This window comes from Amblyomma maculatum, chromosome 8, assembly GCF_055883805.1.
Source record: "Amblyomma maculatum isolate TAMU_Amacu chromosome 8, ASM5588380v1, whole genome shotgun sequence".
Lineage (NCBI taxonomy): Eukaryota > Metazoa > Arthropoda > Arachnida > Ixodida > Ixodidae > Amblyomma > Amblyomma maculatum.
Window position 1 is genome coordinate 55902318 of NC_139351.1, and position 72089 is coordinate 55974406.

General features: G+C 48.6%; 1 long non-coding RNA gene and 2 pseudogenes across 1 annotated transcript; 2 read left to right on the top strand and 1 right to left on the bottom strand.

Moving 5' to 3' along the window:
* Positions 1–4012: 4012 nt before the first annotated feature.
* On the bottom strand, positions 4013–23287 carry LOC146181193 (uncharacterized). The gene is made up of 3 exons (XR_014700040.1): positions 23281–23287; positions 23134–23209; positions 4013–4514 (listed from the first exon to the last, which is right to left on the bottom strand). It is a non-coding gene; the product is annotated as an uncharacterized LOC146181193 (long non-coding RNA).
* Positions 11296–12131, top strand: LOC146181194 (uncharacterized; annotated as a pseudogene).
* A 554-nt stretch (positions 23288–23841) lies between the features above and the next one.
* Positions 23842–25430, top strand: LOC146181195 (uncharacterized; annotated as a pseudogene).
* The last annotated feature ends 46659 nt before the right edge of the window (positions 25431–72089 follow it).

A 72089-nucleotide genomic window follows, 5' to 3' on the forward strand; every position in this document is an offset into this window, starting at 1 on the left:
TAAAAACTATCCTAAGCATATATTTATTTTCGTATGAGTTCAGTGTGTGTACTGTATAGCTTGCATGCAGTTCGTTTCATATACAGCGGATCTGGAATATTGAAAGACAAGTATATTTAGAGTCCAGTTCCTTTGGAGCCCTATCCGAGTATATGGTCCAGCGGAGGTTTTTAAAAATTAATAATAGTGTGAAGAGGAAGTAGTGCACGAGAAACATTCCAGGCAGTGGCATCGTGATCTCTGCGCGTGTTGCACCTGACTGTGTTCGCTTAGGATGGCGGGGTCTCGCTCTAAGATGGGGGTTTATTGAGTTGATCAGCAGGACTCGGTCAACAGGACTGTACAGGTCAGCGGCGAACACAGCGGCAGCGAACACAGTCAGGTGCAACACGCGCAGCGATCACGATGCCAGTGCCTGGAATGTTTCTCGTGCACTACTTCCTCTTTACAATAGTAAAATAGTGCGAATTTTGACTCAAAGTTTCACTTCGCAAGAAAAGGGAGACATTTCAGATTTTTCATCGTTTCCTATATTTCCTATAGATCATTGCTTTGTGTATTGCCGTGATGCCGTGTTTTTGGGGACATTCTTGAACGGACTCTCAAAAAGGACATTAATAGTACGCCCTATACTATAAGACTTTGCCTACAACGGAAGCTTATGACACCCCATGTGACCTTTTTGTGGTCATGGGACTTTTTAGCCTGTGGAAGAGACGCATGACACATTGCCACGCAGAGCCACTATGTTCATCGAAGTCTGTTCAGAGAACAATGAGGTATGGTACTGGGGGTATATGATGCGCAAGATCGCCCTCCTGTCTGGTTACCTTTGCTAGATGCATGTGTATGTCTCCCGGAATTTAGATGTGTGGCGAATGTGAGAGCGCGATGCTAGTGTAACTGCGTATTGACAGGTTGCGGGATGCGACCTGGTTAAATTGCTTGAAGTACTTCCATGCAACAAAGAAACAAAATATTAGTGGTGTAGTTGTTAGCGTTCTGGGCTAATATGCGTTAGGATACGTAGGATCAAGGTTCGATTCGTGGCGTGGGTGGCGTATTCTTTTTTTCATATTCCTTTTATTTAAATTTACTTACATTATTTTACCAATCTCATCGCTGTCATCAACCTCCATCTGCGCCTGCTGCGCATTGTCAATGGAAACCCAGTGTCGCGCTGTGCATTTCTTTCCTGGTCGCCGTTTCCAGCAAAGTAAATCTGCACCTACCCAGCATGTTAAATAGAAACCTAGTGTCGCGCTATTCATTGGAATGGTATTCGTCGTTTCCATCAAATTTCATCAGCGCGTGCCCCACGTGGTGAATGGAAACCCAACTCACGCTGTTCACTCCTTTGCTAGTCGCCGTTTTGACCAAATTACATCTGTGCTTAATCCGCATGTTAAATAGCAAGACACTCGCGCTCTTCGTTGCTTTGCTATTCGTCGTTTCAATCAAATTACATGTGCGCCTTCCCCGCATGGCAAATGTAAACCCACTCACACGAGCTTATTGCATTGCTAGTAGTCGTTCCGATGAAATTACATCTGTGCCTACACCGCACATTAAACGGCAACATACTCCCGCACTGTTTATTACCTTCCTCAACATTTCTTATATTAAATTCAATCGGTGCGTATCCGCAAGCTAAATGGCAACGCACTTTAGCGACGTTTTTTGTATTGCTCATCATTGTTTGCATCAATTTCATGCGTGCGTACGAAGCGTGCTAAGTGCAACACTCTCGCGCTGTTGATCGCTTTGCTAGTCGTCGTTGCCATCAAATTACATCAGCGCATAACCCGCACGTTGAATGGAAACCCACTCCCGTGTCCAATAAATTTCATTGCGCCTACACCGAATAATAAATGGCAACACACTCTCGCACTGTTTGTTGCATTCCTCAAAGTTGTTTCCATTAAATGCAATCAGCGCGTACCCTGCACGTATTTTAAATGGCAACGAACGTTCGCGCTGTTCTTTGGATCGCTCGTCATCCTTTGCATCCAATTGTATCTATGCCTACGAAGCACGTTTAATGCTACGCACTCTGGCGCTGTTCATTGCATTGCTAGTTCTCGTTTGCGTCAAATTACATATATGTGTAATCCGCATGTTAAATGGCAATACACGCTTGCGCCATTCATTGCTTTCATAGTCGCCGATTCCACAAAATTTCCTTTACGCGGGCTCCGCATGATACATGGCAATACACTAAAACACACTCGCGTTTTCCATTGCTTCGCTCGTCGTCGTTTACATCAATTGAAGTCGGCGCCGACCCCGCAATTTCAATAGAAACCAACTCTCAAGCTGTTTGCATTGCTCGTCCATGTTTCCACCGAATGCCACCTGGGCGTAATTCGCACGTTAAAAGGCAACACACTCTCTTGCTTCTCATTGCTTTGCTTGTCACGGTTTCCATCAAATTCCTTCTGCGCGTACCCCGCATGTGAAATGGGAACACATCTTTGGGGTGTTCATTGCTTCGCTCATTGTCATTGCCATTAAATTACATCTCTTCGTAGCCTGCGTGTTAAATAGAAACCCACTCTTGCGCTGTTTATTGCACTGCTAGTAAGTCTTCTCATAAAATTCCATCTGCGCGTACCCCGCATGTGAAATGGGAACACATCTTTGGGGTGTTCATTGCTTCGCTCATTGTCGTTTCAATTAAATTACATCTCTTCGTAGCCTGCGTGTTAAATAGAGACCCACTCTTGCGCTGTTTGTTGCACTGCTATTAAGTCTTCTCATAAAATTCCATCTCTGCGTACCCCACGTCTAAAATGGCAGCACACCTTTGGGCTGTTCATCGCTTCGCTCGCTGTCATTTCCAATAAATTCCATATTTGCGTACAACGCATGTTAAACGGCAACACATTCTCACGCTATTTGTTGCATTCCACAAAGTTGTTTTCATTAAATTCGATCTGTACGTACCCCGCACGTCAAATGCCAATGCACTTCAGGGTGTTGTTTGCATTGCTCGTCGTCGTTTGCACCAAATTCATCTATGTGTACGAAGTGTGGCAAATACAACACACTTACGCGCCGTTCAATGATTTGCTAGTCGTCGTTTGGGTCAAATTACATCTGTGAGTAATCCGCGTAATAAACAGCAATAAAAACTTGCGCCGTTCTTGGCTTTGCCATTAGCCGTTTCAATCAAATTCTATTTACTCTCGTTCGACGTAGTAAATGGCAACACATTAGCGCTCACGTGCGTTTCCACGCATTGCTCGCCGTCGTTTCCATCAAAATACATCTGCACCCACCCTGCATGGTGAATTGAGACCCACTCTCACGCCATGCATAGCTTTGCCAATCGCTGGTTCCATCTGTGCGTGTATCGCGTGGTAAATGTCAACACACTCACGCCATGGATAGCTTTGCGTTTCGCAGCTTCCTTCCAATTACATCGCGACGCAAAAACTTTTGCACAGTTTTTTGTGTTTGGCACGCACAAAACACTGTTATTTCTCTCTTTCGAATTTAACCCAAATTCTCCAACATACTCTTAATAAAGTGTATGTTATATTAGGCAGATTTTGCTGCTGTTTAATTACTCGCGTAGGATGTGCACATGCAATATACCACGACTGCCCTAGGACGTGGCTTGCAGAAACCTACGCGCAGCAGAGAGTTTGTCGCTGGGTACGAGGCCATCGTTCGTGCTCATTTTGGGGTGGCAGACAGGAGCATGTCCTTTTCAGCAAACCAAGGACGGCTGGCCATCGCTATTTGGAGATGTCGTGAATGTTGCAATGAATTGGAGCACTTGTATTGAATTTGCTGCCAACAAAAAAAAAAATTATGATGAAAGGTGGACAGAACTCGCGCACATGTGAGAAACGGTCGATCGATAAAAAAGGGCTTATTTAGAGTGTTTTTTCTGATGTTGTGTTCTGGATGTATTTTACTGAGTACTAGGCTACACATTTCTGAGAAAAGACTTTAATGACAGATGTCTTAAAACATTTGTTTGAACTTTTCACAGTTTGTATGCAATGATTTTATTAACAGCAGCCAAAATATTTTCCAAAAGCGCATTAAGATTCTCCGTTACGGTGGTAACAAGCCCACCTCACAAAACCTTAAATTCTTCTGATTCATTTGGAGGGGGAATTCAAGAACTTACGAGAGGATAGCGGTGAATAAGTATTGGTTCTAAAATGGTTCGCACAGAGTGTTGTAAATCACAAATATTGAACAAAACAACAAATGAGAAGGGCGCTGAGAGTAAAGTACAAATACTCCACTTAGTTATTAGCATGGGGATGATCACTGGTTTCTAAATAATACTGCCTGCGATGGCGATGGCAGCCCTACGAGCCGATTCCAGATCGTGCACTGCCACCTCAGATGCAGCTTTCTCGTCGATTTCTAGACTCATAAGCTTCGACGACGAATCCAGACAGAGCAGGTAAAAGAACTCGTACAAGTCCCAGGAGCAGTCCGCGGGCAGCTGGATGGCAACGTCCTGTCCGTTGTAGCGTCCCACCTCGTACCTGCAGTCATAAATATCATTTAGACCGAAATTCTCCAAAACCAATGTACACGAGTTGCAAGGAAAATTTTGTCCGCACATCCCTCTACAGTGGAATACTGGCAAAACATCAAATTTCTGGCTATTGTGCGGTTTTTCAATAGGCTGGCTTTTGTTGAAAAGCTTTTTCGTTAAGGCTGACGCTAGCATCTTTTTTTTTCTGCGTGTGACATTATTCTAGGCACATAAACAAGCCCAGATTGAATATATCTGGAGTTGACTTTGAGAATCACATTTTGCTAAGCTGGGCACACTAATAACCTGCATATAGTACAGCTTACTATTTGCCTCCACAAAACGTCTGAGGGGACACCTGGCTGTCTAAACTATTCTGCGAAGCCACGAAATTCAGATGACACTTGAGGTCGGCCAAATCTTTTATCATTTCAACTAGAAAGCGAAGGTTTACCTTGTTGAAGTCACGCGATAAGCCTAAAACTATCATGCAAAGAACGAGAGCTATGTTTGATCGCGGAATGACTGCTAGAGAATGAAATAAAGTTTTATTTTTTAAATGTTCCCTTCCACGTATTAGCTGTAAAATGTGACGACGGACGAAGGTGCCGGATCTATGATCTACAAAAAAAAAACATTACGAGACACTTTGACGACTAAAGTGGTGAAAGGCTGAAGCCCAGAGTGCCGCATTCTGCTACGCATTTGTTGAGAATGTGGCGGTGAATGATGCCTCGAGTGAAACCGCTTCGGTGGTGGACGACGGCTGTTGCGACGCGCGTCTCTGTCTCTCTTTTAAATTAGGAGGGTGACTACCGTTTCGGATTCCTCCCTGCCTATATGGCATGGTACATGTATACGCGGAGAATTGACAGATACGGCGCCTTTTCTACCCTGTAAATCAATTTCAAACGCTGCTGATTCCTGCTGTACTGTAATGCATCCTAGACATATGGGTCTGATAGATAGATGGATTTATTGAAAGGAGAAGGCAGAGAGGTTGGCCCGAATAATTCAAATCTGGCCTGCTACTCTGCACTGGGGAAGGCACATGGGTCTGCTTCTGATTGCTGTGTTGTGCGGCGTTCGAGGAAGCACCATATGAAAGTTTGGTTTGGTTTGGTTTGGTTTGTGGGGTCTAACGTCCCAAAGCGACTCAGGCTATGAGAGACGCCGTAGTGGAGGACTATTTCGACCACCTGGGGTTCTTTAACGTGCAGTGACATCGCATAGCACTGGCGCCTTGCTTTTCGCCTCCATCGAAAAGTGGCCGCCCGAGGCCGGGATTCGATCCCGCGCCAAATGAAAGGGCGCACAGACGCCTAGATCGGACGCCCGGTGGGGTCAGCTCTGTATATGCATTATTCGCCTTGTGACGTCTTGACCTCTCGTGACGGTACGTCGCGCGCCGCTTGTCGAACACATCAGCATTTCATTGAACGCATTAAAGTTCACCGTCGTTCTATAAATTGTCTACAGGATGGGAAAGGCGCAGTTACTGTCACTCGCGGAATCTCGCTATCATTCTCACTGTAGACAAGGGGAATTATGAAGAGCGCTTCACGACCCGGAGTGTGGCGCAGTTTTAAACCGCTGGGCTTGGGATCAAAGTGGTGGAGGATCGATTTCCCGGTTCGAGATAAGGTTTATTAATGCGAAAGCATTACTTCGCTGTGTTCCCAAATTTCTGTCCGCAGATCATGTCCGCAGGCCGTGTCCGCAAAATTGTGTCCGCAGCAGTTGTGAGTGAAAGTGGTAGAGGTTAATGGGCGGCCTCAATCGATAGAGGGTGACGTAATATTGTTGCAGAAAAAATAATTAGGCCAATAAGCTAATTAGGTAATAATTTGAATAACTGGTTCACTGGAAAGGGAAGGCGCAGTATCTGCCACACTTGTTTGGTGGACACCTGAACCGCGCAGGGAGGAAGGGGGAAGTGAAAGCAGAAAGAGAGAAAGGGGTGCCGTAGTGGATATGACGTCAAAGATGTGACGTCACACAACCGGAAGTGGAGCCACAAAAAGGCATTGGAAGGGATTAGCACGCAATTTGAAAGTACTAAAGACTAAAATGGCAAACAAACTGTGAGTTAAGCGACTAGAAGCAACTAGAAGTAACCAACAGCAGCATCCGTGCTTTCTCATTGCCCATAATGCAGACTCTGCAGTGCTCTATAATTTTTCATTTATTTGTAACTATCGAAGCCGCCGCAAAAGCGCGACACTTATGCTGATGACAACGATGAGCCATTGAAGGCTTTCGCCTTAATAGTAAAGAAATCTTCTTAAAGGCACATGAGTTATTATGTGGAGAAGTGGGAAAGCATTACTTCTTTGTTCTGCAGAATTTCATTACCTTTCTTTGTGCGAGATGGTGGCAAGCTAGGCATGAACTTAATATAAGAACGAATGCGTTGAGCAAAGAGTAATCATATAGCTGGTTTCGTATTGCACCATTTTGAGCGCTTGCGTCAAAGTTTTGGTACAGATTTCGGAGAATGCATAAGATTCGAGGTATACATGCCAATTTCAGTCAGTCTGGGGAGCCTACTTCTAGATGTACTAGCAGATCCCTGCATGGGCGTGCAAGGAAACAGTAGACAAATATAACTGCTGAAACCGCACGATCAAAGGCACAACGGCAAACAAGAAAATGGGGTAGCATACGATAGAAAAAGTTTATTATTATCAGATAATTTATTGCACCACGGAGAGATGTCCGTGAGCTGTGCGATGTCAATGCGCGGTAAAAATCTCGAGGTGGTCGATATTGATCTGGAGACTCCAAACAAGGGCTCCTCTTTCTCTCCATCGTATTACAATCTAGCCTTCCTCCTTCCCTTGCAGAGCTGTTTAGGTGCCCATGAAGATGTGCGACTGATACAGAACACTTCCTTTTCTGTAAGCCAGCTATTATTTTGTTACTATCACACCTTCTAGAACGCCCAACAAAGTTTCGATATATTATTCGGAAATATTGGACTCTCCGCTAGGGTGCCAGATAGAGTGGAAGAGCTTCGCATGAGCTCCTGCCTCGACGGCACGTTTTACCCGGAAAACCTCAACGCTAACAGAACGTGGGATACTCCACTGACTTCCACTAATCCAGCTGAATCCGCTAACAGGTTTTAATCCGTAAGTCCAGATGTCACCATCTTCGGGCCGTTCGCAGATCTAAAGCGGAGAATACCGCGCTAAGCCTAGAGGCGTCGGGCCGTCGGCCCGACAAAACGCTTGCTCAAGTTTGCGCGTGAGCCGCCAAGGATGGCTGCTGACAACGTGGCGGCGTCTACCGGAGGCAAAACACCAACTCAAGAGAATACAACACGCGAAGAGAACGCTACCAACCACTCACAGAAGACACTCGACAGCTAGGGATGGTTCATTGCAAAATACGACAACTCGAAGCTAACTGCCGTTCCGGAGACCGGGACCGAAGCGGTGGACAAGCCACCACCGAGCCAGCCCAAACAAAATGAGAATCTTGTTCGAAGAGACAAGCTACCTCCACTGCCGAAATCCAATTTCAAAGTCATTATTAGACCGACGAATGGACTCAACATCAGCCAGCTGAGCACGAATCAGATGGCACGGGCTTATAACCAAAGCATGTGGAAACCTCGACATCTGCAACGAAGGCAACCTACTTATACGGCTGCACAACGAGTCTAACATCGCCATAATCAGCACGCCAAGCAAGGAGAATTACCAGTGTTGTACTGAATATTCCGAGTCTACGCTTCGGTGCCAAAGACTACGCTGTGATGGCTTACGTTGCCGCGCCGGACAATTCATGCAAAGGAGTGATACACGAACTGGATGTCGGTACAACACCTACTGAATTGCTATCCCATCTTAGGGTACGTACCCAAGGAGTGAAAATCCTTTATGCACGAATGCTTGGAAAATCTCAAAGCGCCGTCATAACATTCGAAGGCTAGATTGTCCCCCGCTACATTTATTACTACGGCGGCGAGACACGTTGCTACCTCTACCAGTCATCGCTGCAAGTTTGCTATATATGAATCAAGCCCGGGCATAGGGCAGACGTATGCCCGACACCTGACGCCGTTGTCTGCTCGAACTGCGGTGAGCCTGTCATCGAGGATGGCCATTCGTGTGAGATCAAGTGTGCGCTGTGCAAGGGAGCGCATCCCACAGGGGCAAATGAGTGCAAGCAACGCCCAAGAAAACCGATTGGTTGGTTGGTGTGTGGGGTTTATCGTCCCAAAGCGACTCAGGTTATGAGAGACGCGGTAGTGGAGGACTCCGGAAATTTCGACCACCCGGGGTTCTTCGCCTGCACCGAAAAGCGGCCGCCGAGAACGAGATTCGATCCCGCGTCCTTGGGAAATAAGTCTAGTGCCGTAACCACTTCATCATTATTATCATCATCATCAGCCTGACTATACCCACTGCAGGGCGAAGGCCTCTCCCATATTTCTCTAATTAACCCGGTTTTGTGCTAGCTACATCCACTTGACCCCTGCGAACTTCTTAACCTCATCCGTCCACCTAACTTTCTGCCGCCCCCTGCTACGCTTTCCTTCCCTTGGAATTCAGTTTGTTACCCTAAGCGACCATCGTTTATCCTTTCTTCGTAACCACTTCGCCACCCCGGAAAACCGAGAACTCCATTGACCAGAACGAAAGAGGAGACCGACAGCAGAGCAAAGGGCGATGGCGGCATGGGCAGACGCGGCTAGGCTCGGAAGCGCTGGTTCAGCACAGATTCTACTTCGCCATCCGGATCCAGATCGGCGTCGCGCTCGAGATCAAGGACCAGGGAGCCCCCAGAAATAAAAAATAAACAGCAGCAGAAGAAGACAAAAAAGGAGGAACAGGGTAATTTGAGCTGGGCAGCGCAGTTTTTATCTACTTCTCCCAGGGTTTCAAAGGACACGAACGCGCAGACACAATTTAGTAAAAACGCTAGTGGGCAAACTAACGAAGTGTAAGAACTAAAAGAAACCATTCAGACTCTCAGGGCGGAAAATGCTGAATTCAGACAGCAGCTCAGCGACCTTACAGTAGAGCTCAAGGCCCAGAGAACAGGGACGACCGACACCAAGAACAGATGAAACTCAGCCAGCCACCATAGGGCGGCAAGAATTCGCAACTGCCATGGCAGCCATGAAAAACACACTAGCGAATCTTAGTAACCTCATTTCTAACATTCAAACAGAGGCGCTTAGAGATAGAGAACGCATAGTACAATTCACGAACATGAAGTCCAGATGCAAACCCTATAATAGGCCATTGGCCCAGCATATGGCAAGGACCCGTAAGAGCTCGGTTAAGTAGGGAACCCTTGAAATATGGCAGTGGAACTGCCGCGGGATCCGCGAAAAGCGGGGTCCTTCCTAAACAACACATCACAAATTGCATAGTACCACCAGACCTAATCGTCCTACAGGTAACCGGCTGCTCACCCACTCTCCCGGGCTATTCAGCATATGAGGGGCAGGGGGAAAGCAAGGTCGCCACGCTGGTTGCCAAAACTGTCACCGCAATCAGACACGATATCTACGCAACGGACATTGACCACGTTCTTATCGAAGTCATTACCCAAAAGAGGAGCCAAGAAAGCATCTTCCTGCTTAACGTATACAACCCGACCAGCCAAAGGAACGCTAGCTTCAGCTACCTCTTGGGCGAGGCAGAACAAGCAGCAGGCGAGAGGGGTCTTTTCATCCTGGAGGACTTTATTGCCTGGCATAAAAGCTGGGCTATGTCAGAAAAACTCAGAAAGGCAAGGATCTAGCCAGAGAAGCTGATCGTAGAAGGCACAGCATAATCAAAGATCATACCCAGCCAACGCGAGTGGTAAATAGAATCAACCGCGATTCGTGCCCCGACTTAGTGTTCGTCAAAGGAATAAGGCAGGCAAGATGGGAAAATGACGAGGAGACGCTATACTCACACACTGGGAAGCCTATTAGAAACACTAGGGTGGAGTCCGAAGATACAAAGATCACGGATATTAAGGAATGGATCGCAGGTATCAAATCGGACTTGGAAAAAGTGACTAGGACAGTCGCTCTCACCACCAACACACCCAACGTGTAGAAACATCTCTTAAACCTCTGGGACGCTAGACGGGGGTTGCTAAAGAGATGGAAAAGGCAGAAGCACAATAAAAAGCTAACGCATGACATCGCCGAGGTCGCAAGAAAAGCCGAAGAATAAGCGATAGAGCTCTCAAAACGGGACTGGGACTAAAAATGCAACAAGCTACAGGGGACCCTATGCTTGGCCAAGACGTGGGCCTTGCTAAGGGCTCTCATATATATATCAAACAGTTACATATTATCAAGCAATCAATCCGTATATATCAAACAATCACACAGCTAGCAAATACCACAGCGCAGATCACGCGAAGGATCGCAAGAATCTCCAACAGAAGACGAGGAATGTCCGAGGAGGACGCTTGTAGGCTGGTACAGGCCCTCGTTGTAATTCGCATTGTATATGGTGTCCCCTAACAAATTGCGCTCAAGGAGGAAAAGGAACAACTGGAGACAATCCTGAGGAAAGCCTACAAATGCGCTCTTGGACAACCTGTCAACACCTCGGCGGAAAAATTCTCTAAAATTGGGCATGAACAACGCAGTGCAAGAGTACATCGAGGCCCACCTTGCGCAGAAAATAAGATTCACGGAGACCCAAATGGGAAGGAACACGCGGAATATACTGGGCATGAGAGATGCTGCCACAGAAATAAATAGCACGGAGAGCATACCAAAAGGCATATGAGAGATCATTAAGGTCAACCCGATTCCAAAAAACATGCATCCGAAAAAACACAGGACCAAAAGAGAGGCAAGAAAGATCAGAAGCACACGAAAGAAGCTTCATAGGGAAAAAAACATTGTACGTTGACGCGACCACATACAAAGAACAATACTAATCGGTAGCCAGCGTGGTTGACCACTAGCTTAGAGAAATCAACTGCGCCTCGATCAAGAGCAACAACCGTCTCGATGCCGAGGAAGCGGCAATCGCTCTCGCTATCACCCATAAGGGTGAGAAGGCTACTACACAAATAATTACAGACTCGGAACAAGCCTGCAGAAGGTATAGCAGCGGACGCATAGCCACTGTGGCCACCCTCATACTCAAGGCAAGAAAAATCGCATTTTCGAGAAGATTGATAACGTGGACATGAAGTTATGAGCCTTTCAAAGGTAAGCAATGTGCTGACGCCAATGCTCGAGCATCCGCCAACCACCGGAAGGCGCACTAGGATTGCGAACTGAACGCAGTCACTAGACACTATGGAGTCATCACTGAACATCAAAGAGCCTTAAGGAGGATCTACCCACTTTGCCACAAAGACCTTAATAGAGAGCAATTGGTTGCCAGGAGACAGCTACAGACTAATACATACCCCAACCTCACTCTACTCAGCCCACAACCTAGGAGAATGAATGCCCACCATGCGGGGAACCCCTACACGCTACCATGTTGCAAGGGCGTGTGAAAAAACACAGGCAGCGCCAATAAACACCACACCAACACCAGAGCAGTGGGAGGCTGCGCTGGCCTGCTCGACGCCTGATGACCAGCTCAAACCGATCGACAGAGCGCGCAAGACAGCAAAGGCCACTGGGGCCCTGGACTGAGGGTCCATCCTATGCTGGGAGAATTCCCTTGCGTTAATTAAAAATTTTCATTCATTCATTCGGAAAGATTGCCACGAGAAAGTCCACCTATAATGCAGTAAGAAGCAATTGCGAGCACGGAGCGGGCGAAGCACTTTAGTGGCTTGTGCCATCATCGCACCGACCATGTTGACGGCTATGCAGCGGCTGTTGAGAAGACGTATTTCTGGCTACCATCAAGTGTCTACAGCCAGACTTCTTTCCCTTAAAGTATTTGGAGAAAATGTTGCTGCAAAAGTATCTGAGCCAGCGTCAAGACCCTCATAAGACACCAGACCTATTCAGTCAAAGAGAAACGTGAATTACGCACGAAGGAACAGACCATAAGGATCAATTGAGGGCTGAGATAAATTGATGGATGGAGAAGCTTGTCGCCAGAGCTGCGGCTCATCGCGTCCCCCCTGGCCTATAACCTGAGATACCAGATCTGAGAGTGGCCACGAAGCCCCTGCGTATCGTATCCCCCTGTCCAATAACCCGGGTGCCCAGAACTGGGAGTGGCCGACTTATTTTGTGATCCTGGAACGCGTAGCCAGCACGCAAGTTCGGCGTGGTGCTTGGTACATTGGGTAGACGCTCCAGGAAATCGGTCGTCTCTGCAGCGTGACGGCAACTTCAGGCCTCTTTCATCGGCCTAGCGTATCCCGCCGAAAAGCCACCTGCTGGCCTGACCCAAGCACCTGTGGACACCAGCCGTTTCTTGCACTCCGAGCCCCGGTTGCGGAGTGTTTTGGCAAGAGGCAGTCCGCTCATAATTTCCATCTTGATAACGTTCGTTCTAGCGTCCGGTAACTTTTATAGTTTGTGTTCGTCATCTTGTTTTTCCTCTCGTTATTTATTATATGTTGTTATTTGTCTAGTCCTAGGTTTCCGTATAGAAAGATATGTATAGCCTTTGTGAAAAATGTAGAGCCCAGGGGGCTACTTCTTTGCCATGTAGGGGCGCTGATTTAGCATTCAGTTCAGTTCAGGCGTTCAGTCGTGTCCGACTCTTCGTGACCCTATGGACCATGTCACGCCACGCTTTCCGGTCTCTCACTATCTTCTTAACATCACATAGCTTCATCTGCAATGCCTCGAGAATGCCATCTAACCATCGCGTTCGCTGCCTACCCCTTCTCCGGCGACCCTCAACCTTTCCCAACATCAAATCTTTCTCCAGCGACTCCTCTCTTCTCATCAGATGACCAAAGTAGCTGAGCTTTAACTTTAGAATTTGACCCTCCAATGAGCAGTCAGGGTTTATGGTCGACAATATCGACTGATTTGATCTTCTGGCAGTCCAAGGAACTCTTAAGAGTCTTCGCCAGCACCACAATTCAAACGCGTCAATTCTTCGGCGGTCAGCCTTTTTCACAGTCCAACTCTCGCATCCATACATTACAACTGGAAAGACCATAGCACGGGTTATACGGATCTTGGTTGGCAGACTAATGTGTCTGCTCTTTACTAGGCGGTCAAGGCTAACCATTGCTCTCTTTCCCAGAAGCAGGCGTCTCCTAATTTCATGGCTGTAGTCTCCTTCCGAGGCAATCTTGGAGCCCAAGAACAGAAAATCTGTCACAGCTTCCACTTCTTGTCCATTGATGCTCCAGGACTTGATTGGGCAAGACGCCATGATCTTTGTCTTTTTAATGTCCAGTTTAAGCCCAAACTTCTCACTCTCTTCTTGTACGCGCATCAGAAGTTTCTTGAGTTCCACTTCACTTTCTGCCATTAAAGTGGTATCATCCGCATATCTAAGGTTGTTGATACGTTTTCCAGCAATCTTCACTCCAGCTGAAGACTCGTCCAGACCGGCCTTCCTCATGATGCACTCTGCATATAGGTTAAATAGGCAGGGCGACAGTATGCAGCCTTGCCTCACCCCTTTCTCAATCGGAAACCAATCAGTAAGACCATGCCCAGTTCTGACTGTGGCCTCTTGCCCTTCATAAAGGTTCCTGAGGAGACAGATGAGGTGAATTGGAACTCCCATCTCTTGGAGAGCTTGCCACAATCTGCAGTGATCTACGCAGTCAAACGCTTTCGCATAATCAATAAAGCAAAAGTAAATGGGTTTCTGGAACTCTCTTGCTTTTTCCATGATCCAGCGAAGGTTGGCAATTTGGTCTCTAGTTCCTCTGCCCTTGCGAAACCCAGCTTGCACGTCCGGAAGCTCCCGATCCACATACTGCTGCAGCCTACCTTGCAGGATTTTTAACATCACCTTGCTAGCCTGCGAAATAAGCGCGATCGTGCGGTAGTTGGAACAATCTTTGGCACTGCCTTTCTTTGGAATGGGGATGTAAACTGACCTCCTCCAATCCTGTGGCCACTGCAGGGTTGTCCAAATCTTTTGACATAATGTATGCAGTGTGTTAACAGCGTCGTGGTTGAGGTTTTGAAGCAACTCAGCTGGAATACCATCAATTCCGCTAGCTTTGTTCTTAGCAAGGCTGGCTAAGGCCCATTCAACTTCCCTCTTCAGGATGCCCGGCTCGAGATCAGTAATCACAACCGTCCTATGTTGGGTTTGCACATCCGGGTCCTTCTTGTACAGTTCTTCTGTGTATTCCTGCCACCTCTTCTTTATCTCTGAGGCTTCAGTGAGGTCCTTGCCTCGTTTGTCCTTTATCACGCCCAGCTTAGCACAGAAGCTTCCTTTGATATCTTTGATTGTCTTATACAGAGCTCTTGTGTTCCTTAATTGGCTGTTTTCCTCAACTGCCACTTCGCTCGCTACTAGTGGAGGTTCTTTCCAAAAAAGATGGTTGGACAAAAATTTTCTTATCTAGAGATTCGGAACATTGAAAATGCATTGCCAACCGCACAAGGTGGCTCAGAAACAGACCCCCACTTTTCACAAAGATATTATCTAGTTTGACCTGTCTGGTCATGTGTTTGTTTGATCCCACTACCCTTTGATTGGTGGGCTCTAAAAACCTCGTCACATTTTTGGTGTCCACGGCAGAATTAGTTGATGTTCCTTCCTTTACTGTAGCGCGATCATTTCGAAGGGCCGCAAATATCTCGCCCACAATGCACCCAATGTGTCACTTTTGGTGTTAAGTCTTGAGCAAGAAAAGGATACCACCTTAGAGGGTTGTCAGAGAAAGTTTGGAAGAATATGTTTTGGCAAGAGGCAGTCCGCTCATAATTTCCATCTTGGTAACGTTTTTTTTCGGTCGTAGCAAAGGTGTCCATACCAAATCGTGAAACAGGTAGTGGTACCAAAGTGCTTGCGTTCTATGGTCCTCATGCTGGCGCATGAGAGTTCGCCATCAGGCTGTAAAGGGATCCGGAGAGCTAGAGCTAAGGTGTTCAGTGAGTTCTATTGGCTAGAGGTACAGGCTGACGTCACAAGTTTCGTCAGGGCATGCGACACGTGCCAACGTGCCGCCCCGAAGAGGAATGCCGGGCTCAATAGCGAGCGAAGTGCACCGTCGCATGAGTTTCCGGGCGCTGATATCAGTGAGGCAGGGATAATGACTGTTTCTAGTGATGGTCACAGTGAGACAGCCAAGGCATGCAGCATTGTTATAAGGCAAACAGACTGCATTCAAGTATGCAGCGGTCACGGTCTTAAACCCTTAAAGGTGCATATCCGTGTCTAACTCACACCCTTGCACCCTCCAGAAAGGGTGCGTCAGTATACTGATGCACCCTTGCGATGGGTGCAGCAAGCAGCTCTGCCCCCCCCCCCACCCCCACTGGAAAGGGTGCTGCAAGCCCATCTGGAGCCTGTGATTAAAGGGTGCAACAAAGATGCACCCATTGAATTTCTTCAAATTAATGCACGCTTTTACCATACATACCCTGTCAGCTAACTTGTGTGGTGCCTTCGACAGCATTAAATGTAGATGACCTGTGTTCTTAAAGCCTCGTCTTGAAATTCATACATGCATGCAGTGATCCAGACAACACAGCCAAGCACTGTGAACTCATTTTTATTTATTGAGCATACAGACAATGGTATGGAAAAATGAGGAGGCCCGTAATTAATTTCACATTATTGCAGAATTTTCAGTAGCAGTCATCAATAGTAGAAGAAATATAATTTATATAAATTAAATATAACGAAGTACAGAACTTTGTAGCAGTACCCTTGACTAGACCAGCAGCTCAGCAGACCTGCTAACTGCGCACCCACCATCTGTGGGCAATTTTTATGCATGCCTGCAGCCAAAATAAATAAAGAAATGACTATGAATGGAGCTCACTGTCATCGAACCTGAGGAACTATTTTGTGGTGCTCAGCAATGAAAAAACAGTGCAATCTTTCCGTGCCTGGCCCGCCATGTTGGCGCAGGTGGCGAGTTTTCGGTGGAGGCGAAAAGCTAGGTGCCCGTGTGCTGTGCTATGTCAGTGCACGTTATAGAACCCCACGTGGTCCAAATTTCCAGAGCCCTACACTACCCTGAGTCGCTTTCGAGTGCTAAACCCCATAAACCATACCAAATCATTCTGCACCTGACAAAAAAAAGGATTAGAAATTGATTACTAGTGCGTTGTCCTTTCAGGCACAAAATGAGCACACGGATAATTACCCATTGATCGACACCACAAAAACAAAAACATTCCTTACGCTTTCTTATAGATAAATCATAACTCGAGTGGGAACAATAAAAGGCCTTTTATATGAATTGTATGTCTTCTTCCAAATTGTTTTCACGTATGATATGGTGAGTGTAGAGGAACAAGGTGCAGGCATAAGGACGACTATACATTTATCATTTGTTAATCCTACACATGTGACCACAATAACGGCGTCAACCAACTGTACTGCTCTGATATTTAGCTCGACTGTAATTGAGATGTCGTAGAGCTTAATGAGTGGTGTCAATCGATAGAGGGTTCTGTATTATTGTGTGTGAAGAATAATTAGGCCCATAGATTATTTAGGTAATTATTTAGTGGCAAAAATGAAAAAGTAAAGGCAGAAATGATCTCATTAGCGAATGGCTTGGCGCCATATTTGAATGTATCAAATAAGGAAATAGTTAATTTAAAATAATAGTTAAATTAGTTAAAATATAGTTAATAATTATTAGTTCAAATAAAGTTAATAGTTAAATCGTTAAAATTAGGATGACATCAAAGATGTGACCTCACGCAACCTGAAGTCGAGCGGGGCACTCTCCGTCATGTAACTTGGAAATGTGCTGGCAGCACGGGCACCGAACAAAAGATAGAAAAGCTTGGAAGACATTGCTGCGGAACGAGAACTCCGCTCAACAGCAACAAGCCATCCGCTTGGCGGCTGAGGCCGCGAAGTAGTAATTAAGGCAGTCAATTAGGGTGACGTTAAGAGTTTGACGTCACGTAACCGGAAGTAGAGCCGAAAATAGGAATAAGAAGGGATTAGCACGCAATTTTGAAAGTACTGAAGACTAAAATGGGTACAATATCTGTAAAAACTAAAATGTTGAAGCCGACATTTACCACTTTTGGTGAGACTGCCCAGCACTGAAACCAACACGAATCCAGCACCTGACGATAGCTGGCCTTTCAGCAACCAATCCTGCCTCATATATCGCTTGGACGCAAGCACCTCATCATCGCTCAGTCCTGGACTTCATAAAATCAGCCAACCTTTTTCCAAGGCAAGCAATCACTCATCACAGCGAGGTACAGAAGCCTTCCGCAGATGACGTTGTCTTCGAAGTCAAGAAGGCCCATGTATGAACCAAAGGGCCTTCTTCATGACGCATTCACTAGAATTCGCTGGCTCAGGACGACCAATCCTACACTCAAGGACCCATATATGTTTCGCAGTGTATGAAGTAATATTCGCTTTCTGTAAAATTGAGACAGTGCGTGCGAATGCGGATGAAAGAGATTGTGTGTTTCTATAGCACCGCGCACCCGCCAGGAGCCTCCACCGGCAGCGCTACCTTCAGTGCCACCAGTGGTGAGTATGGCGTCCTGAGTGAGCGCCGTAGTAGACGATTTTCGCCACCATGGCAATGGGAGCCTGCGCACCGCTTGTGATAGCTCCCAGATTTTCAGCCTGCCTTCGGGCTGACAAGTTTTTTGTGAGGTGCGAACATAACCAAAAGCATCAAACTGTTTGCATTTGGACATGTCCACGATGTAAAGAAGTTTCGACAGAAAACGGCAGTGAAGTGTCGAGCCGCTGCACTCCACAGACGTGCGTCTCGGCGCTCTCGAAATCCATCACTGATAGTATGTAATATTCGTTAGTTCGCTGTTGGAGTTTTACTTGTTCCTTTTTCCTATTCAGCTGTCGCCGACCAGGCACCTTTTAGAAGCGAAGCCACTTCATTTGCATTCATGTTTCCTGCGAAATGTTTGCTGCATAGTTTTGAGCCGATTGAAGGCTGCTACTCTGTTCTGTGATCACAGAAGCGAGCGAAAAAAACCGCGAATAAGCGGCGCAGCTTGATACAGGCCGATGTCAAATGAGCCCCGGGAAAAACAAAGGAGGATATTACGTATTATTTTTTGCAGTCAGAAATCTCTGCAAGATGTAAGAAGCAAGCAGCCTTTTATAATTATTATAAGAGCTACAAACGTATGCTGTGAAAGTAATTGCGGAAAAATAGAGCTTACTTCTGACGGCGAACGAGTTGAATCCAACGAAGGCGCATTCCTGCTCCTACTGTCTAGTCGGGAAGCTGTAAAACTTGGTCCTTGGCGAAACCCAACGACACAACAATTTCTTGAGCTGTTCACAGGGTCCATTGCTGCCCGAAATGACCTCGCCGGCGTACCGCAGCAGAGTAGTCCGTTGTGGCGAGTTCGCGGCGCATTCTCACTCTGGACGTGAACGCCGCCGCTCTAAGCGCAAGCGTCGCTCCGGAGTTACATGCGCATGGTGCCTATAGCAGTTTTGAGAGCTAAATGAATGAATTTTTTCATTGCCGTTGAAATTGGTTACGACATGCAAAAATGTAGGTTTTTAAAATGATTGTTCAACAGTTAAGTAGATCGGAAGAATTTGATTAATTGTGAATGCATCTCCGCATTAGTTTATTGTCTTTTTCCATGTGTGATGATATTCGTATGGACACCGCGTTTTCACATATGTAGATCACATGGACATAGCAAGCGTTCTGCTGCACTTTGTGTTTTGTGTGGAGCTCCTATGGACACCGATCTGAACGCTGCCGACCGTCAGAGCGTGTGCGATATGCGGGATAGCGAGGCAGGGATGATGGTTGTTTCTATAGTGAGGGTCACAGTGCGACAGCCAAGGCATGCAGCATTGTTATAGGGCAAACAGACTGCATTCAAGCATACAGTTGGTCACTGTCTAAAACCCAAGTCGGTACCCTCTAATTTTATGGGATACCATACCGACTTTTGCCGTTCTTATAAAACTTAAGGCCAAGGCAAGCAATCACTCATCACAGCGAGGTGCATAAGCCTTTCTGCAGGTGCCGTTTTCTTCGAAGACAAGGAGGCGCAAGGATGAACTGCAGAGCCGTCTCCATGACGCATACAGGGGGCGCGCGGCAATACAACTGAGGCCAAGGGTCCCCGCGTGAATAGACCACATGATAGAGTGCGGTGATATATACCATCACTGCGCGCGTACCTTTAGCGTGGCCTTTGGCACGCCGCCAAGCACAGCTGCGCAAAAACAGGGGCCCCAACCGACACCATCGAGATTTTAACAAGGCCTGCGCTCCCCAGCAGCCTACGTCACGACAGGCGGATGGCGATAAAGTACCAGCAAATGAAGGTGCGAGCGCGAATCTGTGTCGAGTCATATGATGTCATCTCGCCCTTTTACCCAAGCCTGTACACGCAGGTTCAGTGGCTGATCCTCTATCGCTCATCACTTGTCATGACGTTCGCTGATGCGAGAGAAGGTGATGCAAAGGCCTTGTTAAAATCTCGGTGGTGTCGCCCCAACTCGCGCCGTCAACTCGCGAGGCGGTAGCTACCAAACGCGGCCCAACTCCCGCTCCCTCCATGAGGGAGCGCTACAGCCGGAGTAACGTCATCCCACCTGCCGCAAAAACAAGGGCCCCAACTCGCGCCGTCAACTCGCGAGGCGGTAGCTACCAAACGCGGCCCAACTCCCGCTCCCTCCATGAGGGAGCGCTACAGCCGGAGTGACGTCATCCCATCTGCCGCAAAAACAAGGGCCCCAACTCGCGCCGTCAACTTGCGAGGCGGTAGCTACCAACCGCGGCCTAACTCCCGCTTCCTCCGTGAGAGAGCTCTACAGCCGGAGTGACGTCACCCCATCTGCAGCAAAAACATGGCCCCCAACTCGCGCCGTCAACTCGCGAGGCGGTAGCTACCAACCGCGGCCTAACTGCCGCTCCTACCGCAGCTACCGCCAGGGGTGCAACGTTGGATACTATAGGAGGTGGCCTAGCGGCAGGTGGAACCAACGCAGTCTCCAGCGATGCTTTCATTTCTGTTGGGGTAAAGAATGCTGTTGCAGCCGGTGCCGGAGCGGCAGTTGTAGATTCTGCCTTAACCTCACCCACAATCAAGTATATCGTTGCAGCCACGGCACTCCTTGCCTCGCTACTAGTCATTCATAGAATAACCATGTAGCACCCTGCAATAAATAATAGTTGAACCATATGCCGTGGCCAGAGTGAACCACTGCATAACCATGAGCATAACCACAACCACCACAATCAGCTACACCACCAGCTGAACCTAGGCGTAGCCATAGCTATTGCTTTCGCAATTACCAGGCTTAACCAAGCTAAGCCACAGCCAATTTGTTTTAAGGCGACCAAATACAGAGCCCCACTACAGTATGCGCAAATACGTGCCTGATATGACCATATGGCAATCAATGAGCAATTACTAATTATTGAATAATTAATTAATTACTACATATCATAATGAATTGTCACTGACCAATCAATCAATTAGGCACTAATTATTGAATAACTTCTAATTACTAAATACTACAACCTAATTAATGATTAGTAATAGTGGTAATGGCATAATTATTTTAATAATTACTAATTAATGTCACGCACCCGGTAAAATCAACCACACAACAGTAAACGTAGAACGACTGCGAAGATACAAGGAGCGCTATCTCTTCGCGGCCAAGCAGAATTCACTGAAGAAATGCACTCGCAGAATGTGAAAGAGTAGTCGCTCGCTTTACTCGTAGCAGCATTCATCGCTAAATGCGCTACAGTCCCGTAGCAGAATGCAGCACTCAGGCTTTCGTCTTTCATCACTTTAGTCGCTAAAGTGTCCTCGAATTTTTTACCTCCATTGCGACATGCCTGCTCAATTCCCGCGCGCAGTCGACGTTAGCCGCGTTACGAAACGAAAATGGAGTGATAAGCGTCACATGCGCTCTTCGCACTCCCAGTTTTTGTTTGGAAGTGCGGATACATGAAACATTGAGCTCCATATGTAGTCGGCGCTATTATTTTTGTAGTCGTATCAAACAATGTCATTAGGGTATGAGGAGGCCACTCTACATTATGCGTATGCAATGGGCCCCCTATATAAAATGGTTTAACATATAATTTCTGCATTTTTCTTCTTTGATTTAAAAATTGAGGCTTTTTCCGATATAGTGGTGGCTGCCAACGTCCGCAGTATAACTATACCAAAATAAGCATTTTAGCTGTGGTCAGCTTGTTCCCAAAATTTCGGTTCAGTTTAGCTGAAACACCCGGTATATTGGACATTATATAATGGGTAGATTTAAAGAGGTTAGAGTACATAGTGCCATAAGCAAAACCTCACTGATATTTTTCTTAATCACCGGCGTCTTGGGCTTCCAGTACTGATGCCTGGGCATCAGTCGGCTGTTGAGTAGAAAGAACGGGATCTCAGCATACATGCTAAAAAGATAGGCCCTAATTTCAATGCCGAAAGAACGAGTATTGAAGGGACAAAATATTTTACAGAAGTAATGAAGCTCTTTCCTGCCGCAACGCTAAGTATCGTAGCTTATAGCACGAGACATGCAGAAAAAATAAAATAGGCAGGGAAGGATATAGCATGCTAATTGCAAACGATGGCATCTTGGTGAAATAGGCACATTAAGTATAAAAAGATAAACCGGTAGTGATATTTTATTTCAGAAAGCTCTGATTGGTAGTGTGCCTGTATCAATAGAGTAAAACACGCCAGATTTTTTACGTTCCAGTGCACACCGAGGAAAATGCAATGTCAACGCTTATTAAGAATTTCAAATGACACGAGGACATTACATCAGGTGGGGAAGGTTAGAAGAAACGTGCGTTACAAGGTTAACACCTTGTGACGTAATCAATATCAGAGAAGAAAGCAGAAAGAATAAATGGTTTGGTGGTAAGACAGCAGACATACAGCCACTGGCAGTAAAATTTATCACAAATGTTTTGCTGTCAAATGCTGTAACAGGGAACAGCGATGCTCTCCTAGGATACTAAAGTTCGATAAGAGTAATGACGATACTTGCCACCAGCGTAGTTGTGTAGGCGAAACATGTTCAACCCGCCTTGGCATATTACATAAATGCAAGCACAAAGCCTTGTATATTTTTGAAAAAAGCTGCACATAACAGCGCGCAAACTAATCCAAATGTAGCTGATATACTAAAGCTGCTACGGATCGTATCAGCACTCTTTGCAACAAACATTTAATTTCAAATAAGTATGAGCAGGCTCCTCTCTTACCGCACAGCTAGCGCTGCAGTCCAGCAGAATTACATATTTTTTTATTGCTTCCAGTCTAAAGCGATGTTCGAATAACTAAACTGCTGGACACACTCAAGCTAATATGGTCATCTTTAGCGCCACGGGAATTTTTAAAAAGATATATGATAAAACTTTCTCAAGTTTCTGGCGCCTTTATGTTAAAACCTAAGAGAGATCAAAACTTCATAAAGACTCGCTCAAGTAAGAAAGCGCATTTATAATGCTGTAATTTTTTTCCCTCTGTTAAACTGTAAAGTGTGGACTACATCAGAACGACGGTCGATCTATTGACACAAAGCAAATCATGTGGTTGAAGCAAGCAGACATGAACTTACCTGCCGCCGTCGTAAGTAAGGTATGTGAGTTCATCCACAGTAGATTCGGGTACCGGTGCCACCACGAAGTATGTACCTGCGAAACATTGGGATGTCTTACTTGCCTGCTTCGCAATAAATCGAGATTCAGCTCTGATATAACATTGCTGACCATCCCTGCTTTTTGCTTCTTAAGATTGCTATAATCATGGCAGGAAATTTGAGAAAATTATTATTAAATTACATCCAAAGAATAAAATACGTGCTGGAAAGCTGTACCGCCTCTTATTTTAACTCACTTTGAAGGCTCTGTAAGGTCGCGGGGGTCTATTCTTTGCGCCGCGCGCGCCGCAGGAAGCGGCGATGGAAATTTCTATCAGCTTAGGAGGGCGCTGCGATCGCCGAAGCGAACGGATGCGTTCACGTCGGCTCCGTCATTTATGATTAATTTCGCAGTGCTAATTTGCGCGAATCGAAGTTTTCTCTATCTCGATGTGTTCGTGAAGTCGAAAAGCACCGACGGATATTGAAAGTTCCCAAAGGTACGCCTTTTCTTCGATTTACCGGACAGTTTTCATCACCGCCGTGCGGGGGGCGTTCCTCTAGGTGTGTTCCGCTAGCGATAGGCCTCGTCGCTGTCGCGGCTGCCGCGGCTCGCCGCCTCGGCGGCAGCCACTCAGCCCCGAGATGGAGGAAACGTCCGTTCTGGCAACGATCTCCGACCCTCCAATGACCGTTCAAATTCAAGGCGAAGAAATTTCACCCGAAGAATTCCACCGCGGCCATGGATGGACGCTCGCTGGGGAACGCATGTCAAGACTCCGTCAACGAGACCTCGACGCGAAGCTCGCCGGCACCGACAACCAAGTAAGCAAGAAAGCGAAAGGAAATAAGAACGTTAGAGCCTCGGCCATCAAGGCAGCGAGAATGCCAGCAATGCCGCTGGAGGAAAACAAGATCGTAATCAGACCGCGAGAGGGACTCGACATCACCAAGATCGGCACTACGACCGTCGCTGCGGCCATTCTCGCCGCGGCCAAGATCACGAACGAAGAGAACGCATCGGACACGATCTGCCCGAACGCGCAACAAAATATAATGGTAATCAGCACGCCCAAGGAAGAAAACGCCGTCCGCTACGCAAAAATTCAAGCTATATACATTCAAGACAAGACCTTCGAAGTCAGCGCGTACCGCATGGCGCCGTACGACACCGTGAAGGGCATCATCCGAGGCATCACTGTCGACGAGAAAGCCGAAGATCTCGACAGCAACATTGTAAACGACAGAAACCCACTCGCCGTAGGCGCCAAAAGAATCGGCAACACGACCACGATCATAGTAGCTTTCAGAGGACCCAAGGTACCGAACTTTGTCCGATATGGTGTCACGCTCATACCGTGCCACCTGTACAGAAAGCAAATTGACGTCTGCCACCAGCGTGGTCGGGTCGGGCATCGCAAGGACGTGTGCCCGACGCCAACCAACTGAATCTGCAGGGGCTGCGGCCAAGCGAACCCCAAAGAAGGCCACAAATGTACACCCATACACCCAAATGCAAACTTTGTGACGGCGCTCACCCGACCGCCGACAGACAATGTAAAGCCAGATACAAGGTTCCCTACGTCGTTCGCAAGCGTCAGTGGGAGCGCCGAAAGGTCAGCCATCAGCTGCCGTCGGAGAGCGATTTCCCACCACTTGACAAGCCAGCTGCCCGTAAGTCAAGAACGCCATCGAGAGACCGCGCGCAGTCGTGAAATAGCAACTGCAGGAGCCAGAGCAGAGACGCGCGAAAAACGAAAACCCAAGAATCACCGTCGCGCGAGAGAGTCGGTTGGGGCAACGCCGCACGAGGTATCATGAAGACCAATCCGAGCGACAACGCCAAGACAGAAGACAATGCTTCAACCAAGGAACGAGAGATCAACGAGGCCCTAAAAACGGAGAACGCGACCCTGCGAGCCACCATCAACAACCTCACCAAGCAAATCGCGGAAATCCGCAACGCCCTCCGCAACGTCGAACAGCAAAGATCCAGCCCGAGCGGCAACAACAAGGCCGAAGAAACTACGGCCGACGCAGACAAGGAGCCGGCAACGAAGAAGAGGGCCGTCGAATCACGCAAGAGCAAGAACAACATGAGTAACTGCAGCACCGACAGCAGCAGCAACAACGATGTCGAGGCCAAACTCAACAGCCTCGAGGATATGATCAAATCGATGAAGCAAGCCATCGAAGCCTTCCAAACGGAGAACGTCAATAGGCTCAACAATCTGGAAAGAAGCGTGCAACTAATACTAAGCAACCCAACGTTCGCGCCAGTACAGCATCAAGTCAATCAAGCGCAGCAACACGGAGAATTCAGAATAGGACAATCATGGCCTCCAACTCCACAGGCATAACAGTGTTGCAGTGGAACTACCGCGGCTTCGTCAAGAAGAAGGCAGTCGTCCAGCAGTACATCGAGCACGCGGCTCGCAAGCCCGACGTGCTGCTCCTCCAAGAAACACTAACGGACAAGCCGTCCCTCCCCGGCTACAGGGTGCACGCTGGCCCGCCCGACGGCAGAGGCCTGTGCACCCTGGTCAGGAAGGGACTCACCTTCGTCGAACACCAGCTAAGCAATGTCAGGATTGAACACACGCTCCCCGAACTCATACCGACCAAGCAAAGAAAAAACAGCATCTTCATTTTGAACATCTACAGTAACCCCTCGCGGAGACTCCAGAGGTTCAAAGCCATTCTTAATAAGGCAAGCACGACGGCCGGCCAGAGCACGCTGATCGCATGCGGCGACTTTAATGCGATGGATCCGGCGTGGGGCTACGTCAAGAGCAATGCGAAAGGCAGAAACCTACCCCAAGACGCGGCGGAACTCGACTATACCCTCATAACCGACCCGGCTTACCCAACGAGAATTGGCAACTCCGTGTCCCGAGACACCAGCCCCGACCTCACGTTTGTCAAGAACAACGAACCGATCACGATCACGTGGAGGAACATGGGGGTGGACCTCGGTAGCGACCACATAATATTGGAAATCGTCATACCGGTGCAGAGCAGTACCAACGTCAGGAAACATACGTGGATCGATTGGTCCGCTTTCAGAGATAACAGAAATCAGGAAGCGGAGGGGACCGAAATCGACGACATCGACGCGTGGACCAACAAGATCCTCCAAGATGTTCGAAACTCAACCAAGGACATAGTAACAGACCTCGAAACGAACAGAATGGATAGCCGACTGGCCCACCTTATCGAGGCCAAGCAGTCCATTCTCAACAGATGGAAACAACAACGCCTTAATCGTAGGCTACGAAAGAAAGTCGCAGAACTCAACAGAGCAATCGAGGACCACTGTCGCACGCTATGTGCGCAACAGTGGAACGAGATATGCAACGCTGCCAACGACCAGACGCACAACGGGAAAGCATAGACCTTGCTAAAGCATCTGCTCGACAAAACCAAGACTAAGTCACACCAAAGGGACCGACTGGCGAAACTCATCCATCGAGAAGTCACTAAACACGGCGCCGATAAGGTGACGAAACGCATCAGCGACAGATACCTGCTGACTACGCCCACGGAGTGCCATGGGGCGTACGGGGGGCTGCCCAACGCCCGTCTCGACAGAGATATAGACGTAGAAGAAGTTCGCACGGCACTGCAGGACCTCAACAGCAGGTCGGCGGCCGGGCTGGACCGCATCACCAACAAGGCGCTTAAGAACCTAGACGACAAATCCATAGAAAGCCTCACGAGCTATTACAAAAAATGCTGGAAAACAGGAACGCTGCCGACGCAGTGGAAGAAGGCCAAGATCATCCTGATTCCCAAGCAGGGCAAGCCATCCGACACGGATAACCTCCGACCCATATCGCTCACATCTTGCGTGGGCAAGGTGTTGGAGCACGTCCTGCTCAACAGGTGGCAAGAATACCTCGAGAAAGAAGATCTCTACCCGTAAACGATCATTGGCTTCAGGCAGAATCTAAGTACCCAAGACGCCATGATACAACTTCAGCACCAGATCATCGACGGCTACACTGGCGACAACAAAGCAGTACTGGGACTCGAAATGCAGAGCGTCTTCGACAAGGTGAAGCACTCAGCGATCCTATCCCAAGTCTCGAAACTCAACATGGGAGAGAGATCATACAATTACATCAAAGACTTCCTCACGGACAGAACGGCCGAGCTCAGAGCGGGGGACCTCCAAGCACAGCAGAAGAAGCTGGTAAGCACAGGCACACCTCAGGAATCGGTCATCTCGACGGTGCTTTTCAATCTCGTGATGATAGGAGTGGCTGAAAGGCTCAGGAACATCAGGGAAGTCCGACATACGATATACGCGGACGACATAACGCTGTGGGTGGAAGGGGGCAGCGATGCCCACATCGAATCTACCCTACAGGCGGCCGTTGATGCGATCGAAGACCAACTCGACGGAACGGGGCTCAGATGCTCGCCGAGCAAGTCGGAGCTCCTCGTCTACCCGCCCGTCAAGCCCCGCAAACCCAAGAGCAGCCCGAGAGAGTACGAGGCAATCAAAGTCAAGACCATAGAGGGAAACGCGATCCCAAGAGTCAACAAGATCAGAGTGTTAGGGATGACCATCGAGACGCACGAAAGAAACGGCGAGACCGTCACCCGGCTCATTGCGAAAGCGGCGAACGCCACGAGACTACTCAGACGTGTCACGAACAAGAAAAGTGGAATGAGGGAAGAGAGCCTGATCAGACTGATCCACTCGTTCGTCATATGTCACGTAGCGTACGTGACGGCCTACCACAAGTGGAAGAAGAGCGAGAGAAACAAGATAGATATACTCATCCGCAGAGCCTACAAGACGGCACTGGGACTGTTCGTAACAACGAGCACCAAACGCCTCCTGCAGCTAGGGGTGCACAACACGCTAGAGGAGATAGCGGAGGCCCAACGTGCCGCACAGCTCGAAAGACTGTCTACGACTAAGGCCGGCCGGAACATCCTGAACAACCTGGGAATTGGATAGCAAGGCAGGGAGCAGACGCAGCTCCCCGTCCCCGATGAGATCAGGCGCAACATCAGAGTGGACTCGGTACCGAAGAAGGGAGGAGAGCAGCGAGAGCCAAGGCGCTGATAGACCAGCACGCGGCCGACACACACGCACGCTACGTTGACGCGGCTGAGTACGCCAAGATACACGGGTTCACGACGGTCGTCTTCGACGTGACCGGCACCGTTCGCACGACCGCCAGTACGAGATGCACCAAGGCAGAGCAAGCGGAGGAGGTGGCCATCGCCGACCGCGACTGCCACACAGTGCTATGCGACTCGAGGCAGGCGGTGAGAAATTACGCCAAAGGCAGGATAGCGAAAGAAGCTGTGCGCATGCTGCAGGCAACCAAGAACGACAATGGCAGCAGAAAAGTGAGAATTAAGTGGTTCCCGGCGCACGCGGGCGAGGCGTCAGACCGCAACGCCAACCACAACGAGGCGGCACACGTCGAGGCGCGCGCGCTAACGGACTGCGCCTCGGTCGACTGGCCACTGTGGTTCAGCACCAAAGACCGAATGACCGACTACAACGAAATAACTAAGGTGTTGCGCCTAGCTCGCAGAACTCTTCCACCCCCTTGCTAGAGGCTCAGTCGAGAGCAAGCCGTTTTATTCAGACAGCTGCAGACAGGCTCACTCCCCAGCCCGTCGCTGACGCATAGAATGTATCCCGAGACGCACCCGACAGACAAATGCAGAGTCTGCCGAACGGAGACGGCCGGCTTCGCACACATGCTGTGGAATTGTAGCAAGTACCAGGAAGAAGCTAAGTCTGGGAGGATCCCGCCGCGACTGGAAGCAGCCGCAGGGAGCGACAATCAAGAGGAACAACTCTGGGCCGTCCAGCAGGTCACCAAGGCGCTGGCCCGGCAGGGAACCAGCGAGCCGGCCACGGCGAGCGGGGACCCAGGCCGCGCGGCCGGTGCCCAGCGCGCGCGCGAGAGCGCGTTCTACGGCAGGCCCCGAATAAACGTTTTACCAATCCAATCCAATCTATCAGCTTCGAGAACGCGGCGCCACCGATTGCGCAATCTCGGCCACTGCGCTGCGCCTCCTCGCCCTCGTCGACAGGGGCTGACTGACGCGTGCATCCCCCCCGCACGAACCATGGCCCTCCTCTTCACCAAGAAGGCCGCGTGTGCTGACGATGTTCGAGTAGGTTTCATACCTTTTTAGAAGGCCGAGGGGGGGGGGGGGGAGGCATAGCTGTGGCAGCGCTGAGCTGTTGCCGCTCCTCCTCCGCTCCTAGATTTTTTCGCGGCGCGAAGCCATCGGAGGTTCTGGTTCTCTTCGACGAAGAAAGCGTAACAGGCAGGCCTCGACTGAGAAGTCGTAAAAAGAGCTACGCGCTCATTTTGCAGTTAGTCGTTCGCCCAGTCTCTGGTTGTAAAGTGTGTCGTATAAAGTTAATTTTCGTTTTGTTACTGCAAGTTCGTCGTCCTACGTCTCTGAGTGTGTGTGTGATCTGCATGTCGCCTGCCGAATCGGCGAGCACCTTTGAGAGGTGCGGAAGATTTGAAGACGACAAAGAATCTGACCTTTACTGGCCCAGTTGAAAGCGGAGGATAGTCGCCAAGTGCGCGAGCTCCTAGACTTGGTTCTAATCTACGAGGTTGAGAGCGAGTATGCTCATCCGGTTGTATGCGCAGGGAAGAAAGACGAATCTGTCCCTCTGTGGATACACTACTGTGCGCTAAACGCCATAACGCGCATGGGCGCATTCCCCATGGCTCATCGGACTTTATATTGAAGCTTGGTCATGCCAAATTCATCACTATAATAGACCTACAACGAGGGTACTTGCAAGTACCTATGGCTCTAGATAGCTAGCACCTGATGGCTTTTGTCACACGTGAAGGTCAATACGCATGGCGGATCATGCCATACGGTCTTAAAAATGCAGCTGCTACTTTTCGAAGGATTATGAACTCAGTGCTAGCTAAGCATCAAGAGTACGATACAACCTACCTTGATGTCATCGCGATGTTCTCGGTACCCTGGCAAGGCCATTTGAATCACCTCAGCAAGCTCCTCGGCCTATTGCGTGAAGCATGGCTTTAGAATAAGTACAGAAAGGTGTCAGATAGCCCAAGACCATATCAATTATCTATCACATAGTAGGAGGAGGTAGGCATGGGCCAGACCCAGAAAAAATAGTGACTATAAGAGATATCGCTGCTCCAAACACGAAAAAGCAGCTTCGAAGTCTCCTTGGGCTCTGCGGCTTCTACCGCGAATATGCAAAAGGCTATGCTGATGTAGCGGCATCTTTGACGGAACTGACAAGGAGGAGAGTGCCTAGACCAATCCCGTGGTCCGATAACGCACAGCGGATGCTGTAGCAGTGGAAAGAGTCACGTTGCAGGGCAACTTGGCTGAACACGCCCGATTTAGAACAACCATTCTGCTTTTTACGGATGCATCTCAGATTGCAGCCGGTGCTTGCCTAGCTCTGAAAGACAATAATGATATAGAAAAACGAATTCCATTCGCCAGTCACCGTGTCACCCCGACGCAGTCGCAATGTTCGACAATAAAACGTTAAGGTTTCGCCATCATTTGGGCGTTCGGCAAATTTGACCACTGGGTATTTGGAGCAGAGGCCCACTGGCGTCGGACCATAACCCACTAGCCCACCTAACAACAGGTGCTTCACACGGAGCAAAGCTCGCCAGGTGGGCACTAGCACTGCAACGGTATAACGTCACAGTTAGTCACAGAAAGGGGTCGTCTAACGGCAATGCTGACGCACTTTCCCGGCTGCCTAACATATCTTGGCGAGAGGAAGCTGCTGTATACAAGCCTGAGCCGCGTGTCGCCGGTGGGCGTGGCGGGTCCCGCTCGCCTGTGCATGAGTGTGCGCTTGGAAACAGAAAATGCCGATAGTAGTGTTCAAAGAACACTTGCTGGATTTGACCATCGTGACATGTGATGCATGCTGTGCAGTGAATGTGCGCGAGGAAAGTGCTTGTGGGCAGTGCGTGACAAGAATTGTGCTCTATTGTGAACGTGATCTGTGCCACCGAAGGACAATAGAAACTGTGTGTGTAAATTGCGTTATAGCGGACAGAAAGTCGTGGCCTTTTGTGTGTATTCAGCCTGTCTGGGCAAAAAGGCCCAGCAATCCTCTTATCTTATGGTGGGGCGGGTAAGGCCGCGGTGGCCAATTCTCTAATGTTTCGCCGCGTGCGCCGCAGAAAGTGGCGATAGAAATTTCTACCAGCTTCGAGAACGCGACGCGGCCGATTGCGCAATCTCGGCCGCCGCGCTGCTCCTCCTCGTCCTCGTGAGCTGAAGGCCGCGTGTGCTGACGATGTTCGAGTAGGTCCCATACCTTTCTAGAAGGACGAGGTGGGGAGCCATAGCTTTGGCAGCGCTAAGCTGTTTCTGCTCCTCCTTCGCGCCTAGAATTTTCTGCGCTGGCTATTTAAGAGCGTGTCGCGCAGCCATCGGCGGTTCTGGTTCTCGTCGACGAAGACAGCGTAACAGGCAGTCGAGCTACGCGCTCATTTTGCAGTTAGTCGTTCGCCCAGTCTCTATTCGTAAAGTGTCGTCTCTCTGCTTCGTATAAAGAAGTTTTTTGTACCTTGTGTTTCCGTCGAATAAAGTTAATTTTTGTTTTGTTACTGCAGGTTCGTCGTCCTACGTCTCATTGAGTGTGTGTGTGATCTGCACGTCACCTGCAGAGAGGTGTGGAAGATTTGCAGACGACAACGAACCTGACCTTTACTGGCTCTGTGTCGCAGAAAAGCCAATTTCGGCATTATAGCTGTAACGCGAAAATCAGGAAAGTGAAAAGACAAATGTTTTACGGCAACATGCGGATTCGAACACGGTTCCTTTGCAGTGAGAGGCGAGCACACTACCACAAAGCCAAAGAAACCGCACTGCAATTCCCCGAATAAAGGTAGACCTAATCTGCGCATTGCCTTATGACTGTCAGCTAATGTATGGGCGCCTCATTACAAGAGAGCAATTACGAAAGTAAGAGCTAAGCAAGTACCAAAGAACATTTCCGCTTCTCTTATCTGCGTTGCGGCGCTCACTGAAAGTTCGTTATATGGTGCGGTGCTGCCAAATCTAATGACGCGATCCGCCGCCCGATTCAAAGCCTTATATATCAACCCATTGCGTTCAAAGCATTGGAGTTTAAGGTCGCCACCTTTTCCAAAAGTTTTATTATTTTGACTATTAAATTTGTATTTCCCATTGACCTTATAAAGCATCGTTTTATATGATGCTAAAAATAAAAGTCTAAAAAAGCCATGCTGACATTTGTTATTGACAAAAAGTGCCAAAACTTGGCTGTTACGGGAACAGTCACATCTAGCGAGTGGATAGAATGAATTGTAAACTTTTTTGGCACAGAGTTAGCCAACTAACCAGACTGTGCAACCAAGTAGGATCTTTGCCATTTTATAACTGGGAATGAAGTTATAGCAAAAATACCAAAACAAAACAAAAGAATGTATCATTTCTGCCTGGATTTCTTGGCATAAATCATGGTTACATCAAACCTTGCCATTCCATTTCATCCATCCTAGCTCATTGCCCAGGCTAGTAATAAAGGAACGAGCGTGTAAAGTTTCATTCAAAAATATTTATTCCTTTCGGTAACTGTTTGCTCAACAAGAAAGAGGAAGAAATCAAGTTTTGAGAAAAACAATAATAAAGTTTTTTAATCTTGTAGAAACAGGATCATCACGACCTAGGAAGTTAAAATCCATCAGGTTCATAGCTAGGGCTCTCCTTAGCTGCACGAGCTCTCTTCTGGCTTTTGTTGCCGCCCGTCTTTTCTTGCGGATATGTTTTACCTCATCCATAGATTGACACTGGGCCTTCAAGTACAACATGCTACGGAAGTGTGGTAGGGAGCTTCGATGCCTGCTTCCCTCAAAATATCTGCTGTACTTCTGTTGCCATCATTGAAGTTGCACACAGAATCATATAAGCATGATATTCTAAGCTGCGAGCATTCTTCCAATCTGAACGATGTCTTCTAGCATTCCTGGCAGGCCACTTTTGCAAAACCAGATGATATGATCTCCATATCTATAATCCTATTATCTTGCTGTTAAGGTTCTTGCAGTGGCAATTCACAATCGTTCTCCAAGTTCCCAAGCTTTGCAGCACTCGTCAGTATATTCACGCCCGCATGGTCTTCGGTCGGAGTATTCATCATGTGGCGATTGCCAAGAAACTTCCGTTTCAAGTCGCCTTTTTACCCTGAATTTGATTATGCCTTCTTATAAAAACGTCCATGCTATGGTATTACTGTTGCTACTAAAAATAATACTTATAGAAAAGGCGAATCGGGTAGCAGTAGAATAATGCGCACGCAAAGTAAAACACCGAGATGCTTGTAGCATGATGCATCTCCCTTGCTGAAATTTAAACCGATGTTGAAAAAAAGGAAGGCTTACAAATTGCCTTTGAATAAACTTTTACCTATCAGACTGAAACATAACAGACAATCTTCACTATACGCCGTTGATTATCGCTGAGGTATCAGTATCGGTTTCAAAACTGTTCACCACCTGTTCGAAAGTCGCCTATAACTTTTGAACTAAGCAAGGTACGAATATGATCCTTGCTGCAAACTATTTTTGACTGTTTGGGAATTCTCGAAATCTCAAAAAAGAAACAAATGGCTTTTTTATAAAAAAAAACACATTTTTAAAGTTGTCTATCGGAGGTTATCTGACGGGTGGTTAAAATCAAGGCAGACTCGAATTTCACCCGGCATAGATACAAAAAATCAGGTGTGTCAAGAGAGAGGCATGTCATTGTGAGACTGAAGGGCATGAGAAGGCGATGCGAACGTGACCCGATAACGCTATCACCTTGACTCTAAAAGGCGAAGCTTAAGCGTCCTTCCGTTTTTAATCGTTCTCAATATTCTTCATATTTATCCTCAACCAGACTGTGGCCTTACACCGGTGCAAAAAAGAAAACGCTGCATTGTGAGTGCTTATAAGCTTGAGATAAAGGCAAACTCATCAATAAACCAAGCGGGCCTGCTCAGACCCGAACACCGTTTTCATTTGTGCATGTATTAAAATACCCGACTGTCCGAAACATACTCCGGTCGGATATCGCGAATTCAAGATGGCGCTTCTGCCCTGATATGTAGAACAGAGCTGCGGTGGGAAGCCACGCAAGATATAATGCCGAATGATACCCTAATTTTCGTAGCGGTGTAAACAGTTCACTGTAAACACCCTTTATTCAAACTTGCAGAAAGTAATAAAGAAAGTTTGGTTTACTCTTTGTTGAAAGGAATTTCAGTCCTATAAATTTCATATCGTTTAAATCGTTAAAAACGTCTTGATTGCGGATCCAGTTTCCTTTTATAAATAACGCTTGGTAAAAACAACTCAGGATTATTCCTTAGCTAAAGCCATATTTATAATGGATCTTCGCAATACGAAAAAAATCAGCAGTGGACCCCGGTGACATACTGCTGTAAAATATTATATAATTCACTATTGCAATTTATTGCAAAACTAGAGAAAGTGTCCCATTTTAAAATTCATTTGTCTCCTCCAAAAAATAGGCGTCATGCTTCCCGCAATATTTTAATAAGGCCTTCACTCACGCGGACACTTGCCGTCGTAGGCGAAGCCCCTCAGAATCATGCTTTTACTGTCGATAAGGACAACATCGTCAGCAGTGGCGTCCTTGTATGTGGAGATGGGCTTGCCGAGGTTCTGTTGGCTGGGAGGCTCGAAGTGACTGTTTGTGCGGACCCAGGCAATATATTTCTGCAGAAAGCACAAGAAGAGCGTGCACACTCTTCATACAGCGTGTTACGTTTTTATCTTACATGAACAATAAAGGTGGGGTTGGTGCCGCATAGCGGCTCCGGATACCCCTTTTCACTAGTATATAAGAACAACCTTAACATTACACAAACGCAAACAGTCCACAGGAGATAAAACAAAATACAAGAATCAGGAGAAGTAATACTCGTACGACCAGTTCAGAGCGCATCACCCCTGTGGCAGCGTGCACGTTACGAGTTTGCATCAAAGACATTACGTATCTCGTCGAGATGGTGGGGCTTTACGCCTGCTCCCACGACATCATCCTCGGCTACGACTTTCTGTCGACTCACAGTGCTGTGATTGATTGTGCCCGTGCTGAAGTTGAGCTTTCCCCTGTGTGTAATGTTTCCCTCTGTGACTCGCCTGTGCGCCCTGCTAGACTCCTTGTAGCTGCAGACACCGACATTCCTCCCTTGTGTTCTCGTTTCCCTTATTTCGACATCTGCCCTCCCTAGTCCTGTTCTATTTATGCTCAAACTCGCCTCCGCCAACCATAACCGCCTCCTTCTTCCTTTCGCCGTTCTAACGATTTCTGATGGCAGTTGTGTCATCCATGCTTCCAACCCTTTTCCCGCGGGGAGTGCCTCGGCTACATTGAAGAGCTGGACCCTGATCGCACTTACATGTTCTCCGAACCTGAAGTTTTCCTCACGTCGCTGCCCTGACGTCTTGTGCTGCTACGAGTGATGAGCTTCCTGCCAACGCCCTTCATCGAGCTATCGAGACCGACCTTCCATCCGCCCAACGGGACCAAATAGTCTCCCTCCTTCACCGCTTCAGTGCATCTTTTGACGTGTCCCAGCCTTCCTTGGGCCGCGCCTTGACCGTTTCTCATGCAATCGACACTGGTCCTCATGCTGCCCTGCGGCAGCGACCATATCGTGTGTCGCCCACAGAGCGCCGCGTCATTCGTGACAATGTCGCCAATATGCCTCAATCGTGCATCGTACGACCATCGCATAGTCCTTGGGCCTTCCTCGTAGTGTTGGTGACGAAGAAAGATGGCACGAGCCGCTTCTGTGTGGACTACCGGCGTCTGAATAAGATAACCCGCAAAGATGTTTACCCACTACCACGAATTGACGACGCGCTAGATTGTTTGCAAGGAGCGGAGTTCTTTTCGTCGCTAGATTTGCGCTCTGACTATTGGCAAGTACCGATGGCTTCCGCTGACCGCCCGAAAACAGCCTTCATCACTCCCGATGGCTTGTATGAATTCAATGTAATGCCGTTCGGACTGTGCAACGCCCCCGCCACCTTCGAGAGAATGATGGATAACATTCTCAGTGGGCTCAAATGGGAAACGTGTCTCTGTTATTTACATGACATTGTCGTTTTCTCGAAAAATTTCCCTTCCCACCATCTGCGCCTTCAGCGTGTCCTTACGTGCCTTACTGAAGCCGGCCTAGAGCTCAACTTGAAGAAATGTCACTTTGCCGCTACCAAGCTCACAATACTTGGTGATGTCATATCCAAGGATGGCGTTCTACCGGATCCTACCAAACTTCGTGCCGTCGCAGACTTCCCCAAGCCCACAACATTGAAAGAACTTCGCAGTTTTGTCGGTCTATGGTCGTATTTCCGCCGTTTTATACGCAACTTCGCCAGTATCATCGCCCCTTTAACGCAACTTCTCGCCGGAGGCCCGAGCCTCTCCTCTTGGTCACCAGCCTGTGATGCTGCGTTCAGTACACTACGCCGTCTACTGGTCTCTCCCCCTATACTCCGCCATTTTGACCCTGCCTGCTCGAACCGAAATACACACTAATGCAAGCGGCGTAGGTCTGGGCGCTGTTCTTGCTCAACGGAAACCTGGATATTCCGAGTATGTCGTCGCGTACGCTAGTCGTACCCTCACTAAAGCGGAATCGAACTATTCTGTGACCAAAAAGGAGTGTCTGGCCATCATATCGGCCATTACCAAGTTTCGTCCTTATATTTACGGTCACCCATTCTACGTTGTTACCGACCACCACGCGCTCTGTTGACTATCCTCCCTCAAAGACCCCTCCGGCCGCCTCGCCCGCTGGGCGTTACGTCTTCAGGAGTACGATATTCACGTCATCTATCGATCTGGACGCAAGCACACCGACGCTGATGCCCTTTCCCGTTCACCGCTTCCTAACGACTCGACGGCTGGCTTCGTTTGTGCCTACGATATGTCGCCGCTCAACATTACCAACATGAAATCTGAGCAGCAGAAGGATCTATGGATATCCTCCCTCTTAAAATTCCTGTCTATGCCCGCAGAGCTGTCTCCGTCACGTGCACTTCGTCGTCAGGCCCACCACTTCGCCACTCGTGATGGACTTTTATACCTCCGCAATTACCATCCTACAGGGCGAAAGTGGCTTCTCGTAATTCCGCGACATCTCCATGCTGAAATCTGCGCCTCTTTCCACGCCGATCCCCAATGCAGCCATGCAGGTGTCATGAAAACCTATTCTCAACTGCGTATGAGATATTACTGGCGCGGCATGTACCGCTTCATTCGTCAATACATCCAATCCTGTACCGCCTGCCAACGTCGCAAGAATCCACCCCCTCAGCCAGCTGCTCCGTTCCAGCCATTGCCTTGTCCCAGCCGCCCTTTTGACCGTGTCGGTATCGATCTGTATGGCCCGCTTCCGACCACTTCGGCTAACAACCGCTGGGTCATCGTAGCCGTTGAGCACCTAACCCGTTACGTGGAAACATCGGCCTTGCAGTCTGCCACCGCACGGGATGTTGCTTCGTTCATTCTGCATCGCCTCGTTCTTCGTCACGGCGCACCGAAAGAATTGATCAGTGACCGCGGACGCGCGTTTCTTTCCGACACTGTCGAAGCCCTCCTCAAACAGTGCAAGATCATTCACCGGAGCACCACAGCGTATCACCCCCAAACGAACGACATGACTGAGCGATTTAATCGCACTCTTAGTGACATGCTAGCCATGTAAATTGATAGCGCTCACTCTAATTGGGACCACGTGCTTCCTTTCGTAACGTACACCTACAATACGCAACGCAGACTACGACTGGGTTCTCCCCCTACTTTCTTTTATATGGTCGTGAACCCACGTCCACCATGGATACTATCCTGCCCTACCACCCCGACGCTTCAGAGACCACTCTACTGTCTGAAGTACACACATTTGCCGAAGAATGCCGATAATTGGCGCGCTCCTTCACAACGGAGAACCAGGCTCACCAAAAGCATAACCGGGACCCTACAAATTCAGCGCCTTCATATCCCTCAGGTTCCCTCGTTTGGCTCTGGGTGCCTTCCTCTGCACCCGGCCTCTCATCCAAACTCCTATCGCGCTATCATGGACCTTACCGCATTCTCGAACAATCTTCTCCCGTCAATTACGTAGTAGAGCCTTTGAACCCATCTCCAGATCATAGCCGCCGCGGCTGAGAAACTGTACATGTCGACCGCCTCAAGCCGTATTATGATCCCCCTACCCTTTTCTCACCATGCGTCGCCAGGGTGGCTCCTTTTCCGCCAGGGGGTATTGTAGTAATCCCGATCGCCATCAGCTCGCGCGCCAACCCAAAGAGGTGTGGACGAAGTGGAGCCGGAGCCTTGTTGGCACTGCACTGTTGGTTCGGACGCTACCCCCGTCGCTTTGGTTTGCGGACGTTGCCTACGGTCTTGGTGCTCCAATAAACACCTTACACTCAGAGTATTACGTTGCGTTAAACGTAGGCAGTGGCACACACTGTCAAACGCTTTGTTCATATTTTCGCCGTCAAACAGCCAAAGCAGCCAAAGTAGGTTCATCCAGAATGTAGGATTAATGACCGCCCGCACGTGCGCAAGGCAGCCAGGAGCTCGAGAGAAGATAAGAACGCCTGGGTTACTAGCATAGCTAAGGCGAGCTAAAACGCCCGTTAATGCAGCACGCCCGCATGACGGCGACACAAGATCGATCAGGATTGCAACATTACTTCCCATCTTTCAAAGGCGCTGGCCTCCTTGCTAAGCATTGGCGATCCGAGCAACAAGGAACATCGGTAGTGCTGGGTAGCTGGGGTGAACAGATATGAACGAGCGGCTAACGGCCGTAGTAAGGCTTCATTCGTGCGACGTGCAACACTTGGAATATTGGTCCTCAAGAGGAGCGAACAGTTCCGTGGGGAAGAATTAAATTCATAATTCACTTCCTTGAGTTGGCGGACTACCTCATACGGGCCAAGGTATCGACAAAGCAGCTTTTTAGACCGCCCTTTTATACGGATTGGGTTCCACACCTAAACTTGTTCTCCGGGCTCGTCACTCGCATTTGTGTGGCGTAGATTATACCGCTGAGCTTCTTTTTCTTGCTGGCGTCAGATACGATATCATGCAATTTGGCGGGCGGCATCAGCAAGCAGTACGCATCCATCAGCACACGTGACTAAGGCATTAACATTATCAGAAAGCAGCAATGCATCAATCATAGTCATGGCATCGCGACCGTGGACTAAATGAAAGGGAGTGGAGTGCATCGTTTGTTGCGGCGCAGTATTATACGCAAAGGTGACATAGACAAGTATTGCGACCAGGTTTCGATAGTCCTGATCGACAATATCAAGAATTCGGCAATATCAAGAAATAGCGCGCATGTGATCCGGTTAGATTCACATACAGAATGCATAGTATCAGTGAAAAATTCAAAAGCAAGAAAAAGACACGAAATAAGCGCAAGTCGATATTTTCGTTTTGGCCTCAAAGAAATTGCATCATTTGTGCAAACCTGCTAATTTTCGCACCAAACGGGAGCCCGACTGTGTGACGACGCACCGTCTTCGTCTCAATACATCAGAAAACTTCTGTGGTGTATTCAATTCTATTGTTATCGCACAACATCTCCACAGCCTAAAGGCGGCGGTACTTGAAAACAAGGTTTAAAGAACATAAAAATATCGCGGATGCCAACTCTGGGGAACATGTCTTACACCACAGCCAGTACGAGGGCTCACCCTTGTCCAAAAAAAACAGTTATTGTTCGCAAGTTTTGGGACGCCGCCACAAGGGTGATGGTAGAGGCCCAGGCGATTTCAAGATGCGTGAATATCACCTCTTTACGTCTTAGCAAAAACGAAATGTAATTCCTGAACGCCAATGTTGAAACGTTGGACGAACGCGAGACGAAGGCCAGATAATCATGCCATGGATCCGTGAAATATAAGTTCTTCGTTTTACTGTTTTGCCTCTAGTGCCTATACATTCTGGTTGAAGACAATCAAACACAATTCTTAATCAGCTCTTCTGCTTGAGTTATTTTTGTCTCGTCCTTGTTACTACAGCGCTTCAACTTCAGCCTTAGTGGTGCCGTATCCTTCATTACGGATATGAGCAAAGTAGACATTGCATCTTGCTTGCTCCTCATCTAAGCTTGTTGATGGCTATAGATCCCAACCGTAGTATCCTTAATCCCTTTAGGAGATTCCGCAACGTGATGTTTGGGCCGAACCGTCGCCAGGGGATATTTCTTTATAAAAACTGTTCTCCTTATACTAACCTCAAACTAGTGTTGAATCATGTGCTATTTATTTATTTATCTATTTACTACAGGTTCCTGCAGCGCCCGAAGGCATTATTGCAGGGGAGGAGATGACAAATAACATTGCTGGAAACACCAGTGGTACAATAAAATACATAAAAATGAATAAAATAACACGACACAAGAGATAATGCAGATTGAGAAACATGCATCGAAAGGGGGCAAGTGCGCAACGTACAAAGTGTTGAAAACACTCAAAAACAAAGTAATGAAGGAAACACACGCAAGAAAACTGGGCGCCAAGACACACATCCGATAAAAAAGCCCGAAATAAATTTTCCGTGCAACACTGAGTGATGCCAGCTGGCAGTCGGTTCCACTCATTGATCGTCATTGGGAAGAACGAGGTTTTATACACATCTGTCCGGCATTTTATTTCTCGAATCTTCCACTGATGATCAAGGCGTCTAGATAAAAAGTGAGGTTGAAGCAGGTACTGGTCTTTATCAATGCTGAGCTCTTCAAAATAAATGAGATACATGATCTGCACTCTCAAATGTTTTCTGCGGTGAGCTAAAGATTCCCAACCAAGATGATGTTTGACAGACGTGACACTAGATGAAAAGTTGTAATTGTTAGACACAAATCCGGCAGCATTATTTTGGACGCGTTCGAGCATGTCAGATAAGTAAATAAACTGGGGATCCCATACAGGGCATGCATATTCAAGAATTGGCATTATGTAAGTGAAATACAGGAGCTGCTTGACATTTGACTGCGCTTTGTTGATATTACGCTTTAAAAAATTAAACATTCTGCAGGCTTTCGATGTAATATGCTCAACGATGTAATATGCTCAACTACCTGTTGGCCCAAATATTGAGAATCATCACCTTAGTACTTCGAAAGTATTACTACGACAGCCAAAGCAAGACCTTGGGTGGTCGCAGCTACACCACAAAGGGGCGTAGCCTCGGTCTCCTCAAAAAAGAATCAGCCTGCCATGACATTTGAATTCATGTTACCCTATGCTACGGACAGGAGCTGCCAACTCGGGTCACTCCTTTGATATAGGAGGGTAATATCATAATCAGCCTGCCAGACACGCAGGCGCTTCCATTTGGCTTGGTTGAAGCTTGGATTGATATGTGAGCTGGTAGCTTACGCTCTCGCGTCATACCCTTAAAAGATGAGCCTAAGTGTCCCCAATAATGTAGCATCTTACACTATTGGGGCATGATAGGGGAATAATGTAGCAGGAAAAAGAAGCTTCCGCGTTGCTTTCGCAATTCAACTAGTGTTAAGCAGAGCTAAACCACAACTAATTTTTTGAAAGAGAAATGTACATTTTCGGGGTTATTGTGACAAAAAAGGCATGATAGGGGAATAATGTCATAGGCAAAAGAAGCTTCCGTCATTGTTTTCTCAATTCTACTAGAGTTAAGCAGAGCTAAACCACAACTAATTTTTTAAAGAAAAATATTCATTTTCGGGGTTATTGGGACAAGAAGTTTGTAAGTTTCTTTGGAGAAGCACAAATTTAAATGCTCTCACCGGAAGCGTATGTTTGGAAAACGGATAAAGGCTATAGTCTTTCTAAACGAAATATTTTATGTACGAGTATGGAAGTGTCTGTTGAAACAGAAGGTCATGCCTTCTTATGTGTACTGTGTGACATGCACTGACATCACACCGCACAAGGGTGCCTCGCTTTTCGTCTCCGTCGAAAAGCGGCCGCCACGACTGAGATGCGATCCCGCATTGTTGGATACAGCTACAGTGAAGCAATCGAGCGCCCTAACCACTGCGTCATCGTAGCGGGATTGTAAATGTGATAAGTTGAGCAAGTTGGTACGTATTAATTATAAACGAGCGGAGAAAAGACGTAGTCAGCACAGCAGGAGCTCTGCACATGTCATGAGTGCTCCCCGCCACTAAATGCTTTTTTAAATAGCATCTAGAGATCAGGAAAGGGTTACACGAAGCAAACATTAATCGAAAAACTGATAGCAGCCGCACCAGGTATAACTCTAAGGAAAGGGTTGCAGGTGCGTGATAAATAAAACCTAAAGAAAGCTGTGAACATCGGCAAAAAAAAAACCTCGAGCCGAGATAAAGTGCCACATATAAAATTATTTCTAGGCGCCTTAGCGTTGTCTTCGTGAACACGAAAGCTTGAAGAAAGCATTTGATGAACCACGGTCTTGCATGCCACAATTAGAAACGCAGCAACTATCATATACAAAAGAGGCTGCGTTGCCTAAAGGTGGCGTGTCAGACGGGGCATCCAAGGGTGCCAAGTTTGACACTCACTTTACTCCACCATATCATAAGAAGGTGGTGGTAGGCACGTTTATTTGCCAATTTTACGGAGAGTGCGGGAGCAGCTCACTGCACGGCATTTGAGAGCCCCCTCCATGTCCGGAGGGCCCTCTTACAAAAAAAAAAGGAAAGCCCTTGGAAGGCTATCCAAGTGAGAGTGGTAGTAATAATCTTGCGTCGGCCTTGATCCCTGGTACTGGTGAGTAGGTGCTCCCAGTAGTCTAGAGCCACCTCTGCTGAAGGAGAATGTGACAATGACGGTCAGGTGAGTACTGCGTGTGAAAGTCAACAGGTTTGCAATAGGCTTCCAGTAAGAACGAAATATCAGGAAAGCGGGGTGGAGAAGAATGGTGTATGGGGCCGTGCGCGTATGTAGCTTGCGCCAGTGTGCAGCTTGTGTTATTGTGACAGTCGGGGAAAGGGGTGCATAAGCTCTCCTATTTTCGCGACAGTAGTTAAACATGCCTCGAAAGGACAGCAACACTCCCCGCCGTCTGAAAACGTTCCTCCTCAGTTTGGAAAGTAAGACATCAGGCCAGGGAATAGCCTCTTCATTGCTAGGATGGCCCGCATGTGCGGGTGTCCAAATAAGTGCGACGGATTGTCGGAGTTACCAAAAATGCAAAAGGCGGTGGTTTTTGTGGGACACTAAACGATTGGCAAAAGTATAGATACCAGTTCTAGAGTCCGAAATTAGTTTCTATGCTTGTGCGGATGTCATGGCTAGCGCGATGGCTGCCTCTCCGCCTCTGTTGTTGAATCGATAAGAATTGAGCCAGTAGAGCAACATTTTGCATGAATGTTTGTAACTGCTAGTACCTTACGATGGGCGCTTCCATGAGCGGTCTCATTTACATATGCTACATTGGGGTCATCTCCATATTGTCTGTGTATGAATTGCACCCGGAATGTTCAGCGATTTCCGTCCTGTTCCGGGTTCATATTTTTATGCAGGGGGCAGAAAAGTTTCGGGGCGAATTGCTGGAGTAATGGGATGGCCCCAGATGGGAGCCATATTGAGGACATGTGCAGAGAAGAGAGCAGTGCGCGACCTGCTGGTGTACTCGAAAGTCGGGCCATCTGGACTATCAGTGAGGCTTAGCAGAGTGTTGTAGGTCCCTGCTTCACGCACAAGGCTGTGCAGCGCGCCAGCCCCACATTTGAAGGGGACGCTGCTTCCCGAAATGGGTCATGCGCGCCTTCTCAGATGTAACCCGCGACCGTTAAACGCGCAAAAGTGACAGCTTCTCAACAGTGCTATTGACGAGATTATTGATACCGGCGCGGTGAGACCCTCACAAAGCCCCTGGGCGTCCCCAGTGGTTCGATTGGCAAAGAAAGATGGTTCGGTAAGGCTGTGTGTTAATTTTCGAAAGCTCAACTCACTGACGCCTACAGTTGCGTACCCTTTCCAGTCGATCGAGGCTGTGATGTGCGCGTAAGGGAACGCAAGGCTCTTCACAGTCCTGAAGGGAAGCAGAGGGTACCTGCAGATTTAGGTGGTGGAAGGTGACATTCAGAAAACGACATTCACCTGCCACTGCGGGCTCTTCGAATTTACTCGACTCCCGTTTCGTTTGTCTAATGGCCGAGCACGTTCATGCGATTGATGGACATTGTGCTAGGCGATGCTAGGTTAAACTACGCGATGGTGTACCTCGACGACGTTATGATATTTTCACAGTCGTTCGAAGAGCACCTCATTCACCTGAATTCCGTTTTTGAAAAAAATGAGAACCGTGGGCATAACGATGAACCCAAATAAAGGGCAGATGGCATCAAAGAAAGTGAACCTCTTGGGCTTTGTGGCTGATGATGGCACTACCGAATGATGACAAACTGCAGCAATTTTGAACTACCCCTGCCCGATGGACGTGAAAAGCTTGCAGAGGTTTTTGGGAATTGTTGCTTTCTACAGGCAATTCTTCCCTCGTTGTTCGAAGCTCGCAAGGCCGTTGAGCCAGCTGTTGCGGAAAGGCTCGAAGTAGGTCTGGGGCAAGGAACAGAATGACGCATTTGTTGCCTTGGCTCGCGCGATAGCGAATATAGTTTGCGCCTCTCTGACGTGAAAAAGCAGTTTGTCTTGCAGACAGATGCTAATTATGCCGTGTTGGAGCTTTTTTGTTGCAGGAACACGAGAGCAAGCTGCGCCCTGCCACGTTCGCTAGCCGCACGCTCACATCGGCGGAGCGGAATTCAGTTCAGTTCAGTTAAGTCGTTCAGTCGTGTCCGACTCTTCGTGACCCTATGGACCATGTCACGCCACGCTTTCCGGTCTCTCACTATCTTCCTAACATCACATAATTTCATCTGCAGTGCCTCGAGGATACCATCTAACCATCGCGTTCGCTGCCTACCCCTTCTTCGGCGACCCTCAACCTTTCCCAAGATCAAATCTTTCTCCAGCGACTCCTCTCTTCTCATCAGATGACCAAAGTAGCTGAGCTTTAACTTTAGAATTTGACCCTCCAATGAGCAGACAGGGTTTATGGTCGACAATATCGACTGATTTGATCTTCTGGCAGTCCAAGGAACTCTCAAGAGTCTTCGCCAGCACCACAATTCAAACGCGTCAATTCTTCGGCGGTCAGCCTTTTTCACAGTCCAACTCTCGCATCCATACATCACAACTGGAAAGACCATAGCACGAGCGTAATTACTCTGTGACATAATAAAAATGCCTGGCGATAATGTTCGCTTTGTCATAGTTCGACATGTACTACCTAGAGGGAGCTGTTTTCACCAAGTAGACAGATCACCAGGCACTTTCGTGGTTATAAAGAGGCTGCAAAATCCCACAGGCCGACTCGCGAGGTGGGCGCTGACGTTGCAACGTTACGCGTCCGCCATTGAATACCGCCGGGACAGCACGAATTAGGTGGCCGACGCTTTATCGCGCGCACTGCGGATGGCTGATGGAAGCGTATCAGAAGCGCTACTGCTGAAAGCGGCGTCGCTGCTATTTGCGAGGAGGAGAAGGCGGACGCGAGTGTCGCAGCGTTGGTGTCGCGCCCTACTTACTTAAAGAGAGAAAGGAGGCGGACAGAGGTCCTGCGCTGTGCTGCGAGAGCGAGAAGGCGCAGCAGCTGGTTTCGGCGACTGCTCGCCTGCCAAGAAGCGAGGCAGAGAGAAATCTGTCTTGGGGAGTAGCGGTCAGTAGGTAATTGCTGATTGAGGTCCAGAAAGCAGCCGGTCCATAGAGAAAGAGATTGGTAAAGAGCGGACACTCGGCGAAAACTGGCCCCAACAAATGCGCGACTTGTTGCGCTGCCGCCGATTGATGGATGGCGTCACCAGCGCGGACGCGCGCGCGGCGGCACTCGCAGCAGCGGTAGCCCGCCGGAGCAGACGACAGGAAGTCGTCGAAGGGGCTGGTTACCTGTGCGTACCTCGCCTGTGTGGCACAGACAGCATATTTTTATCTCTCGTGTGCTGCTGCGCGGAACAACTGTGGTTTGGAACGACGGAAAGGTGAGGAACGTTTTTGCTAAACTACCCTTCATTTCAAGCAGTTTACGCTGACTACGCCGGCCGGTGCCAATCAAGTTTCGCAGCTCATGAACAGGAGCGCCGGTTGTTCGTTACGCTCCGGCAGCTTCCAACCGCGGCGAGGTGTAATATATTGTATTCCTGCGAAACTGTGCTGCATTTCGAACAGTTTAGCTCAGCACGCTGGACAAAGCGGCATGTGAAGGCACCAAGGCACGCCGTTGAGCCAACATGGCGTATTCGCCGGCCGGTGCGGCCAGGCCTGAAGTGGTTGCCAGGGCTGACGCGGTTTGCCGAACGGCTAGTTTTGCTTAGGTCTGCGCTTCACAAAGTCGCGTATGAAGAGCAAGCCAACATGGCGTGCTCGCCGGTCGCGGTAAAGCCAGGCCACGTTGGCCATGCCTGGCGCGGTTTCGCGAACGGCTAGTTTTCCGTGGTGTCGCGTTGCATTTAACGAGAGAAGGTTAAAGTAAGAAATGTTTTATTATGCTGCAAGCTTCATTGGTTCAGCTGTTCAGTGGTTTTAAGGAACATTGTTACTTTAGTGGCTGTTATTCCACTCACTGTAGAAATGCATTTTCAGATGGGTTCGGTTAGCCTGCATTTCCTGACCTGTACGTTGCAAGAGTAGCTTTTGTACCAATTTTACGAATGACAGCTTTCCTGTTCTAGACCATAACTGCTGCTCACCAAGCTTCATTATGCACTCGCATGCACAGATGTGTGCGCGGTGCAGTGGCCTTACAGTTCATTGCAACCTTCTGCATCATGTTCATTTCTTTCCAACAGCGCTGCATGATCCACGTATTGCAGCCGAAGCACGGCAGATGCGACGAGTGAATGGTGTAGCCTTCCTCCAAGCGTCAGTACGCCTCTCTGCCCTGAAAAAATAAAAGCTACCCTTGATAAGGTAGCCGCGACTGTGACTGTGTAGTTTATGTATAATGCCTGTTTTGTTACATATCATTTGCCAAATTCGGAAATCCATGTCTTGCTATTTTTTGTCTCTACTTAAGGGCTATTTCTCTCCTTGTGTATTCTTTTTCTGTACTGTGCACATGGCCTAATGTGTGCCAGGTTTTCTCAATGCCTCCGTCTACATCTGTTGCATCTGTTATGTTTTATATGCAGGAAAATAAATGTTCATTTAACAAAACACTTGGCATCTTTTCTGCACTACTGTTTTGCAAAGGCTGTGGCGCAGCTGCTTTGATGGCCAGTTTAGAGCACTGGAAATCTATTTTTCATGTTGTTATGCATGCTGAAAATAAATGCAAACACTAGCTGATTATGTAAAACCAACATAATGCGCCAAAAGGGCCGAGCAGGGCGCAGCGCATGCTAGCATTCAAATCGCGCCTCTTTCACCAAGACCGGACGTTTTGCCGCCGACCGCTTGCTGCGCTACAGTCAAATGGGCCGCTGGGCTCTACGGGAGTGTACGCTCTTTATCAATCTCTTTCTCTATGGTTGGTCTACGCCAGCGGGTGCTGACTGAGCTTGCGAGTAGTGCAGCTTGCACCAGGAACGCTGAGGGCAAGTATTATGCGTATTTGCTATGTGATGGCTTAATGCTCTGCTACATCCCCCAACTTGACAAGGAAGAGGCGATTAAATCCTCTTTCCAAGACGTGGTCCCGAAAAAGTTGAGAAAACGATTCCTCCGATACTTTATTGACTCGCAGCGGCAGGAAGACAAGTTATACTGTGTCGCGACCTGGTCAAATATGAGAAAGGGTGTGCTGGGTTACACCCGTACACGCCGTGTTTTCCAGATAGCCATGCCTCGGGCGTGGAAGCCCGCTGGCATGATGAAGCCGGTAGTTAGAAACTACCCGTGGCAAGTGGTCGTGTGCGATATCAGGGGCCCCTCCCTCGGGACTCGCGCGGAAATCAATATATCCGGATAATAACGGATCACTATTCCTGTGGTTGAGGCATCCCCCGATAGGAAACTTGTGTCTTAAAGAATTTGGAAGAAACGGTTGCAGACATTCACTCGTTTCTGCTTCCATTCCGACCTAATTACAGACAATAATTCGTATTTCACAAGCAAAGTCCTTGTGGATTCGTGTCTAGCGCTTCAAATCCGCCACGGGAAAACGAGTCCCTACCATGCTCAGAGCAACAGAGCCGAGAGAAGATTCGGAATGTTACGATGTTACGAGTATGCTGGCCGCGGTGACCGAGCAGCACGGAGATTGGGACGCACGGCTCTCCGAACAGGCGTTCGCTCCTAGAACCGTGAACAGATCGGTGGGTATGAAACCCGCTTACTTGAATTTTAAGAAAGAAGTCGCTTTTCGACTAGAGAATGCCCTACTTGACACGGCGGGGCCCGTACCCCCTCCGCTTACGCAGTACGCGGCAAAGCTCCGGAGCGCCTTGAGGCAGCGCAGCGCGCGGATCGTGAAAACCTCGATGTCGCGCGAATGGAGCAGGCGGATCAGTACAACGAAGGTCGTCTTCACGTCGTTTTCAACACGGGAGACCTGGTACTGAAGAGAACGCACCCGCTTAGTAACACTGCGCGTGGTTTCGCCGCGTCGCTAGCGCACAAGTGGGTTTGACCGTTCGAAGTTACGGTACGGAGCTACGCTGCTCACATATCAACTGCGGTTGTTGACGAGTGGTGAAACCGACGGTCTCATGCACGTCGCAGGCTTACTACCTTCGCGAAGACGATAACTGCGAAGCGATAGAACCTCAATGGAATGCCGTGATCTCCCCGCAAGTAAGGCGTACAGGTAGCAACCCGATTCGCAACCGACGCTATAACCTAAAACCAAGGTAGTTCACTACTTCATTTAACGTCTTTACATTCTTTCAGAATGCATTCTGATAAGAATTTGCAGCAGCCAGAGGTACACCATCGCTGGGGTGGGAACTCGAAGCTGGCGCATGGTTCAAGGAGGGGCCATTTAAACGGGGGGCACGCCGCTAGTTTGTCGCGGTTCGTGGCCCATTATCATGACCAGCGCGGTCATGCTGGCCATCTTTAAAAAGGCTGCATTCGGAGCTCGCTTCCCAGGCCTGGAGTACGAGCCTCAGGGAGCCAGGTGTGCCCGATGCGGAAAAGCCTGCTAAGAAGGCGCCGGCAGCGACGTGGAGGAGCAGCTCCGGGCCGCTGCCGGGCGTATCCGCGGCAGAGCCCAGCTGCGCTGTGACCCCAAGAAAGTGGTCGCTGCCGAAGAGGGACCAGACAACAGTCCCGCCATGCCTGCTGCTTCCCTGTCGCTTGACGAACCAGCTGAGTTGGCATCCCGCCTAAGCACGGCGACAAGCCTGCCTATTGAACGCCGATTCGGGCTCGGACATGCCTCAGCTGTTGCCGGACCCCGGGTTGGACGTTGATAGGGGGGGGGGGGGGGGGGTCCTGCTCGGCACAAGGCAGCGCAGCGCACCAGCCACATTTTAAAGGCGCGCTGCTTCCCGGCATCCCCTTCCCGCAACTGCCGAGGAGAAACCGGTCCTTGATCGGCCCCCGCTCGGACCCCATAAAGCGAGGCGCGCGGGCGTCTCGCTCCCTCTTCGCTCTCCTGCTACCCGATTGCTGATCGCTTTCTGGCTGCTCTCCCGACCTGACAAGGCACGAGCCCCTAACCCGCCGATCTGCCTGACGGGCACGCCTGCCTCTGTGTGAAATAAAGATGTTTGCTTCATGCTCCGCTGCCTGTGTGTGTCTTGCGTGTCCCTCGGGTGGAAGAATCGCGCACAGTCTTCACACGTATTATGGACCCGAAGTTTGAGTGAGCGGAGTTTCGAAGTGCTGAGAGGAAGGCGAAGGGCTGCGTACCTGAATTGGAATATCCTTCAAACTCGGCCTTATATTGAGGTCTCGTAACGTCACAGAACCCGCCCACCTGTCAGTGCCTGTCAATCTCAACTGCCGAGGACGACCTGCCTTAGGCTTGTAATAAGGGAGTAATTACTCATTGCATCCACCCAAGCGCAGCCATACGGCTACAAAGGAAAGCTATACAGCTTTCTCAGAAACTTCGTAGTTAAAGAAAAATTCGTCCTGATCCGGCAATCGAACCCGGCACCACCGCCTTTCCGGGGCAGTCGCTCTACCGACTGAGCTAACCAGGACGGTCAGCAGATCAGACGGGAGGGGAATCCCTTGGGGGATTCCCCTAAATATTTGACCAACACCATTCCCACTTCGAGTTATAGATCAATTCGCTCTCGCCCTACCGTCTGATCTGCTGACCGTCCTGGTTAGCTCAGTCGGTAGAGCGACTGCCCCGGAAAGGCGGTGGTGCCGGGTTCGATTCCCGGAACTGGACGAATTTTTCTTTAACTACGAAGTTTCTGAGAAAGCTGTTTAGCTTTCCTTTGTAGCCTTATGGCTGCGCTTGGGTGGATGCAATGAGTAATTACTCCCTTATTACAATTCTACTGCACTTTGGGGGATTCCCCTAAATATTTGACCAACCTGCCTTAGGCTTGCATCTGATTTTCGCTGATGGCTTTTACCTTCAAGACCCCTTCTCTGGAAGACAAGGTATTAATCACGTTCCGATATAAAAAGATTTTATTAATGGTTTCATTTGTTTGCCACTCTGCTCTTGAAGCATCAGTCATGGCGCATATTTAAAGAAAATTACCATTCTCTTGCAAGGCTCCTTTGCCGGTAAATGCACACTTCCGTCATTTGGCTCTCGTACCGTCAGTGAAGTTCTTATCAGTCAAAGTGCAGTTCCTAAGCTGATCTCTCCATATTTTTGGCCCAATGAACTTTGACAGTGTTAGAGTGAGAGGAATCGTTTACAGTCGTTTTTTCTCTGTCCAAAATAAGCATTATTGTCGCTATCCGCCTATGCGGGAGGTTGTGGCGACATCATAAGGGAGTGGCGAGAAACACATTGGACGGCAGTGGAGCAGACGATGCAAAAGTGCACCATATGAAATGTCCACGCCAGCGCAGGTAGAAAGCGAAAGCTCCCCCCTATTTTGCCTTCGGGCGGAATGTAGTGAGTGATTGCAGTATCATTTTCACGCAGTATGGGGGAATGTTTCAGCGTTTTCACAATCCACTCATAAGCACGCATATACTGCCTTCGTATGGTAAGAGTCATAGCGCGGGCTGTGTTCTACGTTACAAAATGAGACGCTCACAACGTGCAGGTTCATAACAGACTTGAATTTATTGTAAAAAAAATTGAAAGGAGGGCACGAAGGCAGAAAGAGAGAGGGAGAGAGATCTCAAAGGGCAAAGCAGCCAGGAGTTTGTTGATGCTACAGAGCTAGGTGGAATCGTCTCCTGCGACATTTGAGCGCGGGGAGTCTTGAGTTACCGAGTTCAATCCAGTCGGCCACCGCGGCGCCGGCATGGTGTAATTGGCATCGCTTCCTCCTCGGGTCGTCTATAAGCGTGCAGCTAAAGCATTTCATCTACGAAGCTTGGTAGAGAGGGACTTATCCACACCCCCTGAACAGGGTATTCTACCGGCCTGAATGCACAACAGACGCCTGCAGGAAACGCGCGGCATAATTCTCGCAATGGATGATTCAGCGCTGCAGCCGGTTTCTGCTTCCAGAGCGGATGTGGTCGCAGTGGTGACAAGGTTCTCGATGCAAATAGAATGGTCATTCTGTTGTGAAAAGATCCACAACCTTTCTGCATCCACCGCGATTTGTGCGGAATCAGCGACCTGGTGACACATGCGCATATCCTACATATCAGATGCGCATGTCGGTCAGGAACCAACGCTTTTCTACGTCCAGAGCGCTCCACTCCGCAAGTGAACGAGCATGAACCCTCCGGGAGAGCGAATTGTGCCGGGCGTTTTCCTTGTCGTTGCAGACGGTTGGACGAAGACGACGACTTTCAAGTTCCTGATCAAGTGCAGCTGATTGGGTGCATCGAAGGAACAAAATCCGAAAGCTTTGGCGAGAACAAAGGCGAGTCTGTAAGGTAAAAAAAAGAACTGCGTTTGCATGAGTGTCAAGTCTGTCATATGTTCCGAATGGCAAAAACAGATACTACATGTATGTATGCATCAAAGGGAAATGTGCATGGCGAAATGTACCGTCTTTGCCAAACGTAACCAGGCTTCATACCACTCATGAAACATTAAATCTATGGAAAGGAAAGGCGAGATCCTGTCCTCACTTCTTAACAAGATATAATTATCTGGTTATCTATGTTGGCTTTAGAATATAAGTCAGAACCAAAACATGCAGCCTGGTTACTTTTGGCAAAGACGGTATCTACTGCAGTTTGCACAATGCCTGTAACGCACCAGTGAGAGCTGCAATGCGGATTTGTTCGGTGCATGTTTGCTTTTTGTTCGACGAGGCATAATGGCGATGTATCTTGTCGTTTGTTTTCTTTATGTGCGAAAGGCCATGCAGGTAGCGCAGATATCACAGGCGGCTGTGTGCGCTACGCCGTAAAATTTAGCATGTTTTATGATGACCACTCGGCGCGCATCACAACAAACACCGTAATTGTTTTCTTGTTAGTCATGCGGCAGTCGTGATAAAACATGCTAAATACTACGGTCTAGCGCACATAGCCGCCTGTAATACATGCGCTACCCGGCCCCTTCGCACATAAAAAAAAACGACAAAATACATCGCGATTAGGCCCCGTCGCACATGAACCAAACAAGCACCGAACAAATCCTCATTGCGGCTATCACTGGTGGATTACAGCCTTGGTGCAATGTCCAGTAGGTATTTTTCGTCATGCACATTTCTTTTAGATGCATACATGCTTGTAATGAAGTGTTTTTCGCACAGTCGAGAGTACGCAGTCGGTTGCCAAGGTCGCCCATTCACATCTTGACGCTTGTAGTAATAATTCAAGCTTCACGTCGTTCTAGGTTGCGGCTCGGCGAAGGGAACATGAAAAATCGCGGTTTGCACTCCGGCACGCCTCGAGAGCGGTAACCGTACGCGGCAGATGGGATTGGCATTGCTTTGCCAAGAACCCGTACACTGGCGGCGAGCCGGCGACAAGAAACGCCGTCTAGTGTGTTTCCATCAGTCGCCGCTAGGACATTGCGCATGCATAGAAAACCCACGCAAAAGGCGGATTATGAACGTTTGGGTTAGAACAAGTATGGCGTTTTCGCAAAATCAGCGCATCATCTACTATATATTCAGCGGCGTCCAGAGGTTTCCGTGTTGTAACTATCAAATATCTAAATATCTAAAAGTAACTAAGTATCAGATACTTGCGCTATTTATGGATATACCCACTGAGCAGTGCAGCTGGTGCTGTCGTGGCTGCAGGAAGAAGGAAACGAAAATACACGGGCCTGCTACTGGCTCTGTAGCTGAGCCACCTCCGCTGCCTCGTGCGGACAGAAGAGAAAACAGAGAAGAAAGGAAAAAGAAGAGGGAGAAAAAGACGCGCCCGCAACAACAGCCGTCGTCCACCACCGAAGTAGTGGCTGGTGCAATGACGGCCAACAAGAGATAAAATTCAGTGGCTGGCTAGCCCCTGCCGCAAGCGGCGTTGACCTACCGTTCCAGCCCCGTAGGGCCAGGAACTGCCACCCTTCACCACCTCCCTCGACTAGACCTCGAGCAGTGCAGCTGCACCTCGCTTGAAGTGGCCTTCTCTTCTTTAAAACAAAGCTTTCTTTGTCTATCTACCTCATGAGTGATTCGCACTCTCGGCTTGATTTCTTCCATTTAGCCCACTTTTCCTTTTACGCGTTTAGAGCGTTTGTTTTTCCATTTTCTAAGTTCGAAACAGGGAATCTAAGAAAAAACGTTTATCGGGAACTTGACAGGCACTGGTTTTGGGCTATGCGCCGCTCACCTTTGTTTGTGTGTTGTAGATCCCCAGACATCGGTAAGCAGTAATCTTCTTTGGAAGCCGAAGGTATATTAGTGCGTGGTCGTAAGCCTTGAGGACGTCTTTGCTGCGAGGGACAGCATGGAGCAACGAAACCGGAGTTATTAGGAACTCATAAACAATAAAAAAAAAATTCTGGATCCAGATACCAGATCCCACAGTGCTGCTTCGCAGCACTGTGGGATCTGGTACAGGGGAAGGTGGTAGGTCCTTTGCTATTTTCACATGAGTATTTGGCTGCACGGAAGGTATACATGACCCCCGATCTGTGACAAGAGAGGTGGGGTCGTTAAGCTATTACCTGGATGTACCATGGGAGGTTAAGTGTAAGCTTTGGACCAGTAAGATTGAATGAAATAATAGACTTCAAGCCTGTTTTCAATTATCAAAGTTACCTATGACGCTGAATAATCGCGACGAGCTACCAAGGTTATCCTTTGACAGACATTACTAACCTGAAACACCTTCTCAGAGGCAGAGTATTTCTGAAACACCGAAACAGATGTAGTGTTGCGTTACAAGCGTGCTCAAAATTCACCAAATAATTTTCCCGCATTCCAGAGCACCGATAGACGCATCGTACACTTTTGTAAATGCTTAGAGGAAGTGCCTGACGATGCATTTTGAATAATTTAGAATGCAAATGTTTTACAAACATCATAAGTGTGAGTAATCATGTAGTACATAAGTGCACCTATCCTCATATTCTCCTCCGCTCTAACATTCTTAATCTGCTGAGTGCTCTGAATTTCCAGGGGCTCTTGTTTAGTCTCACGTGCTGTCACGGACTATGCATTTTCACCCCTATGCTGATGTTTCACTGGTATAATGGACCAGATTACAAAAGGCCTTCGGAGAAGCTAATATCAATAAAGAAACCACGAACATTGGGAGTCGACCAACACCGTGCTTACATATAAAGCACTCGCGGACTCAAGAGACTGCGCCCGGCTGAAGGACGTGGTTCGGTCGTTTCCTTGCAGAGGAATTGACGAACCCCGTTTGAACTACAAAGCTGGCTGCATGGCCCTTGAAATGCGGGCTGGACCAAGCTGCCTCTCATGCCTCCGACGAAGACTTTGAAAGCTTTCATAAAAAACAAGCGGAAATCAGATATTCAGGTAGTTTGTTCAGTCTATAACATACATTCATTGGGGAATTTTAATAATAAACTGTCCTTTGAATTGGCGTAGCAATTTACCGCATTCCTGTTGAAAGGAGCGGAAAAGCCGAAATGCCAGCCGCCACGAAATTGTACGATTGAAAACGAGAAAATACTTTCATGTATTTCCTTGAGCGGGCCTCCTATTTATAAGATCATATGTATGGCTGTTTTCTAAAAACTCGTCCCCTTTAAACCTACGTTTTATAGCATCCCAGTCCGCATCAAGATAAATATGGCTGCGCTTCATTGAGGGTCGACATCATAGGTGAAATATGGAAACCTGAAATTTGGCTGCATTCTATGACATCTATCTACTACTATGAGCATTATATTTACTGTTGTCGAGTAATTGTCTTCCGCATTGGAAAGAGTTCGGCTTGCGTACGCAATAAATCGCTCAGCGTCATCCTGGAATTGTACAAGCACTGACCATATTCCTTTGTTGCTAGCGTCCGTGTGGAGTTCGGTGTCGGCATTTCGATCAAAGTGACCAAATACAGGTGGTGACAAAAGTGCTTGCTTTGGTTGGCTGAATGGTAACTCTTGCTCTTCATTCCACATAAAGTCGACGCTGTCTTTTGTAAGGTTGATTAGCGGCGGTGCGATCTGGGCGAAGGTGCGAACGAAACGTCCGAAGGAAGCGCAGAGACCAAGAAAGCTTCTGACAGTTTTCTTGTCCGATGGTGATGGGAAGGAGGCCACGGCCGCTGATTTTCGGGATTTGGTTTCACGCCTCTGTGGCTGGCTATATGCCCAAGAAACTTCAGCTCACCATATGCGAACCGGATTCGAAGGCTTGAGTGTGAGTCAGGTGTTCCGTATAGTATGAAGAACCACTTCGAGGCGTACATGATGGTCAGGAAAAGTACTTGAAAAATTAAGATAACAACGCACAGTGTCCATGACGCCTTGAACTGTCGCGGGCGCTGTATATACGCCGAATGGCATCACCTTGAACTCATAGAGGCCATCCAGTGTTATAAACGCGGTCTTCTCTCGGTCTCGCTCCTCCCCTCCGACCTGTCAGTATCCATTTTTCCAATCAATAGATGAAAAATAGCGGACGTGACGAAGCCCATCGAGAGTGTCATCGATTCGGGGCAGTGGATATGCATCCTTCTTTGTCACCTTGTTGAGTCGCCTGCAGTCCACACAGAACCGAAGCATCCCGTCTTTTTTCTTTACCAGCACAACAGGTGCGGCCACGGACTGTTTGAAGGCTGGATGACATCGTTAGGTAGCCTTTCCCGCACTTGTTCTTGTATTGCTTCTCTTTCCTTCTGGGAAACTCGGTACGGTGGCTGGCGAATCGGATGGGCCGCGCCATCGACAATAATTCCATGTTTCGCGACGGGCGTGTGGCGAACCCTGGATGTTGAAAAACACCTGCGGTAACGATACAAAAGTTCGAGTGAGTCGCTTGTCTGGAACGATTCAAGGTTTTCTCGATGTCCAGTTGCAAGAGTTTTTCCTCGTGCTGTGCGGGGGAATGTCCCACTCAGGCAACCCAACAGTCTCATGAGCGTCGCTTATCTCTTCTATATGGGCTATAACTGCCCCTTTTGTCACGTACTGCGGCTCGTTCCTAAACTTCGTCGCGTAGATATTGGCACGTCTTTCCTTGAACATCGGCTATTCCTCTCGCAACACAAATTCCCTTCGTAAGCAACATTTGTACTTTTCCTTCTAGGAGACCTTCGCCACATGCGGAGGTCTCGACTCGAACAGGTAGAAATACTGTCGAGAGCGGTGGCTACTTCACATGCTCGGCATCAACTTTAAACGCAACTGGGCTGGCTCTACGAAATCTCGGCGATGGAGAACGTGCACGGAGGGCCAACTTATTCTGCCCTACATCGATGACTGCACCATATTCACGGAGAAAGTCCATTCCGAGAATAACATCCTTGGAGCAATTCTCTAAGATAAAACATTTGGCGGGGTATGTCTCACCGTCAAGTTCGACGCGGGCGGTGCATTTTCCAACAAGCATTATGAGGTGACCTCCTGCGGTTCATATTGGAGGCTCATCCCACTGTGTGGTCACCTTGCGAAGTCGGCGACATAACTTTCCGCTGAATACTGAGTAATCGGCACCAGTGTCCACGAGTGCAGTGACTGCGTGGCAGTCGATTCTAACGCTTACATTACTAGAGGCCGCACAACCATTTTCGTTTCCGCGTGTGCTGCTGTCCGCGGTGTCAGATGTTAACGGTCGTGTAGGCTCTTTCTTTCAGCCCCATTCGGCAACGCCACCTCCAGGCGTCGCCGTACTCAGTTTTCCTGACGAGGAAGAGGAGACAAGCTCTCACGGCGAGACCCGTGAGGAGGCGTGGAAGGGTGGCGTGGCGAGTGCGAGCTGGATACGCGGTCATCCGTTTGCATAGGCAATGAAGAGCGTGGAAGATATTTACGGTCACCGGTTTGCATCGGGGATGAAGTGCGTCGAAGATACTGCTGGATATCTCGGGGTTGTTCGCCATAACGAGGTGGCCGGTCGCTCCGGCTGAATACTCGCAGGCGCAGATATCGGTATGGGCAACGGCGGTACATGTGGTCAGGTTCACCACAGTGGAAATACAACGGTCGGCTGTCTGCCGTTCTCCAGATATATGCTTTTCGTCCTCTCCACGGCTCCGAGTATGTGTTATGCTGCGCTAGGAATTCACCGCCTCGAGGCCGAGAACCTGTAACACGTTGGTACCGGTGAGGTACGGGCGGAGGCAGATGAAGAACGGCATCATAACATTCAGCCAGCTGTTCTGTAGCAGTTACCACTGGCCCAGTAGAGATGGCCTCCGGTGTGAGCGCCTCTCGCACTTCCTCACGAACGGCCGTAGCGATGGATACTGGGGAAGGCTGCTCAGAAGCTGGAAAAAACCTCCTCAGCTCTTCGCACACGACTTCGCGAATGATTTCGCGGATGTCGGTGAGACCAGCACAACTATTTCCAGACGAGGCAAGGCTCGAGACTTTGGGGTAGGTTTCCAGTCGCTGATAGTGGTTTAGTCGCGTTGCCAATGTGCGCTCAATCTTATCCCCTTCGGCCACAAAACTGGCTACTGTAATCGGCGAATCGCGTATAAGTCCGCCAAAGATCTCGTTTCGGACGCCCCGCATCCAGGCGTGCACTTTTTTTTTCTTCCTTAGCCTGTGGGTCCGCGCGAGCACTTAGGCGCACCACGTCCTCTACAAAGCTCCTCACACTTTCGACAGGGCCCTGAATTCGAGATTGGAAGAGATCTTCGGCGTACTGTCGCCGGTGCTGGTTCGCAGACGTGCGAACCAATTCGTTCTTGAAGAGGTCCCTAGAGGTCAACGAGGCCTCATGGTTCTCGAACCAGTACCGTGCCGTTGCCTCCAGAGAGAACTAGATATTTTGAAGGCACTGATGGGGGTCCACCCGTTGTGACGCGAAACACGCTCGTAATCTCCAACATCGTCCAGGCTATCGCCACGAAATGGGATGACAGTCCTTGGGGTCACCGGCGCGTAGATGAGCCGCGCAGCAGCCGCACTGTCGGTTCGCTGCGGCTGGAAGGCCATGGTGCCTTTAGCCCTGGCGGTCTTCCCCTCGGGCAAGAGTCCGAATTCCGCAGCTTGACAATGTACCTGTAGCAGACTAAGAAACTTCGGCGGCCTGGACATAAGAAAGGGCTCGAATTACGTGTAGAGCTACGCTGCATGGGATTCGTACCCAGCATCTCCACCAAATGTCATGTCCTAGCCAAAGGAAGGGACGATGGCAACGACCGCAGGTCTAAAGGGCGGCAGCAGGAACCAGCGCGGCGGCGGAGATGTTGTTGTTGTTGTTGTCCAAATAACTTATGGCACATACCCACAGAGGGGGATCGGCCAAGAATTGGGTAGCAAAGAATTTTTTTTTTAATATACTTGCATAAAAAAACTGATTTGGGGGGTAGAGCAAAGGAAACAAAACGGGAAATAAGTGAAATATAAAATGAAAAGTGGTAACACTCACGGGAGATATCCAGAACACCGAAAGTATCGCCCACACCAGCGTCTTCTTTATTCACGGAACGCTCGCTCTTCCTCTTCTTCGGCTACAATATTGCTATAAATGTGAATTGTAAACCCTGGCTGATGTCAGATTTTCTCCTTGCTCGTGCAGTGTAAATCATAAGAATTACAGCCATTAGTAGTGGACTGAAAGTAGAAATATTACTTCAAAAAATAATCACGCGCAGCAGTACTAACTGCCACGAGATTTTTATTTACTGCTTACAATAGCGATAATTCGAGGGAGCAAGATTGTTATTTGGAAATTTTTTAATGCTGCGTGCGTCATGGCGCCAAGGGTTGCCGCTATTGTGCGATCCATAGATCTTATCGGCCCCCTTTCGGACAAGCGGCGTCATTTGCGACACTACCACGATCCTGTTTGTAATCGCAGCCGTGGCATCAGATTCGCCATTTCTAGAAACGTTGGCTGTATACTATGTTAACGCCTCGCTTGTTCTTGAAAGACCATTTTCGTTGCGGGTATTCCACTCGCCGACTGTCAATTGTGTTTCTAAGGTGTTGGGTTCTCACATAATAACGTCGTCATGGCAAGAAGCTCCCACGTACACTGTGCCGATCGCCGACAATATTATCGTAGAGAAAAAGATTGCCTTCGGAAGTGACAAGCGAGAAGACTGGCCATGAAAGAGAAGAGAAAGCGCGAAAGCCACAAGGACAAGTGCCTCTTGATTTGACTACACCTGCGTACGATTCACCTACGTAATCAGCACAAATTATGTCTTACTGCAGTTACCACATGCCGTTACTCACTGTCCTGCACAAGAACCCAGAGCACATGGGTGAATAAAAGTAACTTTTCTGAACGTTTGTACTAATTGTTATGGCAATAAAACATTGGTCAGTAAGGACGCATTCCTGCAGTGGAATATTTCTAGTTCTCTTCTCACCAGCTACCATAGAAGCACAAGTGTTAACGTAAAAATGCCCCCAGCATTCGAACAGATTCACCGAATCTATTGAGAATATCGTAGGGGTAGCTGATGCAGCACATTGTTCCAAAACAGGAAAATCTGGGGTATATGGCCAAAAGAAGTGTGGTATAGAATACAAGTCAGCTTGCAAGGCTGACGTTTGGCCCGTCTTATTAAGCGGTGAAAAAAATCAAATAAAAAAGGTTACAGAAACCGCCTTATTTCGGACCTTCCAGTCTCATCCGGGATCAGGTCTCCATCTGTGCTGTGGACGTCTTGCTGAGCGTATTCGGCCCAAAAATGGCCCCCTGTGCATGAAGAGTTAACATGCCGTAGTTATATCCCTATCCTAAAAATGACTATATGCATTTATTTATCATTTTCTTTATGAAGCAACGAGATTGCATGTGAAGGCAGAGTTGAGAATGCAGCCTCCAGATGCTCTGACTTGAATACATGCGTGCATTATAGGGTGAGGCTAAGAGGCATGAGAAATATAACTATCCAGTGACATTATCCCACGATTGCTTTGATCTTGAGTATGTAAAAAAAGACAGTGCTCGTCTGTTATTACGTGCAGAACAGGCATGCAGGCTTATGTAACGAGCACTCAAGCGGTCAACGTTTACTGACGCGCTGCGATCGTCATTTCATGATCATAGTACTTCCACATTCTACAATGTTGAATTTGGCATAAGCAAAAATATCCAAGGAACAGGTGATGGCTCGGTGTAGCGGTGTAGGGCAGGCTGTAATATTTTAAAAAGGAATTACTAGCGTAATAAAGGAACCGCTTTCTTGCCCAAACCTAGAAAAACATAATCGACGTTGTATGCCAATGGGATACATGTCGATGTTTGAGTCGCCTTCACCGATATGTCAACGTTTTAAATGAAATTATTTTGGCTCCCGTTGACGGTGACCGTCAGAAGACGTCGAAACATAACCGAGGAAGAAAATCAGGGAACTGATATCACTTCATCCAGGCCCCAAAACGTGAACCTCCGCTCACCTAAAGTGATGTATTTACTTATGTATTTACGAATACCTCAAAGGCGCCATGGAAGGGGCAATACATGAGGGAGTGCTACGTTCAGCAGATTAAAGTTTCGATGAATTTTAGAAAGAATTAAGGTCTCTGTCTTCTGCGTCCTCCCATAGAATGGCGTCAAGATGAGTCGCATTCGCGTGTTAAACTCTGATGAACAATGGCGGGCGGTCGAAGTGGCAGCAACTCGAAGAACGTTCGAGAATTCGGTATTGAGTTTACTATGTTGCGTCATCAGTTCATGGCATATCTCTCTTTGAAGATAGTTGCATAGACACTGGGAAGGAACTAGATGGAACTGCTCTTCCTATAGATTCTTGTTAGGCCAGCATCAATTCGTGGTGGGGCACGCATCAGCATCGTTCTGCGTTTTACAGCCGCCATTTCTACAGCTGCATAAGCCGAGAAATGGAGCCTCATGAGAGTAGATGGGAGAATCTGGCGGAAAGCTACCGCTTTGCGAGTTGTAAGCCAAGGTAGAAGGCTTGTGGTGGAGATTGGCATCAATGGCAATATTGTCACGAAGACAGGCATTTATGAGAATCGGCAACAGGGGCAGATACACACAGTCAAGACAGAGGTTCACGGGAAACGGGAACACAATGACACAGGCTCAAGAGTCCACAGTCCTAGCTAGCCGAAGCGCGCGAGAGTCTCCAACTTCTTCGTCTTTCAAGCGCTACCTCAAACCGTCAGGTGGCATTATCCCCAACCCCCACCCCTCGAGAAAGAAAAACCGCAAGCTCACAGAAAAAACTGATCCGGATGGCAAATACGACTTTCAGCGGGTAAAGTACGGCTTCATGAGAAGCACATGCACTAGGTCAGACGAGCACTGACGACTAGAACTCGGTACAGTTCCGCCTGGAATACCATCGTACGTAACTTCTTAGAGGCGACGCAACACTCTGTAGGGTCCGAAGTAACGATTGAGAAGTTTTTCTGACAGGCCTGGGCGCCGGACAGGTGTCCACACCCAGACTTTGTCACCAGGCTGGAACACGACATAGGGATGGCGGTCGTTATATCGGCGTGCATCTGTTGCTTGCTGTTTTGTAATGTGATTACGGGCGAGTTGGCGAGCTTCCTCAGCGTAGTTGGTGAATTCTTCTGCGTCAGCGGTAAGCAGCTGGTCATCAGCCGCACATGGCAGCATAGCGTCGAGCATGGTCTGTACATCGCGTCCGTATACTAGGCGAAACGGAGTGAATCGAGTTGCTTCTTGGACGGCCGTGTTATATGCAAATGTGATATAAGGCAAAATCTCGTCCCATGTTTTATGCCGGACATCGACATACATGGCGAGCATGTCCGCTAATGTTTTGTTTAGTCGCTCAGTAAGGCCATTAGACTGAGGATGGTAAGCAGTAGTCTTTCGGTGATGTGTCTGGCTTAGTTGGAAAAGTTCTTCGAGAAGACGCGCTGTAAATGCCTTGCCACGATCAGTGATGACGTATGAAGGGGCGCCATGGCGGAGGACAATCTGCGTCATGAAAAATTGTGCCACTTCGGAGGATGTTACACGTGGCACCGCCATAGTTTCCGCGTAACGTGTCCGATAATCTGTAGCCACGATAATCCACTTATTGCCAGCTGACGATAGAGGAAAAGGGCGAGAAATCCATACCAATTTGGTCAAATGGTACTAGCGGTGGGAGAATAGGCTGCAGGAAACCCGCTGACTTCAGTGGCGGTGTCTTGCGTCGCTGGCACTCGCGGCAACCGCTAACATATCGATGAACGGTGGCGGTAAGTTTGGGCCAGTAGTAGGCCTGGCACACTCTGGTAAGAGTGCGTGCAAAGCACAAGTGTTCAGCGGTGGGTTCATCATGGCAAGCATGAAGGATTTCATCGCGGAGATCTGCAGGAATGACTAGAAGATAGGCTCGGTCATTGTTGCCGGCGCTTTTCTTGTAGAGGATTCCGTCGCGCGTACAGAAGGATGAGAAGTTCTTAGCAAACAGTCGAGATACTGTAGAATCGAAACCCTCCAGATGATCGATCGCAGTTTTGAGGTCTAGATCAGCCCGTTGCCGGACCTTTTGAATCGGAGGAACTGATAATGCCAAGAAAATGGGCGTCTTCATCCATACTGTCATGGGCCAACTCCACGGGTGATCGAGACCGTGTGTCAGCATCTTCATGTTTACGTCCAGATTTATAAACGATAGAGTAATCAAATTCCTGCATACGAATACTCCACCGTGCAAGACGTCCTGATGGATCTCAAAGACTAGCCAGCCAACACAAAGCATGATGGTCTGTCACAACTTTAAATTTACGGCCGTAGAGGTAAGGTCGGAATTTCACTTTGGCCCAAACGACGGCGAGACACTCCTTTTCAGAAGTTGAATAGTTTGATTCTGTCCGAGAAAGAGTGCGGCTGGCATAAGCGAACACTTTTTCCTCGCCTTGCTGGTGCTGGACTAGAACAGCACCCAGACCGACATCGCTGGCGTCGGTGTGAATTTCGGTGGCAGCGTCCTCATCGAAGTGTGCAAGAACGGGAGGGTTGTGCAGCCGCTGGCGCAGCTCGGTGAATGCCTCCTGCTGCTCGGAAGAGCAGACATACGGGACATCATCACATGTAAGGCGCGTCAAAGGTTCTGCAATCTTGGCAAACTCGGCAATGAAACGGCGATAGTACGCGCGCAGGCCCAAGAAACGTCGGACTGCTTTCTTCGTGGTAGGGGTGGGAAAATTGGCTACAGCGGCTGTTTTGTCAGGATCAGGCCGGACACCGTCAGCGCTAACCACATGACCGAGAAATTTCAGCTGCTGATATCCAAAGTGACATTTTTCCGGTTTGAGTGTCATATCGGCTGATCGAAGAGCGTCCAATACCGTTCGCAGCAGCTTAAGATGTTGGTCAAACGTTTCTGAAAACACGATGACGTCGTCCAAATAAACCAAACAGATTTGCCATTTGAGACCAGCACGTACGGTGTCCATCATTCTCTGGGATGTCGCTGGCGCTGAACACAGACCTAAAGGCAATACTTTAAATTCATATAAGCCATCGGGTGTCACAAAGGTAGTCTTTTCCCCATCGCGCTCATCCATTTCTATCTGCCAATAACCACTTTTTAAATCAATGGAGGAAAAGAACTTGGCGTTGCGAAGTCGATAGAGTGAATCGTCTACCCTGGGCAGCGGATATACATCTTTTTTGGTGATGTCATTCAGTTTTCTGTAATCAACGCAAAAACGCAGCGTGCCATTCTTTTTCTTAACCAACATGACTGGCGACGACCGCGGACTTTTAGAAGGCTGAATAACATCATCATTAAGCATTTCCTGGACTTGTGTCCGAATTGCCTCGCGTTTTTTGGCCGAAATACGGTACGGCTGCTGTCGAATATGTCGGGCATCGTCAGACGTTAAGATGCGATGCTTGGTGATAGAAGTTTGCCGGACTTTCGATAATGAGGCAAAGCACGGGGCGTACTCCAGCAGTAAGGCATGCAGATCGCGTTGTTGACAGACAGAAAGGTCACTGCTAACATCGATGTGGTCTAGAACACTAGGAGTATTAATAATGTAAGACGTAAAACATTAAGAAACTTTGTTTAACAGTTCGCCGAAAGCGATGGCAGTAGAGCGATAGAGGTGGCGAGATTAATTCGTGAAGTTCGTGGCGAGAAGCTCAGAGTGACCATTGCTGAGAATAATTAAGCTTCGAGCTGCACAGATCCTATGAGAAAATAAAGCGAACAGTTGCCTTCAGCTATTATTGGCCCGTCACGAAGCCCGTCGCACGCAACACTCACTAACACGGAGCGGGGAGGCACTGAAACACACTCGGCTGAAACTCGTAGGGCGCACGTACGTTGGCCATCAGTGGGGCTGACAGCTGCTTCGCAAGAAATCCACACCGAGAATCAAATCATGAGAACATTCCCGGAGAACGACGCAGCTGACAACGAACGTTGACGTACGAATCTGGATTCTAGCCATGCACTGTCCAATAGGAGCAATTACATGCCCCAGCCGTGCGTATCTGCGTGCTGCGCCATGGTGTCATAACCTTCCTAAGATGCGCTGCCAGTTTTCCACTCAAAATTGAAAAGTCTGCTCCGGTATCTACTAAAGCGCTGACGTTATGACCATCAATGCACACAGGAATGTCCAGCAATAGCCGGTCTCGTGAACCAAATGCTGTCGTTTCTGCTCCAAAATCCATATCTGTTCTCATTGGGGGGACTTCTTCTTGCTGACATTTAGCGGCCCCGCCCCCGGGAGGTCGCCCTACTCAGTTTTCCCGGTGGGGGCTTGGCGAGCGACCAGGTGGTGCTCGCGGGAAGTCACCAGTTGTTGAAGGGGATTGCCGACGTGGGGATGGAGACCTGGATTGTCGGCGCGCCATCCGGAGACTCTCTTGTGCGAGGTTGTCTCTAATGTCACGAGGTAGTTGACCGAACGTGCGTCTAGGTGCGTTGGTGTGAAAACCCTCAGGTCTGAGTTCCCGATAAGGGCACCACCGGGAAATGTGACCAGGGTCCCCACAGTGGTAGCAGGCCCGCCAGACGTCCGAGGGGCCCGCCAGACGTCCGTTCGTCGAATGTTTGACCGTGGTGACCGCACATACCGCGTTGGCTTCTGTACAGGAATGTATTGCGTTGGCTGCTGGACGGGCATGCACTGCGTTGGTAGTAACGTAGACAACGGAGCCTGAACAGCAACTGGGCGTCGGAGAATGTCAGCGTAAGTCGGACTAGAATCATCAGGAACAGGGGTACTTTGAGCTTCAGCAACATGCAGAGATGGCTGCGTGACTTGCTGAATCTCTTCACGTAAGTCGGACTAGAAACATCAGGAACAGGGGTACTTTGAGCTTCAGCAGCATGCAGAGATGGTTGCGTGACTTGCTGAATCTCTTCGCGGATCATATGTGTGAGAGAATCACCCCTGGGTTGGAAGGTGCCACAAACTTTCTGCAGTTCCTCGCATACAATTGCACGAATACGATCTTGGAGGTGATCAGTATTGCTTACAGCAGCTGTAAGAGGCTCGGCAGCAGTCGTAGCGAGGATTGGGCTGTCGTAGACCCGCGAGCACTGGTGTAGGATCTTTTCCATGGTGACCGCCTCTGTTAAAAATGAGGTTACTGTAGTTGGTGGGCTACGTACAAGACCAGCAAAAAGCTGTTCTTTAACCCCTTGCATCAGGTAGCGTGCGGATCCCAACATGTCTTCAGAAATGTTGGGATCCGCACGTCGGAATATTTTCGTCATGTCCTCAACATACCTCATGACGGACTCGTTTGGCATCTGTTTCCGAGATTGTAGAGCACGTTCTGCTCGTTCGCGCCTATCCAGGCTGACATACGCGTCTATGATAAGACGGCGGAACTGAGGTCATGATGTTAATGTGCCTTCTCGGTTCTCATACTATATCAGAGCATGGTCTTCCATGCAGAAAATGGCATTCCGTAGCTTTAAGTTGTCTTCCCACTGATTAAAGGATGCGATTCGTTCGAATTGAGTTAGCCAATCCTCAATGCCTTCATGTGCAGTGCCATGGAACGATTTCGGCACTCGAGGGTATCGAAGGTAAACAGGAGTACCTTGCATGACCGACGTAATGCTTTGCGTGGCTGGCCGGAGGCTCGTTGTTGAAGTGGACTCTAAGAGCCCGTGTTCGGGAAGAAGGCCCAGGTTCCTCCGGCTGACGCGATGTACTGGCATGTCCATAGGCAAAAGCTCGACGCCGTTGGTTCGCGGAGGGGTGTGCGGCATGGAGAGGAAAATTACCCAGTCGGCTCCACCAAAACTGTCACGAAGACAGGGATTTGTGGGAATCGGCAACAGGGGCAGATACACACAGTCAAGACAGAGGTTCACGGGAAACGGTAACATAAAGACACAGGCTCAAGAGTCCACAGTCCTAGCTAGCCGAAGCGCGCGAGAGTCTCCAACTTCTTCGTTTTTCAAGCGCTACCTCAAACCGCCAGGTGGCATTATAATAGGCCAGTATCTTTCAGTTTATAAAAACGATGTATACTTTGGGCGACGAGGCCTTTTTATTTTGAGTTCAGGTGGACAATTATTTTAGTGGAAAAGCAGAACTGAGAAGATATCTTAATCTTGGAGCCGGTGGGCAGCATTACACAGCTCCAGTTTATTTGCGGCTCTTTGCGCGCAGACACATGAGAGCCAATCAATCAATCTCAGCGCGGGATATTTAACGGTGCGAGAGGCTGTCTTGCGAGGGCGCGGAATTACCCACTAAAATTAGCATCTCCAGTGGACGAGTGTTTCTCAAACATTTGGCCGAGTATAAAAATTGACAACACTTTCTAAAAAAAAAAAGGAAAAGCAAGCGAACCAAAGTCCTCGACGTCGTATACCAGGTCGACGAAAATGCTGTCGTCGTTAGGAACCTCGATGCTGCCATAGACGTCACTTGAATTGCTGCGAAAGGCGCCGAGAATCTTGCCAAGGTAGGCGTTCCCTCTACCTGCATGGGGAAGCCCACGCACCGAGAAAAATGTTTAGGATTATTAATGTACTCAAATGTTTTACCAAGCCGGCACCGACTTAGTATACGTTTTGCTTTGGACTCTGCAAGAGCCACATTCCACTTTATGTGCAATATTGCGCAAGACACGCTTATGGTTCCTATTAATATGTGCAAATGTCTCGTGAGTGCCTATTTATATTTTTTTCTACAGCTATTGCCCATGGGACAGTTTATTACTAGTGATTGTTCAGTGTTTTTGTAAAATGCTAAGATGTTTGTACACCCGAATTTTTCCTTCGCCATGCTTATGAGCATGAAGCATGGTACTCTATAATTCGCAATATAAAACCGTTATTCGAGGTAATTGTTTATTAAGCACACGCCATGACAACATGAACAATTGACGTAATGAGTTAAATGTCAAAATAATTCAAGTTCTTGAACTATTAGTTGCAGTGTTTTGATATTGATTTTATGTTTTAATCAGTTGTCTCTAATATCCTAACATTCACATTTAAACTTTAAAGAAAAGGACATTATTTTGTATGCAGATCGTAACAAATTTTGTGCTAAACACAGTTGTAAATTAGCGATACCCCATGGTGGTTTTTGTAACTTGACCGCAGATTTAAAGACTACTTTTTGTCCAAACACGACGATGCCGTATGTTCTAGACACTTTCGGTTTTTTTCTCTCTAATACACATTTTGCGTCTGCACACGCTGTAGCGGGTAGCTCCTTCTAAAACCGCACGTAATTAGCGATTGAAATGTTTAGTAATTGGCTTTATGCTCTACGCATTTAATTCAGTATATCTGCTAAAGTATTTTCTCCGCCTTACCTAGCTGTGCGCAAAAGATAACTTAGTAGCTTGTGACAAGGTGATCACCCAGTGGGATGGGCCTCCGAAACGAAATATAGGAGGTCACCTCATAACGCCAGTTGGAAAATGCACCGCCCGCGTCGAAATTCAGGGTGAGACGTGCCCCGCCAAATTTTCGATCTTAGAGAATTGCTCCAAGGATGTTATTCTCGGAATGGACTTTCTCCGTGAATATGGTGCCGCCATCGATGTAGGGCAGAATAAGCTGACCCTCCGAGCCCGTTCTCCATCGCCGAGATTTCGTAGAGCCATCCCAGTTGCGCTCACAGTTGATGCCGAGCATGTGGAGTAGCCACCGCTCTCGACAGTATTTCTACCTATTCGAGCCGAGACCTCCGCATGTGGTGAAGGCCTCCTGGAAGGAAATGAACATATGTTGCTTTCGAAGGGAATTGCTGTTGCGAGAGGAATAGCCGATGTTCAGGAAGGACGTGCCAATATCTACGCGACGAAGTTTAGAAACGAGCCGCAGCACGTGCCAAAGGGGCAGTTATAGCCCATACAGAAGAGATAAGCGACGCTCATGAGACTGTAGTGTTGCCCGAGAGGAATATTCCCCCGAACAGCACAAGGAAAAACCCTTGCAACTGGACATTGAGAAAAATCTTGAGTCGTCCCAGACAAGCAAATTACTCGAACCTTTGTATCGTTACCGCAGGTTTTCTTCAACGACATCCAGGGTTCGCCAGACGTCCGTCCCGAAACATAGAATTATTGTCGATGGCGCAGCCCACCAGATTCGCCAACCACCGTACCGAGTTTCCCAGAAGGAAAGAGATGTTACAGAAACAAGTGCGGGAAATGCTACATGACGATGCCATCCAGCCTTCAAACGGTCCTGGGGCCGCACATGTTGTGTTGGTGGAGAAAAAAGATGGGACGCTTCGGTTCTGTGTGGACTGGAGACGACTCAACAAGGTGAAAAAGCATGTATATCCACTGCCCCGAATCGGTAACACCCTCGATCGGCTCCATCACGCCCGCTATTGTTCGTTTGTTGATTTGAGAATTGGATACTGGTAGATCGAAGTGGATGACCCAGAACGAGAGAAGACCGCGTTATAGCACCGGATGGCCTTTATGAGTTCAAGGTGATGCCGTTTGTCATACATACAGTGCCCGCGACATTTCAACGCGTCATGGAGACTGTGCTCGCCAGACTTAAGTGGCAGACGCATCTAGTTTATCTGGATGACGTTGTTATCTTTTCAAGAGCGCTCGAAGCGATTCTTCATGCAATACAGGACACAGGACTCACACTCAAGCCTTCGAAATGCTGGTTCGCATATGGTGAGCTGAAGTTTCTTGGGCCTAGCCAGTCACAGAGGCATGAAACCATATCCCGAGAAACCAGCGGCCGTGGCGTCCTTCCCACCACCGTCGCACCAGAAAACAGCCAGAAGCTTTCTTGGTCTCTCCGCTTACTTCAGACATTTCGTTCGTAACTTCGCCCAGGTCGCAGCGCCGCTAATCCACCTCACGAAACACAGCGTCGACTTCGTATGGAATGAAGAGCAAGAGTTAGCATACGGGCAACTAAAGGAAGCCCTTTTGTCACCACCTATTAGGCCACTTCGATCAAAATACCCACACTGAACTCCACACGGAGGCCAGCAACAAAGGACTTGTAAAATTACAGTGCTTGTAAAATTACAGGATGGCGCTGAGCGAGTTATTGTGTACGCAAGACGAACTTTTTCCAAGGCGGAAGACAATTACTCGACAACACAAAAAGAGTGCATCGCCGTCATCTGGGTCATTACCAAGTTTCGACCTTATCTGTATGGCAGCCCGTTTTGTGTGGTCACCGACCACCATTCCCTCTGCTAACTGGCCAATCTTAAGGATCCTGCGGGCCGGCTTGCGAGGTGGTGCCTTCGGCCACAGGAGTACGAAGTCAAGATCGTTCATAAATCTGGAAGAAAACATTATGATGCTGACTGCTTGTCTCAGGCACCCGTGGGACCATCGCCAGGAGGCGCTGATGATGAGGTAGACAGCTTCCTTGGGGCCTTGAATGCTGACGATATGGCAGATCGGCAACGACATTATCCACGACTTCGTCAACTGATGGCGCATCTTGCAGGAGACGAAGATGCGCTACCTCGGGATTTCCTGAGTATTCTCTCTGCATTTAAGATCCGGGATGGTGTCTTGTACAAGAAGAATTTTGACAGCAGCCAGAGATCATGGCTTCTTGTCGTGCCGGATGGCCTGGGCAGTGAGGTCACATAAGCGTACCAAGACGACCCAATCGCTGGTTATCTAGGATGCACCGGAACGCTTTCGCGTATTCGAGAAAAATATTACTGGCCCGAACTTGGAAAGTAAATGCGCCAATATACAAGAACCTGTCGCGAAATCCAAAGGCGAGAAACACCTCCTACGCCACCGGCGGGTTTTCTCCAGCCACACGAGCCACCAAGTGCTCCGTTTCATACGATTGCAATGGAGTTTAGGGCCCATTTCCGACATCGCAATCAGGCAACAAGTACATTATCATAGCGACGGACTGTCTAACGTGCTACGCGGAGTCCCGCGCACTTCAGTCGGGAACGGTGCTCATTACTGACCATGGCGCAGCGTTTGTGGCGCAACTACCTCAGGAGATCTTCCGCTGAAGCTGCACCAGCCACCGCCGAACCACAGCTTATCATTCGAAAACAAATGGGCTGACGGGGAGACTCAACATAACTATAACCGATATGATCGCCATGTACGTCGACGTCGACCATCGGAACTGGGATGAGATACTGCCCTATGTCACGTTCGCTTATAATACCGCAGTCCAGGAGACCACCCGTATGTCCCCCTTCCAGCTGGTGCATGGAAGGCGAGTCACCACCATGCTTGACACTATGCTGCCTCACGCACCGCCAGATGACGTAGCTGATGATACCCGGCTAGTATGCGAACGCGCGGAGGAGGCTCGGCAACTGGCCAGACTCAACATACGACAGCAACAGCGTATGGATGCTCGTCAGTACAACCTCCGGAGGGGTGACGTCAATTTCCGTCCCGGAGACAACGTGTGGGTGTGAACACTGGTTCGCCGTCGAGGCCTTTCAGAAAAACTGATGAAGCGGAATTTCGGGCCGCACACAGTTGCTCGTCGTGTCGGTGAACTTAATGACAAGGTGCTGCCTTGCGTAACGCATCCTTCGTCAAGCCGTTCCTCACGTCCTGGCATTGTGCACGTATACTCCGTTTCATACATCAGGTGCAACGCAGCGAAAGCTACGCAAGTAGTCCGCAAGAAAAAAAAACAGGAGGCGTGTCACTACGCGCTCGTTCTGTAGGCGAGTGGTTCCTGCCGAAACGGGCTCTATTCTGAGCATACACGTTTGCAATAACATGCTTCGCATGCTTAGACATCTCCGCAGAGCGGATCTTACAGAAAAAATGCGCACCAAAGAACCATTTTCTCAAAAAGATGCGCAGCGCGGAAGGCACAGCCAGCGCCATCTGGTGGCACAGCTGGCAAGGTTGCGGGGCAGCA